This window comes from Vigna umbellata, chromosome 1, assembly GCF_029865625.1.
Source record: "Vigna umbellata cultivar VRB3 chromosome 1, Vumbellata_1.0, whole genome shotgun sequence".
NCBI classification, from domain to species: domain Eukaryota; kingdom Viridiplantae; phylum Streptophyta; class Magnoliopsida; order Fabales; family Fabaceae; genus Vigna; species Vigna umbellata.
This window is the reverse complement of record NC_142165.1, coordinates 103,488,387-103,560,475: the sequence shown is the minus strand read 5'-3', so window position 1 is coordinate 103,560,475 and position 72,089 is coordinate 103,488,387. Positions and strand designations below refer to the sequence as shown.

Below are 72,089 nucleotides of genomic sequence, written 5' to 3'. Positions count from 1 at the left end.
TATATATATATATATTACGCTTCTTTGTTGAGAGACGTGAAAGTCCACATTAGGAAGTTGTTATTGGTCTTAATCTTCACCTAACCATGATTTATCGGATTTTTCTGCTAAACTATTATTCGCCTCTTTGATAAATTTTCATACAAAACCAATTAAGCCACAATTACCAAACATTAAAAACTTTTCGTTTCTTATGCAGACGTAGATAGGTTAATTATCAATAAGTAATAGTCTTTTTATTATTATTAAACATCTCTATTATTTATCATCAATTCACCCGACTTTCTAATTTTCTTCTTTCACACAAAAACATTGAGTAATACCATGTTTGACTCTAAATAACTTTTTTCGGTGTACATGTAAATGACGTTGAATATTATTTATGGAAACAATTAAATTAAATAATCTAACATTTCGATGAATACATTACACTCAAGTGTTACGAATATAAATATTAATATAATTTATTTTGAGTGGATATAATGAATACGTTGTCAATACATAAAATACCAGACAATTTTTTAAAATTAAAATTACAAAATAAATAAGAAAAAATATTGATTCTTTCGAAGAATTATGATTGATATTTATTTAATAAAATAAAAGTGAATAAACTTTGATAAATTTAATACATAATGTATTCGATTAATTGTAGTGTAAGAAAAGTTTATAAAAACTGGATTCAAAACAATCGTATAAGAGGAAACTTGTAAATCAATTTAGCACAATATAAATATTGTTAAAAACTTATTTTAACAATTAGCTTTTAATGTTTCCTTTTTCTATTTATTGCAAAACCTGCAATATCTATAAAAAGAATCCGTGAAATATATAAAAAAAAAATGTAGATAAATACGTATCATTTATACACTTAGAGAAATAGAGTATATATACAAGAGAATAAAAATTCAAAACTTATAAATATAACATCTTCAAAAGAAACTAGTCTAATACCAATATACACTAATATAATGGGTGTTACTCCCTCCACCACCACCTCATTCCCCTCTCTTTATTTTCCTATTACTATTTTACCTTTAGTAAAATTTTAGGGTTAATATTTTTTAACTTCTACCCACTCCAATCTTCTACATGTATGCAGCGACAACTCTTCTTTCTCTTTATCGTTCGTCCCCTCATTGTTTCATTGTGCTCTTCTTCCTCTTTTTCACGTTCCACTTCTTCCTCTTATTCTTTAATTGTGATAGAATTGTGGTCTCAGAGTGTGGTGAACTTTCATTAGCTGATGTGCTTAGTGAGAGATTGCAAGTGGTGGTGGAAGCAATTGATCAGCCGTGCCAAGATCGGTGTGTGGTGGTGCTTGAAGGATTCGTCGTGAAGATGCGTAATAAATCCTAAAACAATAAACGTATAATCTTTAAACGGATGTGAGCATCCCTCAGCAGATGTCAACCTCCGTTTAAGGGAAAACGGATGTTGATATCCGTTTTGCCTTAAACGGATGTTGACATCCGTTGACGTTTAAAGTTACATGTTTATTTTTCAATTTATTTTTATTAGTTTATTTTTTTATATTAATTTTGGAGATATTTTAATAATGTAATTTATATGTTTTGATGGATTATTTTTTAATATATTTTTGATGTATTTTAATAATGTATTTTTGAAGATCTTTATTGTTATTAGTTTATATTTATATTTTTTTTGTATTTTGCATTTATATATAATTAGTTTTTTGTTTTAATGTTTTTGTATTCTTTAACAATTTTATAATTATATAAAAAATTATTTATTACTTTAATTATATGAAATATATAATTTTATTATATTAATATTTTTGTAATTAAAACAAACGGATGTGGTGGAGTTGGAGGTGGAAATCTGGAAAGAGAGAGAGAAGAAGAGTTGGCAGGTGGGGCTGAGTGAAAAGTAAAAATGGATAGAAAGATATGATTTGAGTTTAAAGTAAATAAATAGGGTTAAAAGTAAAAAAAGTTATTTTTGTAATTAATTTTTTTTTTTGCAGAAGGTTGAGGAGGTGGAGGGAGAAGTGGTGGTGGTGGAGGGAGCAACACCCTAATATAATTAGTCAAAATGGGTTTAACTCGTGAGTCGATCCAGTCCACCACGGATTTGAGTCGGATTGAGTTTGAAAAAATGTAATTTTTTTATGCGGATTAGTTTTCAACCTAGCTCACTTAGAACCTGGCTCATTCGGGTTGAATTCGTGGTGAGCCAGGTTGGCTCACCAACCCACTTAATTTAATTTAATTATTTATTATTTTGTATTTCAATATTATTAATTAGATTTTTTTTATTATATCGTAGATGGGGATAAAAAAATATGTTTTAAGAGAGAAAAATATTATAGATTTATTTATTCAAGACTCTAATATTATAAATGGACAAATGATACAAAAATTATCAATATATCATTAAAGATCTGTGTAAGTTTAATAGGAGGAATGAATTTTTTTTGTCAATTTTAAATAAAGGTCAAGGGGTTAAGTTTCACAGTAAGATTTTTCTTTAAGTTGTTGTAATAAATTTATGAATGTAATTACACTTAAATAAGTTTCAAGTTACATTTTGGACCACTTTTTTTTTGTTAAGTTACCATTCATTTTTTTTTTCAATTGAGTAGCATTAATCTTTAAAACATGTTTAATTTTTTTTTGTCTTTTTAATATTTGTTTGTCATAATCAATACGTTTTTGCATTCTTTAATGATATATAATGCTAATATTAACAATGAAAGAAATTTAATATTAAACTTAAACAAAAGGAAATTTATTAATTTATATGAACACGATTTTAAGAAAAAAATATCACATACTTACAATAAAATTTGATCATCCAAAACTTATTCAAGTCTTATAAATAAAAAAGTTGATTGTAAATGGAGTCAGTTTCTTACATCAAATCTGGTTTAATTCAATTAAAACAATCCGATTTTTCAAGGGTTTTTTTTTTATCAGTTTAGTTTTTTCCGTTCATGTGGTTTTTGAAATTAATATTTTCAGTTGTCATAAATTTTTTCGGCTAATAAACACTTCTACAATGAGATTCAATTTTGCTTTCAGGAGAAAAAGGGAAGTGATTGGTATTAGTATGAATTTATGATGCCCGATTTTTCCATTCAAAAGAAAAAATGTAATTGATCAATGTATTTATACTTAGACTTTAGTTCGAGAACCATAATGAAAGAGGCTCTAAATTTAAGAACTACATAATATTATATTGTAATTTCAGAGAACAAAATCAAATCCAGTTACATCTTAGGAACACAGATGACATCATCTTAAAATTTGAAAATTCGTGATTTTACCACCATAAATACTGTAATTCACTTTGACTTATTATTATATTGTATCTGGGTTATATAGATGTGCCTGGTGATAATGTATTATGTATGAACTCCCTTAATGCCAGTCAACAAACAATGTCAGATTTTTCTATAATAATAATAATAAGAATAATGGGCTGAATGATTCTATAAAATATAAGCCCAGTCCTTACTCGTATTTTAATAGGATGAAAAGCATGGAGCAGTAACCGATTGATGTAGAATCACCTAAAGGATTGCTAACAACTTGCACATAAAGCACCCCAATATTCACGAGGGCATCATCATTGATTTAAAAACATAACTACAAAAACATACACCGAAGATACAAAAGCAGGTGAATGTTAGTTCTGTTTCTCATCACAATTAGTATTTCTATCAGTCTAGTCTTCTGCTGCATCTTCGATTTCTTCATCCTCTGGCACTCCTCGAAAGTAGAGAACATTGTTACATCTACAAATACAAACAATGAAATAAGAGAAAGTTTACAAGAAATAAACATTAAGAGACAAAGAGAACAAATTTTGATGGGACAAAGAACATTAAGAGCAAAACCGAAGATTGATGGAACAAAGAGAGCATTAAGAGCAAAATCGAAGATTGATAAGAATAAAAGAACAAGTTTACAAGAAATAACAGAAAATATGAGAATGAAACATGGAAGATTAAAAAAAAACTAGCAAACTGCGGCATTGATTGCCTAAGAGAGTTACCAGAGGGTCACACAGTGATTGTCAGTAATTTGGTCCATCTCATACAACTTGGCCTTGACCCACATAGATTGCGACCAAAAAAGTCCAAAAAACTAAAAAGTCGTTATTGAAAAAACTCATAGGACGAAAATATCCACAAGACCCTATGGATTAGGACCAGGGCCTTTTCTTTTACCATGAAAAACATATAATAATAAACTATTATCATTACAGTTTGTATATTTAACAAAAACCAAGACTAACTGAGATTAAGTGTAATAGAGAAACAGCATAGACAAGATTTATCCACTGCTTTCCAATTTAGCCTCATTGTTCTTGTAAACATTTAGAAAACATATTAATAACTCAAATAGTAGTCCTTCAGAAGGACAAGAGAAAATAAACAACTAAAGCTGCAACGAATCATCAAATATGTTTGAGATATAATTATTTTCCTTACTCAATGGAACTAAGCAGTTATGATTACTGATATCTTTGAACATTAAAAAACAAAAAGATTTTGTGCCTCATGCAATTTATAAAGAGAGCATTCTATCAAGTAAAGTTTCAGCAGAACTAAGCTAATCAATCAAGAGACTCCTATAGATAATTTTAAGCAATCACAGGCCACTAACAAAAAAATGAGCCTAATGGCAACAACCCTCCCACTAATACTATAAAGCCAACCAAAAAATAAACTTCCAAACACGCCTTTCTGTATTGCTCACAAATCTACTCAGATTCACCAAGTTTTGAATAAACAGTCACAAGGGCACTGCAACAAACAGGGTCTAGTCCTAATCCTGAAGCCACGACACCTTCAAAAGGAATGCATGTAACTGCTTCACCCACAAGAGCGACCTACAAATGTTGCTCTGTTCGGAATGAAGCCGTTCAAATTGAATGAACATTAAGATAACAAGGTTAACTTGTTGCTAGGGTAATGTTGTTGGCGCACCAAAGACAACACTTGTGCTTAATGAGTTGATGAACAAGAGTTGGCCCTTACTTTGTTATGGATGTGTCCTAAGATACAATAATTTTGAAAAAAAATAAAGATGAAAGAAAGAAAAGGATATAAATGGAAAAAAAAAATCACCTTGCATGTAGTAAATATCAAATCGCTAATTAAATTCTTCATAAAAATAAATATTTAAAAAATTTATAATGTAAGTAATTTATGCGTATTTGATATTTGATAAGCAAATTCATATACTTTTTACATTTGATACATAAATACTTATATTTATTTACATGAAAATTATAGTGAGGACCTATTAGTGAGTGTAAGTGTCTTTCATGGATGAATTGGAGTATTTATTATAATAACATATTAGAAAAAAATTAATTATATTTAAAAGTTAAAATTATTGTTTCGGTTAGACTCAAATGTTATATTGATTACAAAATATATATATTTTTTAGTTTATTACATTTAAATATATTTGTTGGCGTTGCTATATTTTTTTTATTACTTTATCTTAGTTTGAATATGTTAATTGATGATATGATTGAGTAATGTCAATCAATAATTTCATTATATCAACATATTATTAGTTTCCATATAAATATTTTTTAATTAAAACTATAAACATTGTGTTTTGGAGGTCTAATTATTACATTTAGTAGTACTAAAAACATTTTGAAATACTTTCTTAAAATTTGTTTAAGAATATACAGAGTGATACGAACCTATATGAATCTAATTAAGCATAGTCATATGAATATCACATTGTATTAGTTAATCAATTGACAAAAAAGAAATACATTTTGTCCTGGAAGAGAGAGCACGATGAAACTTGGACCAGTGAGTTATGATCGAGAAGAAGTGGGCTGTGATCGAGAAGGAGTGAGTTATGATCGACAAGAAGTGAGTCATGATCGACAAGAAGCAAAAGAGAGATAACGAATTTAGTTTTAGGGTCAGCCCCATCCTAACTCTATCCCAACCTATCTCTATCCCAACCCACTTTACATGGGGTTTAAGGGGATGGGACTTTAGAAAAGCCCCCCGTTGAGTGGGCTAAAATATAGGGTTTAGTTTCAAAGGGAGCCAGGGCCAGCCTATGAATCAAGGGCTCAAATGACACCTCTAATTGTCATAGAGTTGCACTGGGTTTGTGCAATAGTCGCAAGGTAGAAGAGGAGACAAGTGAGGTATAGGTATAAACTTTGAAAGAAAATTCAATAAGCTGAAATCATTTTAGTACCCAAAAAAATAATTAAAAATACCTCCATAAAATACCCCTCTAACACGTTAACATAGAAGGCCATTCACGGGATCATTAACACCATCAGTACAATACAAAATGCTGTAACTTTGGCTGATAGAGTGAAATGTAACACGACGGCAGTGCATATGGTGATCAGAGCAACTACACCTCTATAGTATGCTATTGAAAAATCTTTATACTTCCACCATATATATTAATACCATCATATGAGATGCGTAATACAGGATAAAGAAAGACGACAAAGACAAAAAATAATTTTATGCAGCACATTATAAAAGTGAACTGCAGGGAAGAAATGTTTTGTTGTTAGCTTTCAATTCTCATGACTTGAGGACCTCTATAGTCTAACATGACATGTTACCACAATTTCACATTCTCAATTCCATGAACAAAATCGAAGGGGGTCTAACAAACCCTTATGCAATAGCAAAACACAAAAACCACTAGGCATAAAGAATAGTTAATGGGAATTTACCTGATTAAAATTTCTCCCAAATTTCCAGTAAACTGTCCCTCAATGTACTCCTCAGTGTTTGCCAGCTATAGAGAAATTCAGATATTAAGAGATTAAAAAAAATATATCAACTAAGACAAGAGGCTGAAAATATGATTATTTTACGGGAACAAAAACCTCGGAATTTAACTTAAATATATACCTGCAAGTTCATATACGAATCAACAGAAACCAGATACCCTGGAAAAAAAAACATAGAAGACATGATAAACAAAATGAAATCCATGCAGTATCTGACGGCCTAAGGAATACACACTGAAACGAAGCGTTTAGCAGTGAAATAACAGTAGAGAAAATGATCCTTAACAAAGCAACATACCCTTGTACTCCATTCCCCATTTGAGTTTCACAATTACTGGCTTCCCAGTCAAATTATTCAAGAAAGGCTTGGGATTAACTGGTACAGTCTGCAAAACACGAAGTAAAAATGAAACTTAAACAAATTAGAAAATAAGGCACAGTCAATCACACACTGTGATCTTCTATACTCAAACAACATTGGCTTAGTGCCAGAAGCAGAGGTAAAATCGGAAACGCTCCGTTATGGAGATGCGGGTTATGTTAATGAAATGCATGGAAGATGATGAACGAGAGAGGGAATAAGAAGGTACTCACAGCCATAGTAGAATGTTATGCTATGCTCTACGAGATCGTAACTGAAACCTGCAACTATGAAGCTGCGAGGGCACAAACTGGTAACTAGGGTTTTGTACCCCGGGCCAGCGAAGTGTAAAACGAAATTCAGATTCAGGCCCTTTTAGCAGCCCACTGGGCTTATATACGAACTTTCACTAAACTGTGCTTTTTGAGTGTTTCATCCTACACCTCCAACATCTCTAAAAATTCATTTTTAACCTTATGACATCTTGCACCTTCAACCTTTTTAAAAATTTCATTTTTAACTTTCTTCTCTTTCTAATTAAAGAAATTTTATTTTCTTCTCTTTTTCTATTAAAGACACTCTACACCACCTTAATAATAATTCTAATTTAATTTAAAATTTAAATATTATTTAATATAATTTTATATTTTAATAATTATTAAAATATGATTTATATTATAATAATAACTATATTAAAAAAATAAAAATAAAATAATTAAAATAAAAATAAAAATAAAATAATAATAATAATATAAAATTTGACTTAATATATTCAAATATATTAAATTATATTAAAATATTAAAATAAATTAAACAATTATTAAATTGTAAATAAAAACAAAAATTTTTAAAAATTTGTTATCGAAAATCAGTTTTGTTTTTTATTTAAAATTTAATCAATATTTATTTTAACTAAATATTATAGCATTATTTATTATATTTTTATATTTTAATAATTATTAAAATATAATTTATATTTTTATATAGTTTTATTAAAAATTAAAAATAAAAATAACTAAAATAATATTAAAAATCACATTTAATATATTTAAATATATTAAATTATATTAAAATATTAAACTAAATTAAATAATTATTAAAATGAAAATAAAAATCAAAATTTTAGAAAAATTTATTTATCGAATATCCATATCCGGTTATAAATTTATCGGACATCAATATCCGACTATCGTTTCTAAAATTTTACTTGATTTTAATAATTATTTAATTTAATTTAATATTTTGATATAATTTAATATATTTAAATATATTAAATTTGATTTTTAATATAATTTTTACTTTTATTACTTTTACTCTTATTTTAGTTATTATTATTTTTATTTTTTAATAAAACTATTATAAAAATATAAATCATATTTTAATAATTACTAAAATATAAAAATATAACAAATAATGCTATAACTTTAATTAAATTAAATATTGATTAAATTTTAAATAAAAAACAAAACTGATTTTCGATAACAAATTTTTAAAAATTTTTGTTTTTATTTACAATTTAATAATTGTTTAATTTATTTTAATATTTTAATATAATTTAATATATTTGAATATATTAATTCAAAATTTATATTATTATTATTATTTTATTTTTATTTTTATTTTTTTTTATTATTTTATTTTTATTTTTTTAATATAGCTATTATTATAATATAAATCATATTTTAATAATTATTAAAATATAAAATTATATTAAATAATATTTAAATTTTAAATTAAATTAGAATTAATTTTAAGGTGGTGTAGAGTGTCTTTAATAAAAAAGAGAAGAAAATAAAAAGATAGTTATTAAAATATCTTTAATAAGAAAGAGAAGAAAGTTAAAAATTGGAGGTGCAGGATGTCAGAAGGTTAAAAATGGAATTTTTGGAGGTGCAGGATGAGATGTTGGAGGAGTAGGATGAAGCACTCGTCCTTTTTTTCTTACATTGGAGTATGTAGAATTTAAATGGGTGTTGCTCCCTCCACCACCTCAAGTCCCTACACCTCTCCTCATGTAGTAACTCTAGGTTTTGAAAGATGATCAGAAACAATGGTACAGCGTCTCACCTACCGCAAGCGTCACAGTTATGCAACAAAATCCACAAAATCTAACCAGCACAGGATCGTTAAGACCTCCGGTGGTAAGCTGGTTTACCAGAGCACGAAGAAGAGATTATTAAAACAGAAAACAAATATATTAGTGACAAGTTTAATTAGTTTAATTTATATTACAACATGACTCATTTGACGTATATACATATATACTAATGGGATTTGGATTGTTACAGTTGCAAATGCTAGTAGCTACCTAAAGTATGATATTCATTTTACGTATGCTTTTAGACTTTATATTGAGTCACATTCATTTTACTTAGTTTGAATCTTCAGACATAGATGGATTTATTATCAGATTGAGACGCTGCGGTAAGGTATTTTTGCACCATTGTTTCATATCAGCTTTCAAAACCTAGGGTTGCAACATGGGGAAGTGTATGATATTTTTGGAATAAAAGAAAATAATGAGGAGGTGTACGGACTTGGTGTGGTGGAGGGAGCAACACCCAATTTAAATTCTAAGATGAGTGTTTGCAAAATAAGTTTTTGTGTTTGTAATAAAGTTTGTAACAAAATCCTGAAAAATAAAAGGTTTACTTGCATCTATAAATTTAAAATATAGTAATTACTTATTAATAAAATAATCAATTTTAATTCAGATCATTAAGTGAGTCATTATCAAAATTAGATGATCAAAAAATTAAACTGATCAGTTAATGATCAATATAATTAATTTTAATATTAATCAACTTGAAAATAACATATAATTATTCCTGTAGGTCATTATTAATGAAAAATTTACTTTAAAATCTTATGAAGTAGAAAGACAAGTAATTTAGATTTACTAAATCATTTAAACAAATAATGACGAAAATAGTTAGATTTAAAACAGTTTTTTAACCCTAAACGACTTGTATAACATTAAACAACTAACTTCCATCTACATCCCGAAACACAACTTAATTTAATTATCATAATATTACTTCTAAAATGATTGTAATTTTAATCCATTATATAAGTAATTGTTTATTGAAATAAAATAGCATTAACCTATTCCAAACACAACAAAATCGAATAATTTTTTATTTGCATTTCCTATTTTACCTTTTTCTCCACCTGATGTTCCTTTTCCTTTTAACCTTTTTTTTCTCCATCTCACCCTTGCTCATTTGTTCGTCATCATCAGCCATGTCTTTTTCTTTGCCTTTTCTCTTATTCGGGCACCATAATGCCTGCGGCTGGCGAACTGGCCCTTCCGGGACAAGTCAAATTCTCATTGGGCTTTCAAAATTGAAACCCAAAATGAATAGTATCGTTCAAACATTATTATTTTGGCATGAAAATTACAAGGAGTATTAGATCAAGTATCATCGTTTCAATTTTTGTTTTAAATTATATTTGTATAAACTTAGAAAACAAAAGCTGACAAATCTGGTCTACACCAACAAGATAGATGGGTTAAGTTAAGTAAAAAAAACAGATAACTCACTAATAATTCACAGAGTGTTGCTCCCTCCACCGCCATCAACTGCTCCCTATATCATCCTATACCTAATTTGTCCTTCTATAAAACGGATGTTGACATCCGTGAACGGATGTTTGAAATCCATTTATATATTTTATATTTTAGAATATTGTTTTTATTTTAAAAAAAACTTCATCGCCGCATCCGTTTAATAGATTTTTAAAAAGTATTTTATTTATTATTTAAATAATAATATATAAATTAAATTAATAATAATTATTTTATTAAATAAAATAAAATTAATTTATAAATAATTAAGTAATAATTTTAAAAAAAATAAATAATATTTATATATTAATTTAAAATATAAAAAATTAAAAAACTAAAAACTAAAAAAAAAATTAATTCAACAGATATGGTACATCCATTTAGTAGATTTATAACAAAATTTTTAATTATTATTTAAATAATAATACATAAATTAAAATTAACCATAAATATTTTATTAAATAAAATAAAATTAATTTATAAATAATTAAGTAATAATTTTAAAATAATTAAATAATATTTATATATTAATTTAAAATACAAAAAATTAAAAAACTAAAAATTTAAAAAAAAAATTCAACGGATGTGGCACAGCTGTTAACGAATGTAACACATCCGTTGAAGAATTTTTCCCGTTGAAGAAAAGAAGTGGGGGTGTAAGATATTTTAAAATATAAAGAATAACTTTGGAATTTAAAAAAATATAGTGATACAGAGAGTAAAGTGGGGTGGTATAGAGAATAACCCTCTAGTTCAGATCCGTTATACCTTTACTCTTTGGTTTGGCTCGGAAGATCACTTTTGTACATGTAAGATATATTGGAAGGTTAATGTAATAAATGTAACAGGTGATTTTTTCTCTCTTACAAATCTACTGTTTAGAATTTTATGAATTATTTTAAAATGTACAATTGGAAAATTCAATATTTTGTACAAATGCCTTTCACTACTACCTCCTTTTATTTTTAAACGAAACGATTAATAGGATAATTCAAATTGGAAATGTAGTACACATATATTTTTAGTAAATTCACACAAATTATGAAATTTTAATAGCATAAAATATGGACTTTTTCAAGAAACAAACAATATCATTTGTGGGGTAAAAGAACCTTGAACTCAACACCAATATATCATGGATAATAAATAACAATATCAACATAAGTTAATATTGCTTGCACAATTATAAATGTCAGAATTCGCACACTATAATGATATTTCACAACTTATATTGTAATTAACATAAAACTATTTAATAATTAATTAAAATTTACAATTTGCTTTTTTATATGAAATAAAAAATCCATATGCAACCACTCCAGTGTCTCTGCAGAGACAAGTGACACAAACTCCGCTTAACATCGAATCCCAAAGTTAAGAATTTACGATCCCAAGTTGCAGCACAAGAGGTTGCTTGCGTGGTTGATAAAGCCAATTGAGTGCTTCTACCTCTATCTCACCAGTCTCATCTTACCCCTCCCAAATGTTTTATTATTTCAATTATGCTCCTTTCAGAGTCTGAATAATCATTTGACTGTAGTTTGTTTGTATGTGGTATTTGTATGTGATGTTTGTTTGTATGTGCTAGGATGCATTTCTGGGTTGGATGTCATTTTGAGTTAGATGGGATGGAAGTCGAGACCTTAACCGCAATGGTTGAAAGGACGTCGGCGCTAGGTTGATGTATTTATGGGTTGGATGGGATAGAGGTATGGATTGAATGCATTTATGGGTTGGATGCGACGAAGGTCGAGTCGAGACGTGGTTGAGAGCACGCAGGCAAAAGAATGATTGCAGAGTTCGACGAAAAAGCGGTTACAGAGGTTGCCGCACTTGGAAATTGGGTTGAGCGTCAATCGTAATCGCAGTTGAAGTGCGGTTCACATCGCGTGCAATTGGAAGTGCGGTTCATACGACACCGTGGTTGGAATTGCGGTAACCGCACTTGAAAGTGTGGCTCATTTGAACACAACTGGAAATGCGGTGAATGTTTTTTATTCTCTTTCTTTTTGTTTTGATTTACTATATTTTGAATTTGATTTGTTTTTCATTTTTCTTATTAGTTTAAAAACTAAAATTTACGCATAATAAATATCTTTTAAATAAATAGATAATTTCAAAAAAATTGCATATTAACAAACAAATATAAATTTCAAATTAATTATATTATAAATAATATTTAAATAAATATCAAATATAATAAAAATTAAAAATGTTAACAATTCAATATAAAAAGTTAAAAAAACCACAAAAATACAACAAATTAAATTTAAATTAATAAATGAATAAAAACAAAAAATATACAACAAATAAATAAATAATAATCCATATTAAAAAATAAAATATTAATAAATAATTATAGATTCAAAAACTTTAAAAAACAAATTAAATTTTCAAAATTCAAAAAAAATAATTATATTAAAAATAAAATTTAAAAAAATATGAAATACAAAAATAAAATACAAATTACAAAATATTAACCACAAAATGTTTAATATTTAAATAAACTAATAAAAAAATATAAAAAGCAAATAAAATTAAAAAACAGTTAAATATAATAAATGTAGAATAAAAAAGTTTCACCGCACTTCTAAGTGCAAAGCAAATAAAATTAAAAAACAATTAAATATAATAAATACAGAATGAAAAAGCTTCACCGCATTTCCAAGTACGAGAACCGCATTTCGAATTGCGTGCATGGTTTACCGCACCTCCAATGCGTTTAGAATATTTCAGGGTGGGGACAAAATATTCTGTGTTCTGACAGAGTAATAGGAATACATTTGGAATAATACAAAAATTGGAAGGTACAGGACGAGAGACTGATGAGGTGCAGGAAAAAACACTCAAGCCAATCTGTCACCTTAAAATCGAAACTTGTATTCCTATGAGGTTTTGGAGCCCGCCAACAAATTTTCAAAATACTCAATATGGAAATTATCAATCTAATCGTTCCATCCTTACAATGATGATTATTGTTTCATGTTTTCTCTTTCATTGCATGCTACATGTGAGAGCCACTGAGTTAACTATGTAACTTAGAATAATTAAAACAATAGCTGCTATTTATTGAATTCTTTTCTTTAACATGACAAAATTTGCTAGCTATATGCTTAGCATTGAAGTTTGAAGGCAAGTCTCCATCTTGCTAAAATAATACTCAATCAAATCAGACTTTCTCATTTTACACTTAAAAGTGATTAAGGTCAACAAAATCATACTAATCCTTGGAACTTGGAACTTGGCCCTTCCCATTTTACATTATAAGTCGATGCTATTTAATGAAACAGTGGGAGTGAATTATATAGAGTACTTCAGTAAGCAAATTATGCCATTTAATCAATTTTCGTGCTACATATATGCATTCAAAGTGATTATATACTAATTCTATGTTTCTGTTCCAAAGGTTTCAGTGATGGAGCAAACTAAACTCAAAACTTGGGTTCTTCTATGTAGCAAACCGTTCAGCTACCGTAGCGCGGTCGTCTCCACTGCTCGTGCACAGTGCAACTTTCAATGTTGTTTTAACCTTTCTTTAGGAATCTCGTGGGCACAGCTAAGTTTGCTTTTTGTCGACACATTTAAAATATTTTTTGTGGCTATCCCCATAAAAGTTGTATTATTGTAGTTCATCTTGACAATAAGATCTACCATAAATGTAAATGCAACACTAATATTTAATACTCCTCAACTGTGTTGAGATGAACTTAATAATCTATGGTAACACCTCTTTTGCAATCACAAGCAAACATCCCCACTCTTTTTTCAATCACGTACTTTTCCTACCACTCGTTTGTCTAACTTAATTCTCTCCGTGACTCATGAAGCAAAAGTGAAAACACAGGAGGAAAAAATGTACGTAACAGTAACAATTTACTTAAGTGGGAAAATTGAAAGCATGAATTTCAGTCCAACACACATTGTTAGAAGTTATTATTAAAGAGTGTTTTAAGAGGTAGGGAACTCCAATAAATGGTCTTGAAAAGGGAAAACGAAGCCACGAGGCTGGGGTGGGTTCTAGACACCTATCTGACCTCTCCCGACATTCGTGCTATCTCTCTTTCTCTCTCTTGCATCTCTATATATTTCATTTTTCAACAACACTTCATCAGATTTGATCACCACCTCTTTATGATCTGAACTTTTACCAAACTCCATTTAAGTTAACCCTTTTCACTTTTGATCTACTCTACACCTTAAGGCCTTCATTTCTCCCTCCCATGCTGCATTAACACCCAACCATTTGCACTCTTTTCGAGCATACAAACAATATATTGTAGTACCGTCTTTTTTCTTTCATAAACTTCATTATTATACTTTCTTCTTTTCTCGACAGAAAAAAATAAGTTTCTGATACAATGAACAGCTTTGACCCCCAAAGACAAGACTTGTTGAAACAGAGATGGCAAGAGAGAAGACAGATCACGGGCGCAGCTTCAACTTCCTCTTCTTTGGCTTTCTATGTCGGTAACACCAGCACCACCACCAATTCTGACAACAAATTCCAAGGCTTTCCTGGGCTTGAGGACGATGATCTTGTCTCCACCGTGGTTCCCGCTGTAACAGTTGTGCTAGAGGGTCGTTCCATCTGCCAGCGCATCAGCCTCCATAGCCATGGTAGCTACCAAAGTCTGGCCAAAGCCCTACGCGAAATGTTTGTGGAAAACGCTGAAGACAGTGATGATTTTGACCTTTCGAATGTCATTCCTGGCTACCTTATTGCCTATGAAGACATGGAGAACGATCTTCTTCTAGTCGGTGACCTTAGCTGGAAGTAAGCACATATTTATTAATATTATTGCTACCCTAATACTTCTTCTTTTCCTTAGTTATGTCTTTTTATGTTTCTCATTTACAATTACCTTTCATCCTTATTAATACTATGTAGGCCACACAAGGGAAATGAACATTTCTTTTTAACCAGTTTTTAGATGACGCTGTTTATGTTGTTTACAAGTTATAATTAAAATTTTATCAGTTTTTTTCATGATAGATATTTCCATTAAAAACTATGCAGATTGCAGGAAAAACAGCAAGAAAGTATATAAACTCATCCTTGCTTATAATTATTATGCCGCAACTGATTCGTATGTATTATTAATTAGGGATTTTGTACGTGTGGCAAAGAGAATTCGTATAATTCCAACCAAGACTAACTCAAGAAAAGGTTCAACAGGAGCATAAGCGATGATAACCTGCGACTATGGTATAGGGGGATGTTTTGAGCATGTATAGGAAAAAAACATGGAAACTAATGAAATAAATTGGACTTCAAGTAGAAAATGTGTTTTAAGATCAGGAACGTGTGATAATGTCAGCAAGAAATGCTGGTTACTGGCTAATAGTCCAACTAGAAGTACATGTAAAGTCTTTGTGTTCTTGTACGAATAAAAGCCCCTGTTAGCAATTCATGGTATCATGGACTAAAACTACTCTTCATTCTTAGCACCGAGAAAAAAATATTTTGGTATAAATTGGTGCGAGTGTAGGTTTTCATAAAACAATTTTAATTTTTTTTACATAAGCACAAGATTGATATGTGGGTTCTTTTACAAATCACCATCAATTACAATCTAAAATTACATATTTGAGTCCCGTTTTAAAAAATTATGAAGAAGGCTAAATCATACCTACTAACTTCCTTCTATAAAAATTGTCATAAGGATGGACACTTCTGACCTTTGGAGTTTAAGTCGTGTAAAGAAATGACAATTTTAATGAAAATGTTAAAATCATGAGGAAGAATTATTGACTTTAACTTAATTAATTATACTTAATGAAAGTGTATTTGGAGAAAATATGGTAAAGCTGAAGTTGTGAGGATTAAACTTCTTTCAAATTTAGAACACTAAAGTCGTGGAACTGGGTGACGGTATAAGAAATCGTGTTTCCCAATGACAATTTTAGTACGATGATTTTTGAATTAAAATCGTACTTATGGATGATGACTTTAGTATATAAAAGTGCATTTTTCACTCACGACTACACTCAAATTTTTATATTAATAGTTATATATATTTTTTTTATTTCAAAGAAGGCGTACTGTTATCATAGGACTTTCTTTTTTATATATATTTTATAATTCTTTTTTAAAATTTATAACTTATTTTTTTAATATATCTTTCAATTTTTTTTATGTTTTCTTAAATTTTTATATAATCATATATATTTTATAGGTTCTTTATTTTGAAATATTTGTTAATAATTTATTTAATGAATTAAAAATAATATTTTTTATTTCTTTTAGTTTATAAAAACATGTTTTTATTTTAAAAATTTTAGATAATTTTATCTTTAAAAATATATTTCCAAAATTTATTTTTTTAACAAATAAGTATATGTATTTTTTATTTTAATTTATTAATCAAATCATTAAAAAATATTATTATATAATTATGGTAAGATAAATTTTAATTTCATATTTTTAATAGTTCGATGAATAATTTATATATTATTAAAATTATATAATAATATTTTCACAATAAATTGATTAGTAAATTAAAATTGAAAATATACATATATTTTTTTATTGAGGTAAATAAATTTTGTAAATATAGTTTTAATAATAAAGTTATCTAAAATTTTGAAATAAAAACTACGTTTTTAAAAAAAAAACATAACAAATTGTAAGTATTAAAAGAAATAAAGAAACAACATTTTTAGTTCATTAATTAAATTTTTAACAAATATCACAAATTAAAAAGTATATAAATATTATATGATTGTATAAGAATTTAAGAAAAGATAAACCATTATTATTAAGATAAAGTTTAAAATTACAAGATGTGTTTATATAAAAATCTAAAAGACACCTAAAAATAATAAACTTTAAAATATACAAGTAATAAAGAATAAAAAAAGTGAATACAATTTCTACAAGTTAAAATAAAAGAATAAAACTGTAAGTACAAGTCGTTAATACAAAATATGACTTTGGTATAAAATAGTTGAAGTCTTCTTTTATAATATGACTTTATTATAAATAGAATACTGACTTTATTATAAATAGAAGAAAAATCATCACACACTTTAATGATTTTGTTCAACAACATTGGAATAAATTGTTTAAAACTTTCCACGACTTCAGTTGATTAAGTTGACTTCAATTTTGTCATATTTTCTTCAGGATAATATGTTATTTGCATGACTTTGATTAAGTAATTAATTGAGAGTTATTATTTAAACTTTAACATTAATATCTTTGCATGACTCAAGCTTCAAAGGTTAAAAGTCGTTTATCTTAGTAATGATTTCTTTATAAAATAAAGTCGTAATGAATAAGCATAATTTAGCTTTTTTATATTTTTTTAAAACAAAACTCAAATAGTAGTTTTAGAATGCAATTGGTTATGATTTACAAAATACCCTTGTGTGTGTAAAATTTGATGTAATTAACCTTTTCAACCTAATGTTAATTACTGAATACTTGTTTATAATTATATTTGACCTTATTTTTCGTTTTAAAATATAAATAAGACATTTTTCGAAAACAAATTTACAAACCATAAAAACTGGTAAACAAATTCTAATGAATAGTGATTTTAGGCGACAAAAACGCATACTAAACTCAATTTGACACTACTATTCAGTTAACATGTGTCATTCACCTTTTTCATTTCTAATAAAGATATAAGATTAAAAGGTTATTGGATAACAAGGAATATTTTTAATGATTTCCCAGCAGAAGTTAATTTAATCTCATAAAATTTGATGAATGATTTTCATTATATTTTGTTCTACTTTATGACAACAATGTTTTTTTGGACATTTTATTTATCTGAACACTAGATCAAGATTTGTCACTTTTCACAATTTCTATGTTTTACTATAATTCTCTTTTATGTTTCTCACTAGGTGTAGATTATAGGTTTGTGGACATTCACTTTTGCTATATTGTTATCTGTTGCAATTGCTCCCATAGAGGATAAAGTAACTTTAAATTCAAACGGTAAAACGTCAGCTAAAAGAGATATAAGACACTGGCTTTTTGTTATAATTAAACATCTAACTAATAAAGCTAGTTGATTAGGACCAACCTCATGATCAGCCAAAAAGGACTACACATATATTAAACTGTTGAAGAATTGATTGCGGCCAAAAGTCGTAGGAGACAAATTTAGGTTGGTTAATTTGTTCTTCATTTTGCTAAAAAGAAGACACAATGTATGACAAAAGAGAACTAACCAACCATAAACGAAAACAAACTCATTTCCATTGAATTGAAACTGGTCAAAGGGACACTCAAACTAACCTTCGAATTTGCAGAGGCTTTTCATCTACTTTCACAAAGGTTTTATTCATTAACCAGTTTCTTTTCATGGTTACCATAGTTTTTTTCTTGTGTCATATGAAAAACAGGACCTGCTTTGGTAATCTGTAATTTTTTAGAAAAAGAGAAAAAAAAAAAAAGTTCCATTAACTTATGCATAAACTAATTTTATTTCATGATTTTTTTTTTAAATTTCTGGATATTATTAAACTCCTCAAATGCAATCAATTTTTCTAAGACTTAATGTTCATAAAAAATATATATAAAGTAAAATAAGTTTTTTAATATAAAAAATCTTAGTTTCTCCAACAACAAAAAATTAATAGTTAAGACATACATTATTATTTTTACCTCTTAAAATTACTTTATTTTCCCTTATTATATTTTTCTTATGTGAGTGTTCATTGAAAGTTTGTGGACACAAATTCTTTGTATTTATCTACCTGGTTGACATGAATTTTAGTAACCTTTTCTGAAATCACCTTTCATTGCTTGCATATGGTATTCACGTGCAATGGGACAAGTATAAACATGGACATTGTCAGTTGTCAGTTGTCAGTTTCATGAAAGTAAAATGTGGAAATTCCTTACACATTGAGTTAGTCAGTAACATAGTTTAGTGTGTAACTGTTTTATCTTTGCTATTAGAGTTTCCCGTATTAACAATTATATTGACAGTGAAATTTCAATCAATTTCTCTTTAAATATTTGTAATGTTAATCACCTATTATTTTATTTTATACTTTTAATGGTTTACTGTGAATATTTGAACCGATACATAAATGTGTAGTGATATAAATAGGACAAATTTTTAAAAACTACAACGACTTGTTGTCTTCTGTAATTAATAATAGTGTGAAGGTAAGCAAGAAAAATATAACATCACCGTCAATTTGATTTTGACAATGAAACAACAACGGAGAAGTACTCGTTCTAAATAAACCGAATCAATCACGTTTTAAGCTTCATGCCACGAGAGAAATATGCAAATGATGTCGACTTTCACGATCTCACAAATCGATATTGATTTAGTAATTCACACAGAACAATAACATAAAGGTTCTATAATCTATGACAATGGATTAATTACTCGTCATTTAGTTGTACAAAACAAATGCAGCCTTTTCTGTTCGCTGTAAAAATGGACGGCAAGTAAGAGAAAACTAAGTTCAGCTAGCTAGCTAGCATTATCTTCAAAAGGAGGTAAAGCCCACTCACTAGGGTTGAAATCCAACAGTGAGTTCAAAACTTGGTCTGCTGCATCGTGAAATGATTTGTCCAGCCTTGGATCAGGGACCATAACAGCAGACCTGCATAATACGTAACCAGAAAAGATTAACAAATTGAAAATAATGTTAGAATTGGACAAAGTATTCATGTTTGATCATAATAACATGCAACTAATGGATAACAAATGCGTCATAAGAAATAGGAACGTGTAAATAACATCATCATTTGGTGTTATGAGGGACCACACTGTTGAGTCTGGTCACTAATGATTTACAATTTTCAAATAATATTATTTAATTGCTCAACACAGTCAGACTGATGACTCTGTTATTGTGAGGAAAGTTATAAGATCCAAAAGTAAGTTGTGAATTAGCTCCAGTTTTGAGTTTTCTAACATCTCTATGCTAATTTCTATCTATCAGTGAACCAAAACAGTGCGAGAGATTTTTAGGGGGAAAATCAATCACCCTTGAATTGGAGGATAGCCATAGTCTATAACCTAGTAAATGTTAAATTTAATAGACAAAAATAAACCTAGAGGTTGCACAAATGGTAGGAATATTATTTTATTAACAGGAAAATTGTGACAAGCATTCATGCTTCGCTAGCTATTTTGCTTGTAAACATTATCAACTGCCACTCGCATTTAATTAACACTCAAACTTAGCTATCACAAGAACATGAAAGACAGTGGAATCTGTTACCCAGCTTCCGATATTCATATGCTATGGTTTTTACTCAAACACAAATGTAATAAAGATATTATATGTGCAGAGTCATGTACACAATATACGAGAGAGTGAGTGAGAATGGAAAGAGTCTAACAACATATATACAATAGAAAGATGCAATTTGTCATAATTGTTAGGTTGAAGAATTTGTTGAGTACAGAAAACACAGATTTCATCAATTCCAGCCTGATCATTGATATTTCTATATATATCATGCAGACATTTGTAACCACCTTCCATGCGAGTAATAACGCAGGATCTGAAACTGCTAAATCTTGCACAAAATTATCTATCCATTCTATCATGTGCTGACGTATTTTGGAAACCACAGTCTGTTGCATTTAAATTTAAAAATATGACAATATAAAATATCATTCAATGCTTTCATCCACTTACATTCCAGCATTTTTAGCAGCAAGAACACCTGCGGGTGCATCTTCAAAAACAAGAACGTTACAAGGATCAACTGGTCCACCCTGTTGAACATCAATTCAACATAAACTACATCACCATGTGTGACTACAAACTTAACAAAGTCAGAAATACAATAGTAAAACAAACCAAATCCCATATTCAACCTAGGAAAAGAAAAAAGGCATTTGTAATCTCTTAATCATCGGACAATTTGGTCAAGAAGTAAACCACATTCATAAATTGGTATACCTCGAATCTCTTAGCTGCTGCAAGAAATCCATCCGGAGAAGGTTTCCCTTGTTTAACTTCTGGATCATCACCAAGGACAATATGATGCATCAAAGAGAAGATTTCATGGTGTCTTTGAGTTTTCAATTCAAAATGTCGCCTGTGAGAACTGTGGGGCAAATTGTCAAAACACTTTGCATAACAAATCCTTAGAAACAGATATTAGCATAGCAGGTAATAAATACCTTCTTCTTAACCCCTCCCTCTCCACAAAAATACAATAAATAGTAAATAGCTTACAACAAATAAAATCAAATACACAAAAGAGATGGTTGAAGTGTACCCAGTTGCCACAGCAATTGGAACTCCTTTTGCATGTAGATGTTTGACTAAACGGCTGGCACCTATGAGAGAGAAAAATGGCGCATGACATCAATAATACACATGATTGCAAAGAACACATAACTCGTATATTTAAGTACATACATACATACATACATACATACATACATACATATATATATATATATATATATATATATATATATATATATATATATATATATATATATATATATATATATATATATATATACCTAGTCTATTGAGGCTGACAAGTTTACTACAGATTAAGGCTTTCACAATAAAATGACTAGTTTAGTTAACAATAATCTTTGAGAACATAAGGAAGTTTATGAGTTTGAGTTTGAGATCTATGATTATAGTTCAATGACACAAAAATTTATGCATGAAGTGGGTGGGTTGGGTGGAGGAAACCCCTTAGAGATCCCATGCCTAACAAGAATATTGAATCTTGAATAATTGGGAGCTTTTATATGACAAGTATGTACACTTCTGATTGAAAATGAAGAACATATCCTGAGAAAAAGAACTTGCATGCCGAATATCTTGAGGTGTAGTGTTAGGTTCCTGTTTCGAAACCTAACGATGACAACTCACTCACACAATCACAGCCAGGAAACACTTAGAAAAGAATGAATTATTTGTATTCTCATCACCAAAAGTATCGTACAATCAGTATCTGGGAGCATAACCTCCCTCCATCTAACGAGAGCCTAACCCCCCTCAATAGGTTCAAGACTTGTATATTCGAAAGAATATCACTCCCCTCTCCATAGACTTACCAAAGGTTTACATTTATAGGCCCCTTGCCCGCCTTCTCCACTACTCCCCCGTTCGGTTCTTTCACCCCTATCTTATATCCTATCATTACACACCGCTGCAAAACAACTTTGTCCTCAAGGTTGGAACAATGAAACTTGAGCCCATTGCATTGTGATGTGGTCTTATCATAGGGAGAGAACCCGCTGACTACTACTTGCAACTTCAGGTCTGGAGGCTTAGGTGGTGGCAACTCCTGCCCCACTATCTTCCATTCTTCCTCTTTCCTTCCTATCGCCCTCAATACCATTCGGTTTTGACCTATACTAGTCAATACCGTTCGGTTTCGTCCTATATTGGTGAACACTGATCGGTTTCGTCCTATACTGGTCAAAACCGTTCGGTCCACTATCGACCCGTGCAGCTTCATCGCTTTTGGCTGAATAGGGCCTCCAGTCGAGATAGTGGACAACTCCGTCTGCTTCCGGTCTAATTATGTTTCGAACTGCTCAGCAACCGTACCACGCGTTCATCCCCCAAATGACTCGTCTTCTACCCTGCTCCCATTCTCTACCTCCCGGGCATTGATTCTTCCATCCATTCTTCCCTCTGAGGCCTTCATTCCTTCTTTCACCACGCTTCTCTCCCACTGATCCATCCCTCCTAGACCATTCGGTTCTTTCCGTACTCTTCCGTTTGGGTCTGCCAGTCCTCTCCCGTGCAGTTTCGGCCGTCCTGTCACGTTTGGTCCGTGCAGCCCTCTCCCGTTCGGTTCTGCCAGTACTCGACCTTTCGGTTCTGGCAGTACTCGACCTTTCGGTTCCTGAAATCCTCTCGGGTTCCCAGCTTGTAGTCCTAGCCCGTTCGGTTCCGGCCGTCCTGTCACATTCTGTTCCGGCCGTCCTGTCATGTTTTGTTCGTGCAGTCCTCTCCCGTTCGGTTCTGGCATTTCTCCCACGTTCGATGTTGGGACGTATTCTTCCGCGGTTCCCGACGGCTTATTGGCCGTAAAAGCCGTCACCCTTTCAGAGATGGTGCCCCCGTTACACTCTCCAAATCGCACCACCATTGCCCCCTTTAGGCCTTCCCAATAACGATTCTTGACTTTCTCCTTCCAGGCTCTGAACCAGTAGCCAGCGCTCCCCTCCATATTGATGTCCGCTAGGCGCAACCTTTCCTCCTCTGCCACACCTTGCAACTCGAAGAACTGCTCTGCCTCAGAGACCCACCCTAACGGATCAAAACCTTTGAAAGTGGGCAATTCTACCCTTTTCTTCCCGCTAGGTTGTACTTCATGGCGTTCATCCCCTCTCTCCCCTTCCTCTTCCTCTCGCTGGTCCCAATGTTGGCCGTCCTGGTTGTGGCCTCGACCACCCAACATCCTTATGATTTCTTGCAAATCTTGGCGTATTGCAGCATAATCTTGGCATATTGCTGCATAATATGGTCGCAACTCCCTTGTCTGCGCCTTCATTCTATCAACCGCAATTTCCCTCACCCCCACACGATTCCGGCGGCGTCGATCCGGCAGTTTCTTGAAACGGCAACTTCTCAAAACGACAGCTTCTCGATACGGTAGCTTCTCGAACTGGCACACCCCACTTCGAATCCGGCAACTCTCCTGTTGATACCCTCGATGATCTGGTAGCTTCTCGAAACGGCAGGTCGGACCAATTTGTTAGGTTCCTGTTTCGAAACCTAACGATGGCAACTCACTCACACAATCACAGTCAGGAAACACTTAGAAAATAATGAATTATTTGTATTCTCATCACCAAAAGTATCGTACAATCATTATCTGGGAGCATAACCTCCCTCCATCTAACGAGAGCCTAACCCCCCTCACTAGGTTCAAGACCTGTATATACGAAAGAATATCACTCCCCTCTCCACAGACTTACCAAAGGTTTACATTTATAGGCCCCTTGCCCGCCTTCTCCACTACTCCCCCGTTCGGTTATTTCACCCCTATCTTATATCCTATCATGTAGTAACATAATGAAGCTAAAATGGCACAAGGAAGGAATTGTATCCATCCTTAAAAACAGATTTTCAATAGCATAACCATCAAACCAATACAAGCATTTTAAAACAAATCTACTTGAAGATGAAATAAGATGCCAGTAATATCAGTAGCACACAGAAGCATCCACCAGCTACAAAAATTATGATAGAAATACATTTAATAAGAATTTTATGAATTCAAAACTTATAACTACACTAAAGAAGGTACAAGTTCTGACGTTCAATCCACATATATCACTATATAATTTCTTCTCATTCCTAGTAAATCCATTTTGAGAAGAATCTTTTCAAGTTTTTACAATGTGTGTCCATAAAAAGGATGGAAGATGCCCAATTATATTGAACAAGGATCCATTTTGAGATGCAGACATATATCCCTACATAATTTCTTCGCATCCCAACCCAAGTAGATCCATTTTGAGATGAATCTTTTCAAGTTTTTACCATGTGTGTCTATAAAAAGGATGGAAGATGCCCAATTATATTAAACAAGGATGCATAAATTAAACAAAGAACAATTACAAGTTTAAAGGTTCAATTCTGCAAGGTGATGACCAATTATGAACCTTTATGCATAACAGCTTAATTGATCAAAGACTGAAGAAAGATAAGTGAACTACTGAAACCAAGAGGGTGAAACAACTTAGAAGAACTGATAATTTTACTTATTTACTACATCAAAAAAGTGAAAGATCCGAAAAAAATTAGATAACATATAAATGTGATTGTGGACAAGACAATTGCTCACAGAAAGCAAGAATATATTTCACCATAATGGAAGTTTATCTAATACACAGATAAAATACAAGAAGTTCTCTAAGACAACTTATTTATGCATTTGACTATCCAGTTGCGAGGAGATAACATTTAAAGCCTGCATTCGATGGCCTTCAACATTAAAAAAAAAAAAAAAAAAAAACTCACTTCTCAAGAATTGAAGACTCCCTCCAACAACTATTTTTACAAGTCAAAAAACATCCTATTTGCTCTAAAGGAAAAGAGATTGCTGCCAAAGTTATTGTTCAAATTTATTCCTAATATTTAAGAAAAATGCTTTTTGAACCTGTCGTAAATATTTTGAGTTTATGTACCTTCATAATATATTATAGCTGTACTTATCAATAGTCTGATGATACCTTTTATTGTATTAACTTTTGGTAAGTGTGCGAAAACTTAAGAGGCTTGCATAAGAAAATACTTTGAAGAGATAAGCATAAAGAATACTTGGGTGTTGGGAAACACTGTTTGTAACCCGGATAGTAAAATTTGGTAGTGGACCAAGGACTAAATGTACTGTTAGTGAGGCAAACGAATGTAAACAAATTTGTGTCCCCTTTTCTTCTTTTTATCTGCATATCTTTTACTGTTCCTACTCTGTGTATGAAGGAAACAGTTTTGTGTATGATAAACTCTGATTTATAAGATACTGTCATCCTTTAAGTGTGTCCACTGTCAGATGGTTCATAGGACAAAAACTTCACGTTATCCCTTGATGCAATCTAGTTTTCCTACCTAAAAATGATTTTCAGTTTTCCAAAATTATATTTTCTAAAAGACTATCGTAAAACACAAATAAACTCATTTTATTTGTCTCTTTACATTGAGAATGACAAGCTACTAGTGGAACCTACATATTAGAATGAGTTACTGTGATCAATAAAGGTGATGTGATGAACTCCTTTAATAATAAGACAAAGGTACATAATAATACATGCATCAGTTGTTTTTCAAATGCTTTCTGTAAGGCATTAAGACATTCAAATGTTTAATTAAATATTCAGGGTGTAATTGTGAAAATAAGCTTAATTAAACAGTTATTCAATTAAGGTTTAGGATGTGCTTCGATAAGAGATTTAATTGAGTGGTTATTCAATAAACTAGTCACATAAGAGTTTATGCCATAAATTTGGCCTTGAAACTCATCAGAATAAGTTAAAAATAACTTATTTTGATTCCAAACACCTCTCATGAGAGCTTATGACACAAACTTAGTCATGAAACGAGTTGAAAGAAGAAGAAAAGTGTTTATCTTGATAAACATTACGAAAAAGTTTATAGAAATAAGCAAAAACATTCATAGGATTCATACTAAATAGATGATGATCATCATCATCATCAGATAGATTTCTGTACTTTCAAACTTCAGGTTATTAATTCATACTGGTATATTTAAACAAAAAAAAAACAAAAACAAAAAAATTAGTAACCTTTAAGCAGGTCACCCCTCCCTCAAGAATTAATGTTTAGAAGTTAGAACAAACCAAGTATCTACAAGAGATACATACATAAGCTCCATCTTCCCATGTATGTATGTCAGTTTCTGTTTCCATTAGACCAGACCGTGGTTTATAGCCACACCAATCTTTAAGTTAATTAGATAAGGGTGTCCAATCTCCATTAGTTAATCCACGTACCTGGCATAAGATCACTTGTGGGAAACAAAGACTGCAGCATATCCTCTCTTTCTGCAAGAAACTGCTCAGGACTAAGAGAATTGCTAATTCCAGTCTCTTCAACAAAGATCCTAGCAGATTCTATTGCTTTCTTTCCCATCATCTTTGCCTTCAGGGTCCAATCAAAGGTTTTGTTGTATCTAGCAAGTATCATTTCCTGGACTTGTGTATAGAACTTCTCAGTGTCTACAACAGAATCAAATTCCCAAACCAACAGAAGTTTTCAGCAGAAATTTTATCCAACTTAAAAATCACAAAACAAGAGCACTGCCAGTAAACAATAAAACTTGAAACTCATGTGTGTTTAAGAAATTATGTTGGTAAACGAGAATGTGGGTTAAAGATTGATGGAATACCGAGCAAGAGACCGTCCATGTCGAAAATGACGTGGGTGATTGGCTTTCTAACAGAGACCGCACCCGAGAGATTGGCCATTGCCCGAAAAAGCTGAAGGAACAGTGCAAACTTCTTTTCCAGTGTCCGATCTACAACCTCTCTTTCAAATCGTGGTTCCTGATGTGCTTTCTATAGGAATATCTCAATTTTTGTTGTTCCGGGAATCAAATTCTGACCAGCTATTTATTCAGAGTTTAGTTTTTCAGGAACTTTTTGCTTTCAGAGTACTTTTTTTTTTATTGCTGAAATAGATAAAGTTAACAAAAAAAAAATCCGTGTAAGGTGCTTTAAAAAAATAATTGTTTTAAAATATGATTGCTAATAAAAAATACATTTTAAAACACTGATTTTCTTTTAATTTTATAAAATATAATATAAAGTGTGTTTGAAAACACTTTTATTTTCAAAAAATTGAAATGAATTTTAAAACAGACTAAATTAAAAAAATAAAAATAAAACGACTTTTATGTGAGACATAACCTTTTTAAAAAAGTAAAATAAAATCATTTTTAAAATATATTTTACTTTTTGAAATGACTTCTTTTTTTCCCTTTTAATACATGCATGCCTTGAAAGATTAAAAAAAATCCTAATAAAATTTGGAAAAGGTAAAAAAATAACCAATTAAAAAAAACTAACATATATATACATATTTTTTTAAAAATCATAATCAATTGTGTCTAGAAGGAAAAAATAGACTTATGCTCAATATTAAAATGTTATATTTTTTATTTTTTTATATTTTAAATCATACAAAACATTACTTATATCATTCATTCTAGTGCAAACAAAGTATGGACGAATTTATGTTTTTGTTGGTTAATCTAATTTTCATGTTATATAGAACTATTTGGCCCACTTTGATTGTATATCCAATTAAATAAGTCACGTGCCAATATTAAGAGAATTCCAAATAAATTTTAATCTACTTATTAAGATGTGGCCAAGGTATAGTAACACAAATTTTTTTACAACATTTTTAATATAATACAGTATTATTTTTTTATAAAAAAATTTTAAGGAAGAGAAAAAAATAATGTCACATACCATTATTAAGAGAATTCCAAATAGATTTTAATTTAGTTATTTGGATACGTACAAGTACAACAACCATATGTTAAGAAAAAAAATTTAACAATATTTTAACCTAATGTAGGAATTACTCTTTTATTAATAACAAATAAATAACCAACTAATAAATAAATACATAAATACTATATCAAAATATTAATTTTTTTTCGAACATTATTAAGAAGAAAAAAAGCAAACACAAGATCATAAAACAGAAATAAAGAGCATACACCCCAATAACAACTCAAAGCTTGAGGAAGAAAATAAAATTGAAGAAAGAGAAAGAATTTGAACTCTGTTTTTGAAAATTATTATTTTTTTCTCAGCAACATTTGAGATCCACCTAAGGTTGAACCTCTTTCCCGAACAGAATGTTCAAGGGCTAGTCAAACGGGGTCCAATTATTCAACAAGAACAGATTATGATTAACTCATAAAAGCAGTTATAAAAACTATATGAAACTTTGTGACTGAAGCAAAACAGTAACAGAACTCCAAGTTCATCCATCTCCCATTGGTATCTTCAAAAAGGAGGCAAACCCCACTCCACAGGGTCGAAGTCCAACAGTGAGTTCAAAACTTTATCAGGTAACTTCTGAAAACCTTTATCCAGCCTTGGATCAGGGACCATAACAACAGACCTAACCACCAAACATTTATCAATTCAACATCATATTCTAATCTCACAATTCATCAATGTTTAAACATGAAACTACATTGTTCAATGCTTCAATTCTCTTACATTCCTGCTCTCTTAGCTGCAAGAACTCCCGAGGGTGAATCTTCAAAAACGAGAATGTTACAAGGATCTATCTGTCCATCCTGTTGACAAATGAAAATCATTACATAACAACGAAGCAAAGCAAAACAATTTCTTATTTTTCAGCAAAAAGGCACCACTTTCATCACCTCAAATCTCTTGGCTGCTTCAAGAAATATATCTGGGGAAGGCTTGCCATGCTTAACTTCAAAGTCATCGCCAAGAACAACATGATGCAACAAAGAAAACAGTTCACGATGTCTTTGAGTTTTTACTTCAAAGTGTCGCTTGTGAGAACTGTGAGAGAAATTGTCAGAACAACTTTGCATGAATAAATCCTTCAAAATAAGTATATTATAAACAAAAGATGATTGAAGGGTACCTTGTTGCTAAGCAAATTGGAATTCCTTTGGCATGTAAATGCCTCATTAGACGACCAGCACCTATGATAGATGAAGATGACACACTGGGGCATCAATATATAAACATGGTGGTATGTTGGGATTTTTTTCAGCCAAAAATCACTTCATTTGATGACTTAATGTTACTCATTTTATCATGTACTTTTGCTTTAAAATTTAAGTACAATGTCTAGTTTTTTTTTCAGCACAACACACACACAATTAAATCATATATCTAATAGTTGTAAATTTCCTTAAATACAGTGTTTAAAATTGATCTCGGATTTGATAGTTACAGTCAAATAAGCATTCACTGGAAAAATATCGCTATTTAATCATATATATTCTTTAAAAAGATGAAGAGTTGTGATATAATTCTATAAATATATAAAAATAAATAATATGCAGATGAAGGATATAAAAGCTTTATAAAAACATAGATATGGATTTAGTTGAATCGCTTTTCAAAACCAAATATATAATTTGCTTTTGTTTCATTTTCAAATTTTGGACCATTGCAGAGTATTCCTATGCACGTGATACATTGAGTTGAGGAGCAGGGCGAACCTCTCTGCCCCCAAAATTTCCCTTCAAAATTAGATAAGAGTGGTCATAAAGTGAAATATTTCTATATTCATTTATACATATTATAAAAATAAAATAATGATAAAATAGTGAATTTTTGTAGGTTGAATTTAAAAAAAATGAGTGGGGTGTGCCTCTTTTTGGTCACCCTCTTCTAGGACTAAAAAAACTCAGTTTGTGGTGCTGGTCAAAGCTCCTCCCTCTCACTCATCACATGTCTACAATCCTCGCACGTGTTTTTTTCTCAACCAGAGGAATCTCAGTCATAAACTAAATTTTACTCTTACGAAATATTAAAAAAATAATTAACAGCGTGAGGTATAGATTCTCCCTGTCTTCATGGAGGGATCCTGTTCCAACAACACTGCAGTTGTAGCAACCTACGAGCTTGGTTAATTTTAGGATAATTCAGTAGGTAAAGGTGTCCAACCCACGTACCTGGCATAAGCTCACTTTTGGGAAACAAAGCCTGCAGCATGTCTTCCCTATCGATCAGGAACTGCTCAGCACTGAGAAATTCACTAATTCCTGTTTCACCAACAAAGATTCTTGCAGCCTCTAATGCTTTCTTCCCCAACATCTTCACTTTCACGTTCCAGTCAAAGCTTTTGTTGTATCTACCAAGTATGATCTCCTGAACTTCATTACAGAACTTCTCTGTGTCTGTGCACAAACAACTCATACAGCACAATATTACTCCACCCACTAAATATAAATTTACTACTTTGCTTAAAACAAAAACAAAAAAAAGTGAGTGACTTTCAAAAACCAATTGACGACACAAATGTTACTCCAATTTTGACCCAGCAGAAAGAAATTGTACCATAATCATGAATAAAGGACCATTATGGTTATAGACATGTGGTCTGAAAAAGAACCAGCAAAGTGTGCATGGCATTATTTGTTGAAGATAGATGGCAATACCTAGCAAAAGACCATCCATGTCGAAAATGACGTGGGTGATGGGCTTTGTAATTGAGAGGAATTTATCAGGGTTGGCCATGGTTTGAGGTAGCTGCAGGAATTCAAGTGTGCAACCCGTCCTTTTTCTTTCAAATCTACAACTGCATATTTGAAGGGTCCGAATCTATTAATACCGAATTTGCACCACTACGCTGGACCCATCAAGTCTATATCACTTCTCTCTCTCACTCTGCCACTCTTTTTGTGGTTACAATTACAAAGAGGGGGTAGAACAGTGCAAACAGAGAAAATTACGGTGGGACAGACATAATCATGTGCCACCACAACACTTAAATAAATCAAACAAACACGAAGGTAAACCAGTCATGATTATTGGCAATTAATAATGGGATAGTTGAAGCTGATGTTAGTTATATAAGAAGTAATTCAATCATTAATATTCAGCATAGTTTGGAGCTAAGGAGGCGTGTTATTTTGAAACATGTGAGATGTCAGTGGATCAGAAATCAAGAGCATGAGGTGGCGACATAATTACTCCCGTGAACAACGATTCTGTTCACACACTCATGCATGCATTGTCTTTTTTTCTGAAAGCACAGGAAACTTTGCAATGATTTCTGTGAATCTTACTGTGTTCTTCTGTCACGTGCTGCCATTGTTTTGAGATGCTAAAAACCCCTTATCATGCACTGAGTCATGTCATCGTACAGTCCTTATCTTCACTTCACCTTTGCACTCAACTACAAGACTTTTTTGTTATCACGTCTAACTCTGTACAAGATACTTTAACGACATTTTTTACAATATTTTAATAACACTGATACTCTGTTAAGATTTTGATTATTATTATTAATTGTGTAATAATTTTATTAAAATGTTATCAAAATATTATTATTTTTAATTTTAAGAAACGGTATATAATATATTCAAAGATAAAATAGTCTAAAAATATAAAAAAAAAAGTAAAATAAAAAATAAGTAAAAATAATACGAAATTAAATATAAAAAATTTAAGTGTATGAAAAAATATTTTTTATTCACTTTTACACTTTTTATCTAACAATTGTATATCATATCAATAAGAGTAACAGCCTATCAAAGTCACACATGGTTTAAAAAATTTACAAAGTCATCCATGGCCCACTTATCACCTGTCAAATTTATTATAGGACACCACTTAAGGGCTTTTCACCTCAAGCCAGTTTTGCTTATAATAGGCAAAACCTTTTTATTATGTTTGCTGATAAGTCCTCCATCCCAACTTTGGTTGAGTACTTCAAATTTGCTGCAGGCACACAACAGATAACAGAAAATGGGAGTATGATTCTTTTGTGCATATCTCTTTTTTAGGAGGAGATGATAACCAGTTCAATTCTTCACAGCAACATATCAATATCTTTCATATTTAATTATATCAAACCTTCCAACTTTATCAGTACCAGTGTTGTACTTTTTATCGGTTTCAAATTAATATATTATATTATATAAGTGGATGATGAGGTGTAAGATTAAATTTTAATATTTTAATATGGTGTGAGAGTTATTAACAGTATATCTTAATCAAGTTAATTGAGTTTATTATGTCACCAAATATTATGCAGAATATATATTGACTAAATATATGATTGACCAAAAATCATAATACATAAGAGAGCCTACATTTAAAAAAAATTATATTTAAATTTTACTACAATACTTCTGGTATTTGAATATATTGTATAAGTTGTATATTTATTTACGTATTTAAAAATTGTGGCACATGAATATATTTCAATATATAAATTAAACTTAAATATATTATACTCTTTTGAATTTGTAACTTTTTTGTCTTCCATTTTTTTTCTTAGTTTTCGAATTTTTTAAATGAACTAACTTTTAGTTGTGTTCACTTCAGTGGATAACGTTGTTCAAGAGCAAATGTGACGATTGATTTGCGAGTGAATTCGTGTTTGTTTCAGTGGATACAAAGTGATGGAATTGCACGGATTTGCAGGATATGCACCTTTTTATCACCCCGCTAATACGCTCGGATTTGCAGTAATGTTGATTGAAATCTCAACTTTGTCCTCCATTATTTGTAAAATATCACATAAAAATGCAAGCGTAAAATATCACGTAAAAATGCAATTAATTCGATTCCAGATGGTGAAAATGATTACCAATAATGGAGGTTTGGTCTATAGTGATTCAAGGTTTATGGCTATTGTATTAAAGATGAAGAGTCGTTGAAGATGAAGAAGGTGAATAACAGAGCTTGAAGAAGGAGTTGAAGAAAAGTTGTATTTGGTTCTGATGGTGTTGTATTCGGTTCCCACTTTTGAGTATTGGGTTCCAATAGAAAGAACAAATACAACTGATATGTGTATTCAGTTCCCGCAAACTTTATTTGGTTCCTTCCACCGTTTATTCGATTCCACTACACCCTTTATTCGATTCCCATGGTGATTTATCCAATTCCATGAGCCTGCACATCTCTCCATGCTTTCCCCATGTGTTGATGTTTATCCATGCAGTAGCTCCAACTTTTCTTCATCTTCTTATTTCTATTATTCAAAAACAACTTTTTACTTTATTTCTCTTTTACTTTCATCTGTTGTATATTTTTTCTTGTGTATATTTTACTTCTAATAATAATAATAATAATTCACGTTATATTTTATTCTTTATAAACATTTTTATAATTAAATATAACATTAACAATTATCATTTTATATCACAATAATAACTAGAGGCATTTTGGTAATCTTCAATTTCTACCCATTAAACAATTTTTTTTATCTGTCATATCAATCAAATCTTACACTAATTCTCATAAACTTTACTTTCAAATTCACTCAAACAAACAACAATTAATTCATCCTCAAATTTATCCACTCACTCTTTCCCAATTCCTCTCCCCAAAGTGAACACTCCCTTAGTCCCTTTTAGTTGTTGAATTGTTTGCTTACATGATAATTTGTCTCGGTCTTTAACCACTAAATTTTGTTTCGTGATTCAATTTTTGTATATGATTTTTTAATATTTTAAAACTAAGAGAATTGAAACTTTGAAATATTATTCTTTTTGTCTTAGACTTCGTTTGATATGTAAAGTGATGTTGTATAAATAGCATTTGCGTAAATCACATGACCGATTTTTATTTTGGATTTCTTTTATGGCATAGTACAAACAAAAAAATGGAAAATTTACTAAGAAATCTTTATTTTTGTTTATGATACGCAAAACTAAATTATTATTATTTATTAAATATTAACGGTGAGTGTAGCAGGAAACGTTTCTATCATAGGTTCAAAAACTGTGTCGAAGGCCCCCCAAAAAATATACCAACGTAGGAAAAACTCCTTGTGCAAAAAGCGAGACATACCAAAACATTTAACAACTTCCCAGATATAAAAGCAAATGGACTATAATTGCACTGTATAGCATAAACGCATTTAGCAGATCATGTTGCTGCCTTGATTAGTATAAATATGGGAATAAACGTGTAGCAAACTGAAAAAGAAGAAACACGGGAAGGAAAAATATTGATATTTTTCATTATTAATTATTTAACAAAAAGTTATACTAAAAAATTGTGAGTTAATTAGTTTTATCAAGTCGTCTTCTCTTTGTTTATCCTTATTTAGATCGCACAATAAATATGGTTGTTTTGTCTGGGACTCTAAAATTTAACAAATTTTGGCATTAATTTGGAAATGAGCAAATAGATTACATGAGGAAAAAAATAGTACGAAAAAGTATACTTTTAACACACTTCTACACTCATGTTTCCCACTTTTCTATTATAAAATTTATGTTGAATGAGTGTCACTTTTCTATTATAAAAATTATGGTAAATGAGTGTAGGTGTGTCAACCTATCCTTATCCAAAAAGTATTTAGGAAACTCTAATGATTGTAGTTATTAAATCGTTACCTTGAATTCAAACTTACTTTTTTTTTTTTTATATGAGAAATGATATTTTGACATATAAATTTTTTTTTGTATGTATTTAATATTTTTTATTTTATTTTCTTTACTTTTTAAATAAAAAAACACTCTTTTATAAATATTTTACCTTTATAATATATGTGACACGAATGTAAAAGTGTGTCATGCTACCATTATTATTTTGATATTGTGAATGTAATAATGGCTTCCAAATAAGAAAGCAAGACAAATTATGATCCTCAATTTTGTCGAGACAAAAACACCAATAGTCTCATAATACAAGACTAAGTTCAATATATAAAAAATATTAGATTAAATTAGTAGTTTTATTCAAATTTTAGTTGAAATATAAGTAAATATTTACTTTTCTCAATTAAATTTTGTAATGATGTATTTTTATAATATTATTCAAATTGCGTGAAATAAATGTTATTAGTAGTTTTTTTTTAGTTTTATTTTTATTTTTTTTAAATCATATGGCAAATTAGTATTGTGTCATATGACATTGTGTGTAGCATTATAAATATGAATTTGAGAGAGAGGAAGTGAATCAATTTAGGTGGATTTGAAAGTAAAATTTGTGCTATTTTCTATTTTAAGAGATTTGGATGTGAAATTTAATGCATTAGAAAATAAAAAATTTGGAAAAGTTTTTGAATGATTTAGCTTGTGTGATAGATTAAAAAAGTTTTCATAGATAAAAAAATATTACCATTTTGTCTATTATTTAATAATAATTAATATTATTATTTATTAACATTATTATTATTATTTATTATTATCATTATTAAAAACAAAAGAAAAATCTATTAATAATAAAAATAATAAAAAACAAATATTCTCTCACTATAATCGGTTTCCTATCTTTTTAGAATCAATTTCATATCCCCTTATCCTTAAAAAATTTCTTAGTGAAATCAATTCTTATCATTTTGAAATTGATTCGAGTCCTATTTCCTTTTCTTCTTTATCTTTACTCACACAACTGACCTTCACACAAGGATAATACTGTAAAACACCCTTAGTCACCCACACATACCCTTTAAATTGTCAAGATGGTATCACGAACTTTTCTTACAAATCAATGTTCTTCTTCACTTGCAAATTCTTAGATACGAAGGTCAAATTCACCCGCATATTTATCGTCGTCAATTATTGTCAATACTAAATCTATGTATACTAACACAAACCTTAGTTCTTGAACTTAAATTTTTTAAAAATTTCCACAAAATTTTGAAAATATGTATTTAGCTATTTTTTTTTTCTAAAATCTCAATTTTTAATTAATAAAAAGTTGTTTAAAAGTAATTTGATTTTATGGAATTCAATAATACAGTTAGAGTTAGCTAAAAAATAATTAAAAAAATATTTAATAAAAATTTGGATTTTAATAAAAACATTAATATAACATTATATTAAAAATAAATTTGATTCAGAGTGAAAATATTATTTTATTTAAAAACAAATTGAGATTGAATTTAATAAAATTATGTAGACTTAATTGAATATAAGACAATAATATTTGGCCTACAGCTTATCATTTAAATATCTTATGTTTATTTTAAAAGTTTTTAAGTCACTTTAAATTGGGTATTGATTTACATTTAAAATTTGTGGATGATTTTAGCATTGTTCATTGTTTTTTTGCTGTCAAAATAGTTGGTAATTAATTATAGTGCAGTCAAATCATCAAACTTAAATATGAATTTATTATTTACGTAATGTGGTAAAATTTCAACAAGGTGACATACAAATACGATATTCATAAAATAGTGAATGAAAATATTCATCATATTTAATACAAAAATAATCATATAGAACAACAAAGTAAAAAGTTAGTGTGGTCTTCGTGTTGGGATGAGTTTTTCCACTCTTTAGCTTGTATAGATTATGCGAGAGATGCAAAACTAGTAGACTAAAATATTCATCCTATTTTATCTCTTTTTTTAGGCTCAAATATGCCATGTTGTAAAAAAAAATTATAACCATTTTTTATACTAGTTATAATCTACGTCAAAATAAAAAGTGATATGGTCACGTAATTGTAAATATTTTAAATTTTTTTATAACTGTTAAAGTTATAATTAATATAAAAAAATCATAACATTATTGACAAAATTGTAATAAAATATAACATTTTCTACATCTGATACATCCCTAAAACTGATATGGAAAGTTTTCGCAATGATTAAATAATAATAAAATATAAAATTTTTTATATTGGTTATACCTATAACCTATTGTATAATGCTGATAGTAATTACAAACAATTTTTTTTAAGACATATAGATTTATTGTCCTCAGACTATAGTATAATAGAAACTACTTAAAAATATATAAGATACCAAAAACAAATGAAAAACTCTAAAAAGAGTAAAGTAATAAATCCATAATAACATAAAAGAAAAAATAAAATAAATAAAGAAGAAAATAAGAGGATAAGAGAATGATAGAAAATGTGTTTTAAAATGATCACAAATGCACTATTTATATAGTTAGTTGAAAAGAGATGAGGAATGACCATGGTCCAGAACTTGCAAAAGAAACTGCACCTTACGGTTTCAACAAAAGTAATCCCACTCTTGAGCCTTGCGAAGAGGATTTAACCAAGGAAAATAGACGCTTATTAAGCAACGTTCTTCTAATGCTTTTGAAAACAGATTTTGCAATACAGGTTTTTATAACATTCCCATACACTGTAAAAGATAAAAAAATGAAAAAGATAAATAATAAATATCTTAAGTTTCGCAAGATGTGATGCATTAGAGTTGATGTAACAAGATATATGAATTAGTCATGTATTGATAAACTTAACATACGGTGTAGTTAATATAGAAAGCTATATGAATCAATGACACTGAACATGTATTAAAGGTTTATTGATCACAATACACTCTTATAATATTTGTTGTTATCGTTGTGTTGCGTTTACTAGGCCATGAACGTGTCCGATATTCCTAAGCGCTATAGAGATCTTGCAAATATCTGCAAGTGATCTCACTTGACATTCATACAGATGATTTCATCAAGTGTATGTTGCAAATCATATAACACTTTAAAGGATATGAAGATCATTAAAACCTTTGTTTAAATTAAAATTCTTTCGCCACATAAAATTTTAATTACAAAGTTTAACCTCTCAATATTATAGTCTCTACCACTTTTACACATATCATAATAATAAACATAATTGATTAAAGTTATATTTATTTGCAATGGTTTAGTCAAAAGATCCGCTAAATTCCTCTATGATTTCACATAATCAATAAAAATAGTTTCACTTTTTAGCCGTTGTTTCACTAAATCATGTCTCAACTCTATATGTTTATTTTTTCTATTGTAATTCTTCAACCACCCAGCCTCACTACCAGTCATCTCAAGAGCAAAAATTCAGATTCCATTGTCGATCTCATAACACCATCCCAAGTGTAAATACATAACCAATAGTGAATTTTGTTTCATATAAACCATAGATTCAACTAACATCACTGTATCCTTTTAGTACACTGAAAAATTTACTATATTCAACAACATAATCCATTAAAACTCTTAAGTATTTCATAAGCCTTGTAAGTATATCTCAATATTTTTTATTTGAACATTGAGTATACCTACTTAATTAATCTACTACATATGTAATATCATATTTTAAAAAACTCGTAAGTTAGGATAATCAATTATTCATTTTTTACATATATTTACTTTTGTTGATAAAAAAACTTCATATATTCACCTAGCTACGTCACATATTAAAAAGATTACTCGTTGACCATATTTGATATATATATATATATATATATATATATATATATATATATATATATATATATATATATATATATATATATATATAGAATAAATATTAGGATTGAGCATAATTTAATATTTGATAATAGAAGAATTAGTTTAGCCTATATAGAGGGATATTTAGCATAAATTTCAAGTGGTTGCTGTTTGAATCATGATACATTCTGGTTTTATTCCTACTAATTTATGTACAAAATAATATTTGTTCCCTCAACATAAGATATTATTATATTTTACTTTTTACGACATATAGTTATAATGATAAATTAATAATTTATAACTTTTTCATAATATATAATCATAATAAAAAAATTTATAGTTTGTTTAAGTAAAAATGAAAATAAAGTAATGCTCCATTATCAATTTAGTTGCCGTGTGTGACTTGTTCGATTGCATAATTTTGAAGGAATTTATATTCTTAATTTTCTGCTTACGAGGAATTGACAAGTGAAATATTTTTATTTTTTATGATTGGGGAGGTCAGTGTCAGAAATCACGATTACATTTTCCCGCGTTGCAAAGCCAAATCTGAAATTATCCAAAATGTGATTACGTTTTCACATGGAGCGCATTAGATTTTCATTCAAAATTTCATAATTAAATTGCGCTCACCGTTGGATTCACTTGCCACTCGCGCAAAAAAGATGTGTTTTCTCACAGACACAAACGAAAGAAATACACATTTCAAACCTCACTATCCGCGTCACACGCTTTCCGCCAATCAAAATCAAACATTTGAATCCAACGGTCTGATTATCTATACACACGGATCGCTAACTAATCCAACGGCCAAAGATCTTTTCCCGTATCTATATAAACCTCTTGATTCTCCCACTAACCCGCCAAGTTGTTTGCTTGCATATTCAGTTCTGCATCAGAGAAAAAGGGAAAACCGTCAGCCATGTCTGGAAGAGGAAAGGGTGGCAAGGGGCTCGGAAAGGGAGGTGCCAAGCGACATCGTAAGGTTCTGAGGGATAACATTCAGGGAATCACCAAGCCCGCGATTCGCCGCCTCGCTAGACGTGGTGGCGTTAAACGTATCAGTGGTCTCATCTACGAAGAAACTCGTGGTGTTCTCAAGATCTTTCTCGAGAACGTGATCCGAGACGCTGTCACCTACACCGAGCATGCTCGCCGCAAGACTGTCACTGCCATGGATGTTGTCTACGCTCTCAAGAGGCAGGGCAGGACTCTTTACGGTTTCGGTGGTTAGAGAATTGGGGATTTCTACAATGTTTTGGAAATTAGGGTTTCTTATAATGTTAATTTCCCTGTTGATATTGCTTAGTGTTTCAAGAATTGTTCTTGTTTGGCTTTGAGTTGTAGCCCTGACAATTATTAATGTGAATCAGAATGTATTGGACTTTTTCAAGGGAAATTCATTGTGCATTTTTATTTTCTTGTTACCCAGCCTGTGCTAAATTACAAATTAAATGCATTAGTGTATCTATTCCTTGTTTCTTGAATACTGCATCTAGGATTTGAAGTGTTTCCGGCTTTTTAATCATTGAATTAGTTTTCGGGTTTTTCGCTGTAGTTAAGTTATGAATGTCATAATCGGCTGGATTCCTTTATGTTTTATTTTTTGGGTTATTTTAAGATTGATTGTAGAAAGCATTTTGGTCTTTGAATTTTTGCGTTGAATGTTCTATCTTGTTAGGTGCTGAAATTGCAATCAAATTTGCGGCTCTTTAATAATGTATCTATGGATGTCTATGCTCATTTTATTGTTCGAACAGACGTCTCCATTGTATTTTAAAGGTTTCTGAAGTACTTTTTGTTTTTTTATCGTCTTTAATACTGAACAGAATTACATTACTATGACGTTTGGTTTTCGGTACAAACAGTTGAATTTATGGCTGCAATTTCTCCATAGTTGTTTCTTGGTTACAATTGGGTTGGGTTGCCATTTCTATTTTTTCTTTTTAAATCGTCAGGTCGCAGTAGCCCTTTTCACAACTCTAGAGATTATATGTATTCATTCAAATGAATCATGTCACCCGTTACAAAATGCAGATACCCGCAACAAAGGCGAAAGATGTGATGGTACAGCCTAAGCTCCATCGAGAAGATAACTAAAAATTTTATGTGCCTTGAGTTTAGAACCAAAAATTTAAATGATAAAATATAAATAAACTAATTTTTGTTTTTATATTAAATAATTTATATGTAAATTATAATAAAGACTTTTTATTATTTAAACGAAATTATTTTTAATTTCTTAAACAAATATACTAATCATTTTGAAACACAAGGTCCATTCATAAAGCTGTATATCAAGTCCAAATAATTTAAGCAACTTACATATTAGATGAACTAGGAAAATAATTATTTTTAACACTTTGTATCAACCTGTTTAATGAAAGTTTGTTTCGGTTGAGACCAAAGTCTTCCTGCAGTCATGAATTGGTGCTCAGTTAAAGTTGCTGGTACTATTACAACCTTGAGGATATGGTTGTTTTCAGAGGGGAAACTATTGACACCACGCAACTTATTCTTTCTTTCAGGCTGAAGGAGTATTAGTAACACGTATAATCTTTTATTACTAGCAAGAAATTTTCGTCAACTCCGTTCACGAAAGAAATTGTAATTTTATGATTGACATTATTTCAAGTGCTTGCATGACCCCTTTTGGTGGATTACACAATCAGAGGAAATCTGAGTTTTATAGGTGAAGTTTTAAATTTTACTGAAGAAAGAACATTTTAAATATATGATTGAATTACAAAAGATTGTTCACCTCTAAATGAAGTTTTAATGATAATTAAAATATTATGGAACAGTGAGTTTGGCTGATATCAAACACACTAAAGATGCTAACCTAAGTTATATCAATCCTTTCTAGGAGGACAATAAATATAAACAATCATAAAATAATTTTTTATTGATGAAGTTGTACTAGTTGATATAATCGGAGTTAACTTCGTTTTTTTTATATATAATTAACAATTGATATTATCATAATTAACTTCATCTTTTTATAGTTGACAATTCATATGCTAATCTTCAAGTTAAATTCAATTTCTTTGAAGATAGGTACACAAGTTTTCAATTTGAAATTTGAGTGAAATAGGCATATAAGGTAGGTGGGTGAATAATTTGAGATTCATACTTCTTTATTTTTAGTTTAAAAATAATTTGAAATATAAATAAGTAGAAATGAAGTTTGAGGCTTATAAATATTACGTTTGGGTTAAATATTTTTTTAAATATGTTTTTAGTTTTAAACTTGGAAGATAAAATTAAAATTTATTTATTTTGAATTTTTATTTCAAAACTTTAAAAATGTTTTTTCATAATCTAATTGTTTTAAATTGTTTATGTATAGAATGTTTTAGATGAATTGTTTACACTAGTTTCATACATGTATGAAATGTCAACTTAAAACATAATTTAATAAGTCAAAATAATAATAATATTATTATATTAAAAATATTATATTTATACGTTTTTTAAATTTAAAATACAAAAAATATCAAATTTTAGAATATAAACTAATTATAATTTATCATCATTAGTATTAACTTTATTTTTTTCAATTACATATTTTATAAACTAATACTGTATAATTTAAAAGTAACATAGATACAACTATTTTTGTATGATTGTTTCTTATTTTTAAGTAGTTGTATAATATAATTTATTTTCGGGTTAAATATGTTTTTAGTCCCTAAACTATCAAGCGAATTTGTTTTTAGTCTCTCTTTCAAACTAAACTACATTTTGGACCTTCTCCTTAAAGAAATAATAATTTTTTGTCTTCAACAATCAAGGACGTTAAAAATAAACTGAGGTGGCTAACGCTGGTGTGGCACGTCATTTTTTTTTGTTGACACTAGTCACACTTTCCCACTTCCCCTCCCTCTCCCTCCGACTTTACCACAACCACCTCCGACGCTACCTGCGGCGCCACCTCAAACATTTTTGCGTGATCGTGAGCCACCCCTTTCTTCCCATTGTCGTCCTTGGTCCTTTCGATCAAGTTATTTACCAAGGCTTCAAACTTAGATCTAGTCAATGTTATGTTCAGATGCTTAGCACCAGAAGCATCAACAATAATGAAAGGCAGGTTGATCTCAGTTTGAGATGTTGAAGACAACTCTATCTTGGCTTTCTCAGCAGCTTCACGAAGCCTCTGCAGTGCAAGTCAGTCCTTTGAAAGGTCAATACTCTCGGTTCTTTTAAATTCGTTCACCAGAAAATCTAACAAGGCATTGTCAAAATCCTCTCCTCCCAAGAAAGTATCACCATTTGTTGCTTTCACCTTAATACGAAGATGATGTCAGTACAATCTCGTCCTATTATTAATTTTGACAGGTTAAGAAGGAATGAAAGACGTAGAAGAGACAAATCAGCATACCTCAAACACGTCATTCGAAATTTCTAAGATGAATACATCAAATGTTCCACCTTCAAGGTTAAAAACAACAATGAGACCCTCCTTGTTGTTCATTCCGTATGAAAGTGCAACAGCAGTGGGTTCATTGATAATTCTCTTTACATCAAGACCTGCAATTCTACCAACATCTTTTGTTGCCTGCCTTTGAGCTTCATTGAAATAAGCCGGTACAGTAATTCGTAACTGACTTTCCAAGATAAGCTTCTGTTGTTTCCTTCATATTGGTGAGAACAAAAGCACCAATTTGGGTAGGAGAATACTGTTGTCCATTAGCCTCAACCCACACATCACCATTTGGAGCCTTAACAATCTTGAACGGAACCATTTTCATCTCCTGAATGGTCGAGCCAAACAAGATCTGAGCTACATATGCAGGCTTACACAAGTGCAAAAACAACGTATAACGTCACACGTTTAACGTCGAACCACTAAATAGCCAACGTTAAAAATGACCGGTGACATTTTTGCAAATAAATGGAATTATTAAACGTCGTTTATAATTGTAATTCGACGTAAAAGGATATACAACGTCGAATGTCCTAGCGTTAGATGTTAAAAGGTTGGTGAATTCAATAAAAATTTGAGCGGGAAATTGAAAATTCATTCACTTTATCTTAGCGCGCCAGACCCTCTGCTCTTCTCAAACTTTTCTTGAACAAAAATTGACGACCATCACAGGTAATCTTTCTTTCATTTGATACAAATGCATGTCAATTAACTACTTTATGTATGATTTTCGTTTGTTTTAACCGATTATTTTCGTGTTCTTGTTCTTCACAGATGCATTCTGTTTTCTCTCTCACGGGTGACGACACTTTATTCCGATGAACCCACCTTTTGAAGGTTAGTTTTTGTTTTCGTTTTGAAGAACTTATTTATTGAACTTGTTTGTTGTTTTTTTTTGGAACTTGTTTATGGTTGTTGTTTGGTTGAGCTTCTTTGTCGTTGTTGTTTGGTTGAACTTGTTTGTTCTTGTTTAATTGAACTTGTTTGTTATTGGTTATTGTTGTTTGTTATTGATCAAAGTTCATGCTTTATAAACTTGAAATTTGTTGTTTTTCTGCTTTTCAGATCTCATAAGAGTTGTTAAAAAGGATCACAATTAATTAAAAAAAATAAAAAAAATTGATTAGCATCGAATATTTACCAAGGACGTTAATTTAACATCGAATTTTTTAAAAAATTCGATGTCAATTTAACGTCTTGCGAATTCTCCGTTAAAAGTCCAAAATATTCGACGTGTAGGCGATTTTTGTACTAGTGTTAATGCTTCCCGTCAACTGCACAATCAATGTTCCATAAAAAAAAATTCATGAGTCTGCATACTTAAATTATTGCTTAAATAAATGCAAATAATAGGACTACACCAGCAACTATTTCCAAATTATAACAAAAAAACCAATGGACCCAAATATATAGTTTTAGGATTTTAGTCCCATTTGGGTACTATGCCGGGTTTATAAATAAACCATCAAACTTTTAGAACATCTTTCTGCATGATTATAGCATTGAGATTACTTTTGTTCACAGAGAATTTACTCTGCCTATTAGCGTGCTAAATATTATTTCCTCATCACACAGTTACTTATATAGAAGATGTTAGAAACAAAATATAAAATATGTTCATTCCTACACACTTTAGTATAATCCTAATGCAATGAAGCTTTGTAAAGAAAAGTAGGAAAGCAATGAAACATTGCCAGAGTCACAACATACTGTTATCTTATGGGAGGCGAAGGACTTCAACATCCGATTCCAGGGGACGGGCATGGGAAGGAAGGAGCGACTTGCGATCACGGCGGAACTGGCGTTGAAGGTGGCGTCAGAGGTGGTGTTGGAGGTTAGAGTCGAAGGAAGAGGAAGAAGAGGAGCTGAAAAAAATTTATTACTAAATTCGCTTAATAGTTTAGAAATCAAAAACATATTTAATCCATTATTTTCCTGAGTTATTAATTATCTTTAAATAGTTATTCACGTGGATCGCTAATGAATCCAACGGCCAAATAGTTATTCACACGGATCGCTGATGAATCCAACAGCCAAAGATCTTTTCCCGTGTCTATACAAATATCTGGATTCTCGCACTAACCCGCCAAGTTGTTTGCTTGCATATTCAGTTCTGTATCATAGAAAAAGGAAAAATCGTCAGCCATGTCTGGAAGAGGAAAGGGTGGCAAGGGGCTCGGAAAGGGAGGTGCCAAGCGACACCGTAAGGTTTTGAGGGATAACATTCAGGGAATCACTAAGCCCGCGATTCGTCGTCTCGCTAGACGTGGTGGCGTTAAACGTATCAGTGGTCTTATCTACGAAGAAACTCGTGGTGTTCTCAAGATCTTTCTCGAGAACGTTATCCGCGACGCTGTCACGTACACCGAGCACGCTCGCCGCAAGACCGTCACCGCCATGGATGTTGTCTACGCTCTCAAGAGGCAGGGCAGAACCCTCTACGGTTTCGGTGGTTAGAGAATTGGGGATTTGTACAATGCCTCGGAAATTAGGGTTTCTTACAATTTCAATTTCATTGTCGATATTGCTTAGTGTTTCAAGAATTGATCTTGTTTAGCTTTGAGTTGTAGTTCAAAATTATTAATTTGAGTAATAATGGATTGGACGTTTTGAAGGGAAATTCGTTCTGTATTTGTGTTTTCTTGTTACCTAACCAGCGCTAAAGTAAAAGTATTGATATAGCCCTTCCTGGTTTTTAACTTTTCTTGAACCCTACAGCTAGAATTTGAAGTGTTTCTGGCTGTGCTATTATTGAATCAAGTCTTTGTTTGCCATTGTAGTTAAGGCATGGATGGATGACATAATTAGGTTGTGGAAGAATTCTGTTGTGTTTGATTTTTGTTGAGATTAAATTAAAATTGATTGTGGAAGCGTTTTAGTTTTCAAGTTTTTCGTTGAAAATTTTCTCTTGCAGGCTGGTAATATCGTATAAAAATTTATTGCTCTTAAACAAAGTACCTCTGGATAATTGATATGATAATCTTCAAGTTCAATTCAATTTCTTTGAGGATAGATACACAAGTTTGCAGTTTGAAATTTGAGTAAAATAAGCATATAGGTAAATAGTTTTTGGAAGGCTTTATAATTTTTTGTTTTTTCTTTAAACATAATTTGAAATATAAATAAGTAAAAAACTTGATTTATAGTCATGAAATTGAGAATCATTAATTTGAAGTTTTTGTTAGACATATTTTTTCCACTTACATATTTGATAAACTAATAGTCTATAATTTAAAAGTTATTTTACTCTTTTTTGAGCAGTTGTTTTCAAGTCTTAATTAATTATCTTTCAGTGGTTGTATCATATAATTTATTTTTAATTACTTATGACTCATTTTTAAATGATTGTATTATATTATATCATATAACTAATTTGTTAGAATTAACATTGATTTTGTAAATAATCTCTTAATATATAGGTCGAATTAGAGATGTTTTAAGTACTAAATAAAGTTAAAGATCTTAAATTTATGGAATAATAAGTGTTTAAGACGTGAAATCAAATTAAAGATGTTCTTAATGTGAATCCAAGCTAGAAATGTTTTAGGCATAGAATAAAATTATAAATGTTTTAGGCATAGAATAAAACTATGGACGTTTTAGACATGAAATTAAACTAAAAGTGTGGAGTCAAGCTATAAATACTCTAGGCATGAATGAGAGCTTAAAATCCTTTAAGATATTAAATCTTGCTAAAAGGACTTTAGGTATAGAGTGGAAATAGAGATATTTAAGATTTAAAATCAAGCTAAACATACTTAACAATCTAATGATAAGAATTAGATATATAATTATATTAAAAGAGGAACCAAGCTAATATTCAAACCAAAAAAGGGGGAGCGGGACACAGGTTTGAATTGGTTTTAGGCAAAATTTAAAATTTTCGATGTTTCAAACACATTTTATGAAGTCTTTTGTGAATCATTTGAAAAGTTTGGAGTGAGATGCATTACTAATAACTTAACCAATCACAAAGAGAGAAATTAAAAGTAAGAAAAACACAATACACTTAAATATTTATATTAATTCGACTTTAACAATTAAATATTTAGTTTTTTCAACCACCTGAGCTGGAAATTTCACTAAAAATTTAGTACTTAAATTATAAGATCTGCTACATTACCTAAACTGTAAATTCAACCAAACACTTGAAGAACTCATTCAAGAAATATAAAGAACAGGTGATGCTTCATAAAATCACTATAAAAGTGAATTTCAATACAAAGAATGAAATTACAAAACAGAGAAACAAGACAAATATAATTTGAATACTGATTTCATAATAAAAAAACCTATAACAAAAGAGAAAACCCCCTTAACCTTTGCTTTTGTTGCTCAAAATTGATTTTAGTAGTATTAAGACGTTCAAAACTCTCTCACTCTTGTTGTCTAGATCTTAAATTATGAAAATGTTATTTTTAAGAGAGAGAGAAAATACAATATTTAAAGAAAATAGTGTAACTGCAAAGATGAATAGATTAATATAAAGTTTTAATAGATTAAAATGTTCTTTACAAATTCCACAAACTAAAAAAACATATATTAATTGATTATGTTAAGTATTTAATCGATTAAATGCATAAATTATATTTTTAATCGGTTTGTTAGATTAATTCATTATGTAAAGACTAAATCAATTAGAGCTAATTAGTTATTGTTATATCAATTAAATTAAATGGTTATGTTTTACAATTTTCTCTAATTATTTGATTAAGAGCTAATTATTTGATTAAGGTTGGTTTAAGGGGTTATTCTTAGCTTTACATATGCTAAGAAACACCCTAACCTAACCTATCTAGAACACACACCTCTATTAAGACTTGAACATCTAGTGAATGATTCCCAATAATATTTTTTAATATATTATAGTTAAAAATTTTAAATATAAAAACATATTTTTGTATTTAGAAATAAAATCTCCTTTATGATAAGTTAAAAAATAAAATATTTTAACTTCATTGAAGCTATAATATCAAAATGAATATATGAAAACTAAATTATATTTTTAAAATAAATTATAATTATTTAAGTAAAATTGGTATTTTATGTGTGAATGATTTAATTAAAAATAACATTAAAATATTTATTATTTCTTAAATAATAAATATAATATTTAATTAAATTACGCTTCTATATAAAAGTAAACGATTTAAAATTAAAGATATTCTTTATTATCTTAATTAATATTGATTAGATAAGAATTAACTAGTTAATCATAAAGACTTAAAAATTAAACGTAAAAAGATATATAAAATGTTATATTTTAAGATGTTTCATCTTTTTAACTTCATAATGAAAATAAATTATTACATTATAGTAAATGAAAGGTTTTACATAATTTGGATTGTAAAATTACATTGATTAGAATGTGTTAAAAAATAAAAATAATTTTATAAAAAATCACTAAAACAATATTCTATATGATAAACAATAACAAATAAAAATATGAAAAAAAAGTATAAATAATCAAACGTGTTATCTTAAAACTATTTGATACCCTATAAACAATAATTGAATAAAGAAATAAAATGTACAATTAATAGGATGTGATAAAATGAAAAGTATCTTGGAGATGTGAGTAAATTTTTTAGATATTAAACTTATTGAATTGTTGAGAGATAATGAAAATTGTTAGGGAAAAATAAAAAATTCTAAAAATTAAACAAAAATTAATTATCCAGAGAGAATAAAAATAAGTTTTTTTAAATTATCTAATAAATAAAGAATTTATGTGATTAAATATACTTGAAATGAAGAGAGTCAAACATTTCTTTATTAAAAAGATTATAAATAAAAGTACTAAAAGGAGTAGAAATAATCAAATCTGATACCTAAATGGTATTTGATTCAATTAAAATGATAAACGCCACGTGAACATAGCTATATATATAAAACAAAAAATTTGTAATTAAAATTATGGTAAGAGGAAAAGTAGCTTAGAGATGCCAATGAATTTTTTAGATGAAAATAAGCCAAACAATTAGAAAAGAGAGGGAAAAAGATTTAGCGAAAGAAAAAAAAAATTCAAAACTAACCACTATAAGAATAATACCCATATGTGTGTTTGTGGGGTGAGTGTGTGTACGTGCATAGTAATTACCTTGTAAAAAATGTTATTTATAATATATTTGTGAGTTTTTAATTGGTTAAGTCCATGTTATTAATAAGTGATTACTTTTTTTAAGCTTTTTAAATTTTGTTAATCTTGTTAATGTCTAAGTTTTCTGTTTAATTATGTTTTGATCGAAATGTTTAATTTTATTAGCTTTCATGTATCTAATATTTATTTGTTCTTATTGAAATGACGTAGGATTATATTATTCGATATGTTTTTGATTAAATATACTATATGATAATATGCTTTAAGTTCAAATGTTTATCTCGTTTCATGTTAAGAAATGAATTTTTGTTTAGTATCCGATTTTAAAAATCTTATATTTTATTCATATAAATTATATCAATTACATCAGTTCCGTTAAATTGATATAAATAGAGTGAGTTCAGTGCACTTTTTCTTCTCTCCTTTTGCATTTTCTGCACTTTTTCTGTTCTTCTTTCTCACTTTTCCTTCCTGTTCTTTTGGTCTTCTGCTCTTATGTTCCTCTGACGTGCAATTAATGTTTTAGAGTATTTTCTTCTGCTCCTCTGGTCCAAAATTGCAAACGAATAACGGTGATGGAAGAGCGTAAGATTGGCGGGGGAGAAGATTGTTTTGGGAGGTGGCGACGAAGAAAGGGGAGGTGGAAAAGGACACAATTGTAATGTATCCAACACCAAGCATAGGCCACATTGTAGCCATGGTTGAACTGGCCAAGCTCATCCAAACTCACCGTTTCAACATCACCATCATCCTCATCAGGGGCCTCCTCGACCACCCCACCATCGAAGCCTATATCCGCCGCATCACCGCTGCCCATCCCTCCATCTCCTTCCTCCGCCCATCCCACATCCCAATCTCCGCCTCAACCTCCGTAAGCCTCGCCGCCAGAGTCTTCAGCTTCATCAAAGCCACCAGAACAAATGCTACTCCATCAACCTTCCAGAACTTGACGGTGCAAGGTGCCTTGCCTCGTATGAAGGATGGTTGGTTCTCTTTGGGCAGGGTTCATTGTTCTTTTTCTGCCCCTTCAAGAGCAAAAATAGAGCTTCCAAATTATCCTTTAATCGACGCATCTGACCATGTTGCAGCATTCTTAACACCTCCCACTTCTGAAGATTGCATTGTTGTGGTGCTTGACAGCAGCAGTGAAACTGAATTACAACTCTCCATGCTTTGCAAGGGGGAATATCAATGGGCTAAGTCCTCCTTTTTGAGGCTCAAATTCAGAAAAATAGAAACAACTTTGTTTTATGAAAAGAAGGAATTTCATTTCTTGGACGGAGAGAATGGTCTGGTTACCTTCAACGCTTCTAACAAGACCAGACAATGGAACCAGTATCGTTTGGTTGTGACCAAAGATGAATCTCCCTCCTCATCAGTATTGCACTACACCACACGTAAAAATATTTTTCAGTTAAAGAACGAGCAGAGAGAAAAGGGTTTATTAGAGGCCAATGATTCAATTTCTACATGCGAGACTATAGTTACACATTCTAGTGGTCTGTGCGACATGATAATTCGGAGTGAAAGCATTGAAGCAAAAACTCAACCTGAAAGCCGTCATCTTAAAGGAGTATGGATCCAACCCAGATATTTTCATGTTCCTTCCACCCAGACATGGTAACTTGTTATGTTTCCTTTTCTTTCTTAGGTTTCTCGTTTTTCCCACTCTTCCATGGCTTTGTTATTTGTTTTAAACTTAGGTTTGGTTCGTTTCTCATCTGTTGATCCTTACCAATTTACTGTCAAAGATTTCGATCCAGACCATATTAATTATTCTTCAGTTATTTTTTTAATATAGGAATTTATTAATAAAAAGAAGAAAGAAGAACAAAAAAAGATGGAACGAAATGGAGAGGAGTGAGAAAAAAAATTAAGATTAGTTAACTCTGTTTATGTCAATTTAACAGAAAGGATCTAATTGATACAATTTATACTACTTTAAAATAAAATAGAAACATTTTTAAAACCGAATACTAAACAGAAATTCATCTCTTAAACTGGGGATGAAGTAAGCATTTAAGCCTATGCTTTATTTTATTTTATTCTTATATTGTTTTAAGTGTATGTTTACGTGTTATGATCATAGTAAGATACTCTATTGTAAGTGATAATGGAACTGAGCAAACTTCTAATTGATATATGATATTTATAATGTATGTTGTACATTTCATTTTGAAAACTTTTGAATTTAAGAATATACATATACATATTTATATACCGTGGTGATAGAATAGTTTATATCTACCTATTTATATAGATAGTTGTAGTTATATACTAGTATGATAATATTATGTGGAATGTACAAAATGAATTAATTTGATTAAGATTTTGGAGTGACTTTAGATTTTGTTTAATAAAAGTAGCTTAAAGATGAAAAAGTAATTAAAAACTTCAAGTCAGTAACTCTAAATTGTAATTGGGATTAAGTTATATTTTTTTACAATTATCTTATAAACTTAAAAAGACATAGTTAAGTATGATTATACAATAATTTTATTATATAAACATTGATTTTTATTGGTAAAGGATATCTATTTTTTATTTAAATATTTAATTAATTTTAAACTCGTTATATGTTGTACCTTTGGATAAATTATTTTATTATATTTATTTTCCTTCAGTTATTATATGTTTTTCATCTTGCATATTTGTTATTAATCTTACATCTTACACATATTTGTATTTAAATTTAAAATAAAATAAAAATAACATACTTTTAAATAGACACAATGAAATATTTAAAATGAAGTAGAAATAGAGTTAAAATAGAAAACTTAAAACAAAAAAATATTAAAAGTAATCACGATAAAGCATATTTATCTTGTAAAATATTGGAGTATAAAAGGCAAAGTAGTAATCTGAAAATTTGATGTGCGAGAATTGTTTGTTGTTGTGTAGGTTATAAGAGATTGTAATTGGGATGTAGTAGGAGCTTGTGTGTATCTGTATTTAAGTGAGGACAAAACGTGCAGCGAATCATACGCTGCCTAAATAAAAATTCATCACTAATCCCAACTAAAATCACTACAGGAAACAGGAAACAGGATGCACTGTTTTGACGTTAATACTTAATGCTCATTATGTTCTAATTAACAACCTTAACTGCCCGCAAAGAATTGGTTGGTTTGAAATTTGAAATGAGGATTTTATGTTGATGTTGGTAATTAATAAGAGCAATGACAAATCATGAATAGTTGTTATTGTATTTGCAAAGGAGCTTAGTTCATGTGGGCCTAAATCACGAAAGCAGCCAGTAATAAGGCCTAATAGCAACCACTGAGAAAAAAACCTTAAAATTAATTTGGAATATTTTATATGGACAGAGTGGCCTGTTCTTGAGCAGAAATGGACACTGCACTATTCTTCGTATAAAATTTCTAGAAGCCATCGCCAAAATAATCACAAAGCGGAGCACCTAGAAGATAAATTTCGTTATATACACTCCAACCCAAAAATTAAAGTGTGATAGATACTAATAATTCCCCTCACCCTTCTTTGTTTTTTCCCCGCTCCTTTTCTTTTTCCCTTTCCAATAATCACGGTTTTTCATTTTTAGCTTCTCACTCAAACTCGCAACTACTTTATTAACTTCGCTCCCAAATCTCCTTACAAAATAAGTAAAACCCCATTTTACCGCATCCTTCAAAACCGCACACGTTTATATATATATATATAACCATTGTTCCCATAATTTTTTCAACAATGGAAGAAAAGCAAACGAACATAATGAAAGACGCCGAATACATGGAATCTCGAGAAGAAGACGAAGAAGAAGAGCAAGAGGAGGCACTCTCGCTCTGCGACCTTCCACTTAACCCCAATTCCAGAACTCCAAGCTTCGACGAAACGTCGCTTAAGAAAATACTCCGACCCTCCTCGTTACACGATAACGCCGCCGAGATTTTCAACGGCTTCAGCAGCAGCAGCAGCTCCGACATGTGCCCCGCCGATGACATCATTTTCTGCGGCAAACTCCTTCCGCTCAAAAGCCTCGTCGTCGAAGAGGATAAATCTCCCGCGCGCCGTCGGCGATCGGAGTCTCTCTCCTCCGTGACGCGATCGAACAGTGTCACGTGCATCGGCTCTCGCCGCCTCATGATGAGGAACAGCAAGAGTTTGGATTACAATAGGCTACGAGAGTCCTCCAATCCGGAGGTTGACAGGAATTCCTCCGCCAGGAGCGGCGCGCTGCAGGAGGCTGCGTCGAAGAAGGCGACGAAGCCGCGCTGGTACTCTCTGATGTTCGGGACGATGAAGGTGCCGACTGAGATGGAGCTGAGCGACATGAAGAATCGGCAGGTTCGGCGGAACGCATCGAGCACGATGTTTGTTGCGGCGGAGAAGGTGGGCGGGAATCGTAGCCCGGGGAAGGTGTCGTGGAGAATACTGAAGGCACTGAGTTGCAAAGATCACAGCAGCGTGGCGGTAACGACGTCGTTTCCATTGCCTCAAGCGTCGTAGGGTGGAAGTCACGTGAGGGAGAGTTTTTATTGTTGAATTGACGTGATTGGCCTTGTGAGTTGGGTGAAAGTTAGAGATGGGTTGGGGTATTATGGTGATTGAATTGTTGCTTGAGCGAAAGGAAAATATAATATTGACTTCACGTAGAAGGGGTATATGTACAGTTGGGGACTGATGCATAAAGGGCCATGCTTCCTCCCAGTGGATTATAGGATTTGTTTATTTATTTTGGTGAATTCTAAGTTCATTTTTGTTCTTTAGGTTGGTGGCTATTCATTATGGGACTCAATGACAATCACGAGAAACCCGACAACACACACACACAAAGAATGCCTGCTCTGCTTGTAATTGTTTTCTATCCTCTTTTTTTTTTTTTTCAAATATAATGCAACTTATTTTTTCCCTTTAAACTGCTGAATCATCATCACATCTTTTAATTAACAATGTCAATTTAATTACAGATCTTCTTATAAGGATGTTTCGATTTCGTATTTCTAAATATTGATGCAAATTTATCTATAACTTAAAATTACTTGTCTGTAGATATTTTATATATTCATTTTATAATTTTTTAGTTTTAATTTACACCGACATATATTATATGGAAATTTATTTTTATTTTAAAAAACTATTTGTCTAAACATGTGTTAGATTTTTTTTTTATATAAAAAATAATATTTTAAAATGATATGGAGATAATAGTGGAAGAAATTTAATGAATTTAATGTCTTACCTCCTTTGGCTGCTCCAGAATATGCTGTCCTGTCACTGATGTGATTACAAGTATATTTTTGTTTAACTAAGTGGATGATTCTTAATTAATAGAATTAAAAGAGGACAATGAGGCAAGTACAAAAACCACTTGCAATTATTTGTCTTTCCACAATCTAATGGCGTCAGTTTTAAAGATCAAGGTTATTAAGGAGATAAACATCTAATAAAATATTAAAATACAACAATTTAAATATAGTACCTTCCTTATTTATTTTGTTTTTATTTTCTCTTTGTTTTCCGTCCTCACATCTCATGTGATGATATTAATAAGAAAAACAGATTTTTAACCATCACACAATAAGACAAATATATACATTCGAGGACGCCGACATAGTTTGTCATTTGTGAACGAGAGAAGACGAGGACATCAAAGTAGAAAAAGAAAAGGATGAGATTTTAAAAATTTATTAATTATTAAATATAATTTTTGACCTTTGAGTTATTTTAATTTGTAGCAATTTTCTTTTATGATGGGATGGGCCAGATAAGTTGTTGAAAGAAGCTTTAAACGGAGTATGAATATTGCGTGTGCTAACAAAACATGGTAATGGCCCTACCATTAACTCAAGTGCCACATTCTCGCTCATCAAGAATAACCCACGTTTGCAGTACTCTATTTTTCAACTATTAATTCCGTTATTAAGTAATTACACTTAAAAAAAAACTTTAAATTTAACTCAACTTTTAAAATTAATTTATAAAATAATATTTACACCTACTTATATATTTTAAATTTATTTTATTTTTAATTTATGTAAGATTTCTTACCCACTTCCTCACGTTTTTATATATATATATATATATATATATATATATATATATATATATATATATATATATATATATATATATATGTCTCTCTCATAGTGTAAGACTGAGTATTAATGAATAGTCTTGATAATGAATAAAATAATAAATCCAAAAATAATAAATTTTGTTAGTATAAACTCTAATCACACTCTAATATTATATTAAAAAGTTGATTTTAAACTTAACTCAATCCTACAAAACCAATTTTGTGATATCGAATTAAACTTAAAATTCACTTTTTAACGATTTTCAATTACCACAATTTTCCTGTATTTTTAATTATCAAAGGATTATTAATTAAATTTTTGTCATTTTTTTACTTTCAATTTTGTCTCCTAGAAAATGGACTAAGAGTATTTTGTAGATTTTTTTATAGAAAAATAACACTACAATATTTTAATAATAAAAATGTTAAGTTATAAATAGATTTTTAATAATTAGAGTTTACTTTATATAAAACCATAATCTCTTTATAAGTCAATTTGATAATCAAATGTGTTACCTTATAAACAATTTGATACAAAATAATTGAATAAAAGAAGAAAATGTACTATTAATAGGATATAATAAAACGAAAAGTATATTGGAGATGTGACTAAACATTTTAGATGTCAAACTAATTGAATCGTTGAGAAATAATGAAAATTGTTTGAGGAAAAAAATTTCTACAAATTTTAAAAAAATAGTAATTAAATAGAATAAAAATAATTTTTTTTTGAATTACCTAATAAATGAAGGATTTATGCTATTAAATACATGAAATTAATAGAGTCAAATATTTCATTATTAAAAAATCTATAAATAAAAGTACTGCAAGGAGTAAAAATAATCAAATATGAGACCTAGATGGTATTTGATTCAATGAATAAAACAAAACTATTTCACTAGGATAAGCTCTAATTAGACTCTGATATCATCTTAAAAAGTTTATTTTAAGTCTAATTCAATCTTAGAAAGCGAATTTTATGGAATTGAGTTAGACTTAAAGTCTATTTTTTAACAATTTTCAATTACTACAAGTTTCCTGTATTTTTAGTTATCCAAAAATTATTAATTAATTTTTGGTCCTCTTTTACTTTCAATTTTGCCTTCCGAAAAATGAATCAAGAGCATCTTATAGTTTTTTTTTTAATAAAAAGTGAACACTAAAATATTTTAATAATAAAAAGTTTAAGTTATAAATAGATTTTTAATAACTAGAGTTTATTTTATATAAAATTACAATCTCTCTATAAATTACTTTTTTATAGTTCTCTGCCTCATCTTTTTTGCTTCCTTACTCTCTATTAATCTCTTTCGAGATTTGAGTCCATCAAGGTATTCTTCCTTGTGAATTCTTTAAGTTCATCTAATCAATTTCTTCAAATAAATCATTATTTTTTCCTCTTTTGTAGGTACAATATGGTTTCTCTCTTTGCATGCAAATACTTTTTTCACTTATGTGCTCTTTGAGTCATAATATGAGTCTCTATTGATCAATGATCATAATGATATGACCTGGTCATTTTTTGGATGTTTTTATGTGTATATAGACCATAAATGAAGTTAAAGGAGCTATGGTGTTTTAGAGTTATAAAATTGTTTAATAAGTGAGGGAAACTAATTATACTTGTTTTAAGTTGAACTGCTTGATTCATTATATGTATATGTGTGTTGAACTGTGATTTGAGATGATATGAACTTTGCTTAATATGATATATATATTTGTTACTTGCATGTTCTGTAATATGTTGAAAGAATGAGTTTTTGTGATTTTGTTTGAGTTGGAATGTTCCATGGGTTCTTTAATTAAGTAATATAGCTCAACTTGAGTTAAAATAGTGAAATTTTAAGTACTTAGAAGTTTACTAAGTGTGAATTAACTCAAAAGAGGAAGTTTTGTGCATTGATACAATGTCAGGCACCACTTATAGCTTCAGGCACCACTTAAACATTAGGTTCTCTGATTTGACTATCTCTGAGCAAGGGTTCTTCTTGTTAGACGACTCCAAAGTCAAAGAGCTCACTGGTGTTGGACAGTATTCTTTCAGGAATAAATATTCTAATTGCTTGAGCATCACTGAATTTTGAAGGTGCCCCCTATTTGTATGGTGGAAAAGCAAAACCTGACTCATGTCTAATGTTATAATTAATAAGAATAAATAATTTTGTTTTCTTCTTCATCTTTCTGTTTTTAAATAATTATGACTTCACAATTTTAGTTCATATCGAATCATGCTTCGAGTTTGTACACTCTAAAAAGTGTCTTCAATTTAATAAATATTTATAAAGCACAAAAAATATTATAGAATTATCATTATTTAATAGTTAAATTAAATAAAAAATCATACTTAATTAAAAATTATTATATCAAAGAAGATTATATATATTCATATATATATATATATATATATATATATATATATATATATATATATATATATATATATATATATATATATATAAACACTCAATATACCATTTTCACACTTTCTAAAAGAGAAAGAATTGATTTGATATATCTCTCAGTACAAGTCTTGAACTAACTTGATATACTGTTGGATACGCTATGTTGCTTCAATATTCATGTTAATCCTTGGATATAGAAGAGTACATACATTAAATTAGTTTTATTTTTAATTAAAAAATAAAAATGGGTTAGTGGGCTAGAGCAGACTAGGCAGCCTTCAGCTTGTTAATTAGGGATGTTGCTCCCTCCACCGCCACCACCACTTCTCCCTCCACCTTTCCAACCTTCTGTAAAAACATTTTAATTACAAAAATAATATTTTTTATTTTTAACCCTATTTATTTATTTTAAACTCAAACCCTATCCTTCTATTCATTTTTACTTTTCACTCACTCCCACCTCCCAACTCTCCTTCTCTCTCTTTTCACATTCCCCCCAACTCCACCACATCCGTTTGTTTTAATTACAAAAATATTAATATAATAAAATTATATATTTCATATAATTAAACTAATAAATACTTTTTTATATAATTATAAAATTGTTAAAGAATACAAAAATCATATATAAAAAATATATATTATACAAAAACATTAAAACAAAAAACTAATTATATATAACTGCAAAATAAAAAAAAAATATAAATATAAACTAATAACAATAAAGTTATTCAAAAATAAATTATTAAAATACATCAAAAATATATTCAAAAATAATACATCAAAACATATAAATTACATTATTAAAATATCTCCAAAATTAATATAAAAAAATAAACTAATAAAAATAAACTAGAAAATAAACATGTAACTTTAAACGGATGTGAGCATCCGTCAACAGATGTCAACATCCGTTTAAGGCAAAACGGATATCGACATCCGTTTTCCCTTAAACGGATGTTGACATTCGTTGAGGGATACTCACATCCGTTTAAAGATTATACGTTTATTTTTTTAGGGTTTATTACGTACCTTCACGACAAATCCTTCAAGCACCACCACACACCGATCTTGGCACGACTGATTAATTGCTTCCACTACCACTTGCAATCTCTCACTAAGCACACCAGCTAATGAAAGTCCACCATACTCTGAGACCACAATTCTATCATAAAGAATGAGAGGAAGAAGTGGAACGTGAAAAAGAGAAAGAAGAGCACAATGAAACAATGAGGGGACGAAGTATAAAGTGGAAGAAGAGTTGGCGCTGCATACATGTAGAGGATTGGAGTGGGTAGAGGTTAAAAAATATTAAGCCTAAAATTTTACTAAGGGTATAAAATAGGAATGGAAAAATAAAGAGAGGGGGTAAAACAATAATGGGATGGTGGAGGGAGCAATGGACAGTGGTGGAAGGAGCAACACCCGTTAATTAGACGAGTAAGACACACTTAACCAAAATGGACTTATGCAATGAAAATTGCTATCCGACTCGTCCATTTTGACGGATTAACCTGCATGCTATGAACCATTTTATTATAACTATTTGTAGTATGTCCCATAAATTGACAATTTTAAAATATCTCAAAAATTTAAACTAAATTGAGAATATTTTTCAAGTATTGATATAGACAATCAATATTTTGCTCTTAGGTCCAAGAAAAAATGAATTGAACCAATAATTAAAAGATAATTAAATATCAACATCAATATTATAATCAACTTGTACTAATATAGTTATTTCATCAATGATATACACTATGTAAACGAAACAAATGATCTTTCAAAACTATATTCCTAAATTTATAAATATATTTGTAAGGGAAATTAAAACTCTTATGGAATATATGAGTGAATTTTTATAGTTTGTTTATACATTTTGTTCATCATATAGAGTAAAATTTATATTTCTAAATAACATATTCTAATGTTATATCTTATGTGATTTAATATTGAACTTTTTTTTATTAATTTCCTTTATAATAATAGTATTCAAATATAAATTATGTAGTTTTTATCGTTCTTTCAAAATATATATATATATATATATATATATATATATATATATATATATATATATATATATATATATATATATATATATATTTATTGTAAAACTTTGCAAAACTTCAAACATTTCAAGCCTTTAATTTCAAGAGTATTCATTCTTTTTCAAGGGTAGTTGTCCTTTCCAAGCCGGATAGAGATTGTGCTTGCAGAAGATACCCTGACGCTCAAGTTAGTAAGTCAGCGAATAATAAATATGATCTTCAATAAACATAATTAACATACCTAGTAGAATATACTCTTTATAGTATTATTTATGAGTCCTTACCTAGACTAGTCTAGGCTACATGACCCAATTACTTGTTAATGTTGGATTAATTCTTTCATTTTTAGCTTAATTATAGATTATCTTATTAATTAACATGATCTCGTCCTAATTGAATAGATATGAACGAAATATTTGTGAGCCAAATTATATTTAACTAGGAGCAGATCCAATATTATCATGTCGCAACATGTCTTGATTGTATTAAATATAATTATAAACCAGTTTTGACTAAAATTAATCTTATCAAACGTAAGTTATGTTTAACATTATTTCAAATACAATAAAAGTCATTGACGATGAATTCAACTATCACAAAATTATCATTGGCGAAAAGCTTCAGTAATCAACCTACTTATTTGACTCTTTACGTTATTCTAAGCTTGACCCAAAATACCTTGTTTGCTTATTCATAATTTATGGAAGAGGGCATTACTTAATTTTAATTTTATTCCTGTAAACTGACATTTTAATGAAATAAATCAGAGAGCATTAATTAAGTAAAAAGGGCTGCTTGTTTATATGATAATATAATTTCATTTACTTTAAAATAGAGAGTATTTAATAATTATTTAATTTTGTACAAAATTTTAATTGTTTTAAATCAAATGAAGTTTTAAATTACAAAGACACTGAAACATGTCTACTTTCATGGAATGACTTAATTTTAAGATGGAAAACGAGTATTTTGAATGTTTTTTAATTGCAACTATGGCAATAAACTGTTTCAAGAAAATAAATAATTTTACGTCGTGAAAAACATTTTAAGACAAAAAAGAATGTAATCTTGAAATTATTGAATGCAATTGGAGTATGAATTATTGTAATAGAGCGTAGTATGGCTTTTGGGAAGTTGGAGTGGGAGACAAACATGGTATTCCATGATTGCCTTCGGGTTAACTAAGAAGCATATAATTACTATTATTATTTCAATTGGTATTGCGTGTTCTCAAATTCTTATTTCTATTCACTATGATAATAAGTAACAATACATTTATAGATTTTTTAATATATAAAACACTAAAATACGTTGAAAATAATTATAGACCGAAGAGTCTTCCAATTTCATTTTGTTATAGTTATCTTAAATTAAAAGATTTAGGGTTTTCATTCTTGTATATTTATTTGATAAATTAATATCTATATGAGTTTATATTTGTTCTTATGGTAAAAATAAAAATGAAAGCCAATTCCTTTGGTAGTATAGTACGTCTTCAGTCCAAATCAATGTGGAAAAATCGAATACGTACCTTGCAATTCATAAACAAAAAGTCGGTCCTTTAATGATAGTTTTAAAAAAGAATTTAATTATTACACATTGTTTGAGTAAAATACTTTATACTGTAAATTAATAAAAAAAAGTTATAAAAATACGATGATTTGTAATTAAATAATGGTATGAAAATGTAAAAGCACTTTATTGGCAAATGAATTATACCAGTTGTTTAAATTTAAAACGAATACTACTATGAAATAAATAATTAACTATTTAAGAAGCAAATAAAATTTATATACTATATTTTTTTCACTCATCTTTAAAATAAGTATATTAAACAAATAAACAAAGAAGTTATAAAAACGGCTTGTTTTTTTCTCAATTATAATAAACTCCTCCATTATTATTTTTTTCTAATAATAAACTAAGTGAGATTTTTAATGTTAATTTTTAGTACACTCTACATTGTAAGATTTGTACGAAATGAAAATGAATCAAAGTAAAATAACGTGGACCTTTTGTTTTTATTTTAAGTAAAAAGCAAAAGATTAGGTTTATGTTAAGTGAGAAAAGAGGTAAAAATAAGAGAATTATGTTGATGATGAAGAGTGACATATTCATATAGATATTATTGATTTTGAAGTCTGAAATTTCATTGAGCATTAGTAGTTTGGTGAAGAATGAAGATGATAAAAGGTAAATTATGATAAGTTTGGGGACTGTTCAATTCTTGAGAGGTAATGATTATCACTCAATGAAGACAGTATATATAATTAAGACGACCAATATCATAGCGTCTGTCTACAAATCAAACCAATACACGTCGATTGTTTTCTTAATGGTCAAAGCAGCAAAAGAAACACACACACTTTCCTATTTTCTGATGCTATGTCTGTGACTGAGGTGGCAAAATCAACGTTATTCTGAAATCTCTCTCTTTTTTTTTTTCTGCAGCTTCATTCTTTACTTTTGTTATTTGTTGTTGTTGCATGTCTTTATTATATAGCTGATGACTTGAAATTTTGTTTTAAAAAAAATTATTATATGATTAGCTCGACAGTATATATACATCACATGGTGGTAATTACAATATGTTATTTTACCATTTATAATTTATGTTTATTTGGTATTGTAATAGAATGGATGAAATCAAGTTTTGTTATCTCATATTTATTTTTAAATAGAAAATTCATTCTTATTTCTACATTCAAATTCAATGGATATCAGATTTTATCTTATGTTCATGCTCGATTTTTTATTATTTTAATAGTAATAAATTAATTTTTATAAAATAGAAATAAATTTACATAAAAAAACATAATATTATCATATATATTCAATATCAAAAAAATATATTATCGTTTCTTCACTATAAAAAAATATTTAGAAATAAATTATTTGTATATTTTCTAAAACTAGAATACCAAATACAATTTTACAATAATCAAAATATTTATTAAATTTACAAACGTTATTAAAATAAAGTTCATAAAATTTAAAAATATCTTAAGAAAATTATAAAAGGAAAACATATATTCAAATTAAAAATATATTTTAAATATCTCTTCACTTTTATTCTTTAAATTGTAATGAAATATATTTTTTATACACTAATAAATATTATAATTCACCACTTGAATTAAATCACACAAAGAACAAAGATTAAATTAATAATAAATAAAATTTAGTATAGATCTTTTATATTTTGAACTTTAATATATGTTAGATAGTGATAGACAAGATTAATGACAATCATATTATATTATTATATTATAGTAAATAAAATTACACTTTTGATAATTAATTAGAAACTAAAAATAATTATATAAAAATATCAAAAAGAGTACTATACATAATAAAAATAAACAAAAAATATAAATATTAAAACAATAAACATAATCAAATGTGTCTTAAAAACAATCTATTGAATGAAATTGAATAAGAAGAAACAAATGTACAATTAAAAGTATGATAAAATGAAAAATATTTTAGAAATCTAAGAAAACTTTTCAGATATTAAATTAGTCAAATTATTGAGAGATGAAAATTGTTTCAAGAGTTCTTCAAATGAAACAACATTTAAGGAATAAAAGAAGAAAGAAGGTAAATCTTTTTATACTACCTACTAAATAAAAGTTTCACATAATTACTTATTTTGTTCTTCAAGTGTGTTAAGTTGGTTCATCCTTTTAAAAAAAGTGTCAATTGCATCCTTACTTGATAAAATTTGCTTCAATTAAATCGTTTCCGTTAAATAGGTACAAATGACCTTAATTCTTTTTTCTTTTTCCTCTGCTTTTTTTATAATGCAATCTCTTTGTCAGTATTTGCAGTGTCCCTTGGCTGTTTTATTTTATGATTTAAATGTTATCACTGTATTAGTGGAAATTTATAATGCAAGCACATACTCTTAAAAGAACTTGGAAATTTGTAATAATTATTTTAAAAAATATTTTGAAGATAGTTCATTCAATCAACGGGTAAAATTTGTTTTCACAATTGTTTAATGTAAGACCCATGAAAAATATTTACCTTAATAGTAACAATTTTATTACTAGTAGTAATAAATTTCTTTGTGAATGAAAAATATAATAAGTTTATGTAAAAATAAAATGTGGAAAGCTAAATAAGAAATTTTGGTAGGTTAATTGGTAGAAAATTGTGGTGATGGGTTCAAACTCTTTTCTACCTTTTTCTTTAAAAAAAATAAAAAAAATAAAAATATTGATAGTGGATAAAGTACTCCAGGTTTTAAGGAATTATTGAGGTATCCAATATGTCAAGTGGTGATTAAAATATTAATATAATAAAATAATATTAAAATAATAAATAATATTAAAAAATTAATGAATAGTAAAAATTTTGGACTATAAATAGCCATGAGAGGAGAGACTATTTTGCACAAAGAGAGGAAGAATCAAGTGAGAAGTCTTGAGAAATAGAGAAGAAAGAGTTAGGAAGAAATTTTTAGTTGCAAGAAGAGTAAAGGTTCTGAAGGGTTTTCGGAGAAACAAATTCTGAACAAGAGATTAAGCCTGGAATAGAGGTAGGAGAGCTAACCTTTCTAAGTTTTTATATTATGATTTAGTATTGTTTTATTACTATTCATGTCTTGAAATTATGTGTGAATACTGTTAATGAAAAACATATGTGCTTATTGTATATCTATCTATATTGAATTTTTGTGTTAATATTATATGCTGTTGTTTTGAATCTGTAAATAAGAAATTTGTTAAAACTAGATGAGGAACACTTTGGCTAAGGAAAGACTTGGTACTTAAGTTGTTCATTGTGACGCACCTCTCTTTTCTGGAAGTCTACTTGACGAGTTTTAACTTAAATCTTGTTGAACAGATTATGTACTGTTAAATTATTGTGCAATATATCTTGTTGGAATGAAAATTTCTGATGAATTCAGGTTATTGTGGTAGATATGTAATTGTGATGGTAGGATAGAGGAATCTTAAAAATCGGAGTTGGTACATCCCTGATCATAGAGCAGCCCTGGTCAAATCCAGTAAGTTGTGACTAGTCATATGTACTGGCGTTTATAGTGAGTTTGATTCGTCAAACATTTGATTCTTCTCCGGTGACCATTTATGGTGATATTTTAGTATTGTTAATTTATTTTGTGATATATTCATTTTGTATGATTTCTGTGATGATTGTATTTTATTATATTGGATTTGAATTTATGCATCTGAACATGATATGAGTATTATGGAGAGATTTTGTAATGGTATAATATGAGTTCAGGAATATGAGCATGGTATGAGTCTCGCGGAGAGATTCTGTAATGATATGGTATTTGGGTATATGTTGATGTTGAGGGTCCTGTCGTTGGAGGTTATCCTGAAACTCTAATAATCATCCAGTCTCAAGTAGAGAAGGATGAATTATGTGGTGAGAGGGGCAGGAGGTTTTGGTTTATGTGCCGGTTTTGGACATAGTGTTGAGGACTAACCTTGTGGATGATATGGAGTATTTTGGAAGTGTATTTGTGAGAAGAAGTAGAAGTCATCACAAGTGCATAACGTCCCGTGATCGCTCATCAACGTATTTTCCGAATGAGTGTCTATTGGGTATTGTGGGATGAGTGTCTATTGGGTATTGTGGAATGAGTGTCTATTGGGTATTGTGGGATGAGTGCCTATTAGGAATTGTGGTATGATGGGATGAGTATCTATGATGCAATTGTTGTATGATGATATGAGGATGTCTGACATAATTATTATATGATGTTTGTTGAGTGTATCTGGATGAATATCTATGATGCGATTGTTGTATGATGGTATGAGGGTGTGTGACATAATTATTATATGAGGTTTGTTGAGTGTATCAAAGTAATGGATGAGTATCTATGATGCGATTGTTGTATGATGGTATGAGGGTGTCTGACATAATTATTATATAAGGTTTGTTGACCGCATCAAAGTAATTATGCATGTTTTATAAAATGATTGGTTGCATGTTAGCTCACCCGTGTTTGTGAGATAGAAGAATAAATTAGAAGGATTCGAGTTATATTTATGAGTTTGTAGTTGAAATCTGAGTTTAAAACATATATACATATCAACTATGAATTATGAAGTAAGAGATTATGGGATGTTATTTTAAATAATGCTACAATATATCAATTATTGAAGTGTGAAATTTTGGAATGTTACATTTAAAATTAAACTCAGGATATAATTTAATTCACTCAAGCCTTATAAGATATTTTGAATAAACTATAATTTTTCATCTTAAATTAATTTATATCAATTTTAAAAGCATTAAACTTAAAAGTTTACGCATAAAGTAATTTAATTTTACAAAATATTTGTACCCGTTTTTATGTAGAAATTTTCAAAATATTTGTAGCCGAACTTTGTGTAAAATTTTACAAATTAAACTTGAAAAATATTTCAAACTTTGAATTTTCCAATACATACAATAGACTTCCTATTTCTTGTATTGATAGTAAGAAAAATTTGTTGAATGATATGTTATTTATCTCTTGAATTTCTACAATTTTTTATTCTGACAGCTTTTATTGTAGTTTTCATGTTTATTAATTTTGCAATTAGTGCAAATGTTGTAATTAGAAAGAATTCCTGTTATAGTAGGAAGACAACTCATATGGTGCATCATTTTGATCAATATTTAATTAATTTAAAAATGGAATAGTTTTGAGAAAATAAATATAAAAGGTTCATTTTACTAATTCTTACCTATACACGTCACACATGTTTCCACGATGCATAAATCATAATTCTTGATGATAGAACCACAGCAAAAATTATATTTGCAAATATTGGTGCGTAAAATTCTTTTTAGTACGAAATTTAATTGCTTTTATTAATGGATCAGTACTAACAAGAATAAAAAAAAATTGTAGCCCTGTGTATGCATATAATTTTGTAAAGTAATTTTTTTTTATGAAGATTTTTGAAATTAAAATTATTTATAAAAAAGATAGTTTCAGTTAAAAGTTACTGTTGATTTTTTTAAAAGTAAATTTATTTGTACTAGTATTATGAAACAATTTTATTATCATTATTATAATAATAATAATAATAATTATTATTATTATTAAAATAAATTACTTTAAAAATTATTTAAATTTAAATTAGTTAATTATTACTTTTACTTTATTTACAATTTTAATTATTTACTTAAAAACATAATTATTAATAAACTGTTAACAACTACAATCAATTATGATTTATATTCATACTTTTTCGTGTGTGGAAACAAATTAATTACGTTGAAAATCTTTATATAGCATGAAATGCATATTACATTTTTGAATTTTATAAGCAAAAAATGAATAACATATCTCAACAAGTTAATAACTTTTATTGAATGACTAATAAACAAGTTTGGTAGTGCAAAAGTACGAAAAGACAGCACTAACAAAAAGAGAAAAGTATGCTAGGTTGAAGAGGAGAGAGAAAAAGTTAACGCCGTTTGTACGTATTTAACGGAAGGAACTTGACTAAGGCAAATTTTACCAACTGAGGATGCAATTAATACTTTTTTAAAATGATAGACCAACTTGACATACTTGAACCAAACTGAGAACAAAATAAGTAATTAAGACTAAAAGTTTATGCTATTTAATACTTAAATAGAAAGTTAATCATTCTCATGTGAAAAAAAATAAACAATAAATAAAAATATATAAAAAGAAGTACAAATATTGAAATATGAGATATAAAAAATATTAATTAACATATATTATTTGAACATAGTTGCACAGAGATAATAATAGAAGGAAAAATATTTTGAAGATGTGAATAAATTTCATAAAGCCAAACAATTATAAGAAAAAAAAAGTGTAGGTCAAAGATAAATAAGGATTATACACATATTAAATTACTTAATAAATTATGACTATTTTAATAATTTAAAAGAAGACTAAGATCAAAGTAAAATAGGTATTAAAATAGTTATGGAGACATGGATAAGACAAATATATTTATCTTCAATTAAAAAAGTCAAGAGTATTTTCCATATTCATATATGTATCTAGTTATTAAAGATTCTCTTTCAAAATCAAAAACAAATTCAAATAATACTTACGCAAACAAAATTATCTGTCGTGATAGTACATAGCATATGTATTTGTTTATGTATATTTTTGTTCAATGATTTTTAAAATAATTTATGTTAAAACATGTTTTTTATATGAATTGTAAAAAGATATATAAAATTATATATTTTTAAATACTTATACTTATGTAAAAGTCTTTCTTATATATATGGATTTTTGCTTTACTGATTTTTTATATACTGTTTCGGTGTACATTTGTTCGGTGTGTCTTTGTTGCTCTTGACTGTCTGGGTTGCTTGCTGGCTGTCTGGGACGCGTGTTTTTCTCCAATCATTGTTGTTCGTCATACTCGCCAAAGGAGGGGGAGGTACCTGCAAAGATACTCCGACGCTCAAGTCAGATGTGAATTATGGAGCCTCAGCTCTCAAGAGAGTGATTATGATACTGTATAGGGTCTCTAGAGCATAAAGAGAACGTACCTGGACTTTGGTCCTGTCACTGTATTTATAAGCAAAATAAAAATAACCACCTTACCTAAAAATGTGGTTAGTGGCTTTAACTGTCTAAAATATCTAAGATATTTATGTTATTACATAAATATCCTTACTACATAACATGTTCCCCAAGTCCGAGTTAACCGTTCCGTTTCATGAACGTGGTAACTATAGGACTTATGAGTTTGAGGGAGGCTGTCTTCGCTGTAATTAGAGAGCGTGTGCCTGGTTATTGCTCAAGTGTGGACTGAACGTGTTAAAACAAGGATGACGAATTTGATGGACCAAAAGGAGGCGAAGACGAATGGCAAAAAGCTGGAGCAAGTGAGGCCGAACGTGAAGATACGTATGACCGAGCGGTCGAGTCCGAGTGGCATGCGAGGCCGATCATGACGACTGTTTGAACGTTCGACACATAGGTGGTCGAGTGGTCGAGTGGCATGTGAGACTGAGTGGTTGAAAGTAAAGGGAAGTCGAACGGCCGACTGTTTTGAACGCTCGTACACAGGGGTTGTCGAGCGCTTAAAACCAAAAGGTTGAACAAATTGGAGGCCGAACGGCCAACTTCTTGAGCGCTCGTAAACATGGATTGCCGAGCGGTGTCTAAACGCTCGTCATTGATATAAATTGACGAACGCTCGTTGACATGGATGAACGAGCTCTTCCTGAACGCTCGTTGAAGTGGAATGTCGAGCGATGTTGGGACGTTCGTTGACATGCATTGGCGGGCGCTTCTTGAACGCTCGTTGAAATGAATTGACGAGCGGCTCCTGAACGCTCGTTAAAATGAATGTCGAGCGATGTTTGGACGCTCGTTGACATTTGATTGCCGAACGGTAAGGCGGAACGACTGACTGAGTGGACGCTCGTTGACATTTGATTGTCGAGCGTTGAGGCCGAACGACGGGCTGAGTGGACGCTCGTTGACATTTGATTGTCGAGCGTTGAGGAGGAACGACTGACTGAGTGGACGCTTGTTGACATTTGTTTGTCGAGCGTTGAGGCGGAACGATTGACTGAGTGGACGCTCGTTGACATTTGTTTGTCGAGCGTTGATGCCGAACGACTGACTGAGTGGACGCTCGTTGACATTTGATTGTTGAGCGTTGAGACCAAATGACGAGCGCTTTCGATGTTGAACGACAGAATCTTTGAAAAGTTGATGTTTTTGGGTGAACATAAGCTAGGCTATGGGGATGGTCCCCTAGGTTTGATGGTCTGGGTGTTCTAGGGCGAACATCTACCAGCGGGAGTGTGTCCCTTTGTTCGATGCACCTGGGTGTTCTAGGGCGAACATCTACCAGCGGGAGTGTATCCCTTTATGCACCTGGGTGTTCTTGGGCGAACATCTACCGGGTTTAGGAGTGCTTCAGGATGAACGGCGCTCAGGTGTCCGCTTTTACGTACAAGATATGCTTATCTGCACTGTAAGAAATAATATTAAGCATATAGGTGAGATCGTTTGGTGAAGTTGCAAACCTGGTGACCGAACGTTCATTAGGCCGAATGCTGGACGCTTGAGGCCGTACGTCAAAGAGATTGATTGACCGAAAGCAAGCGAGTCCGAATGACCGAACGCTTCCTATGGAAAATGCCGAGCGTTTGTTAAGCGATTGGCCGAATGGTTGAAACCAAGATGTCGAACGGTTGAAACCAACATGCCGAACGTCATTGAGGACTAGTGTGCGAGCATCAGGTTTTAGTCGAATGGGCGAACACATGTGGATCCGAGTGGACGAACGTTGTGGAGGCCGGTGGCCGAACGTTGGGGGACAGAGTGGACGAGCGTTGGAGATCGAGGGGATGAACGACGGGGACTGTTTGAACGGTGTTCGAACGACCGTGGTGCTCGAACGCTGAAGTGATCGTGTTGAGGTATTGTCGAGCAGTAGTGACCGAGCGACATGTGAGGGGCACGTGAGGTCTATTGCTAGAGACCGAACGTTAATGAGGAGCGAAGCGCGGAGCGTTCTAGACCGAACGTTAATTACAAGCGAAGCGCCGAACGTTTTAGACCGAACGTCAGGGAACGCTCAATAATCGAGCCTCATTTTGGTCGAATGACCGAACGCTGATTGAGCCGAACGATCGGTTAAGGACGACCGTATGTTGTATCCCTCGTGTTGAAGTTTGGTCGAGCGGTACGCACTAAGAAAGGCGAGCGTTACTGTAGAGCGTTCGAATAAGAAAAGCCATACGGTCCATGGCAAGCTGCCGAACGTCGATTGGACGGATGGTCGAACGGTCGAGGCCAAAGAGGGCCTCGAGGAACGTCATTGGCGTCGAGGAATGTTCGTAGGTTTGGATTGTCGAGCGTCCTCGAAACCGAAGTCCGAACGTACGCAAGGCTGAGTGCGGGACGTCTCAGGACGAACGTTAGAGAGATCGAGTGATCGAATGATCAGTGAGTGAGTGTTGGGCCCTTGAGGCCGAACGTCAATGATGAACGTAGGGACGAATGCTTGAAGCCGAACGCCAATGATGAGCGAAGTGCTGAACGCTCTACTGTTTGAACGTTAATGATAAAAGACGTGACGAACGCTTTACTGTTTGAACGCTCGTCCACATTGAGTGTCGAACGTTCGAATCCAAAGGTGAGGACGAAGGGCTGATTTTTGGACGCCCGTACACACTGATGGTCGAGCGTTCGAGTATATGCGAGGCCAAACGCTAGAGGCCGAACATCAGTAATGAGCGAAGTGACGAACGCTCTAGGCCGAACGTCCGAGAAATCTAATTGCCGAACGTTGAGGCCAAGAGAACGAACGTCATTGACGTCTAGTGGCCGAATGTTGAGTGCTCTTAGCCGTGGATTGTCGATCATTCTCAAAGTCGAAAGGCTGAACGTACGTGAGGCTGAGAAATGGACGTTTCAGGACGAACGTTATTGACACCGGATGACTGATTGTTGAGAACGGAGTGGACGAACGTTGGTGACCGAGTGGCTGAACGTCGGGGAGGGTTTGAACGTTCGTCCCATGGGTTGTCGAGCGGCCTAAACCAAGTGGAGTGTCGAGCGGCTGGACGTGAAGACGGTTTGGACGCTTGACACCTAGTTTGTCGGACGCTCGTACGGAGTTTGAGGTTTGGGTAATAGTTGGATGATGTGGAGGCAGAACCGAGCTACGCGTGGAATGCGCGAGTGTTGCGGAAGACGTGGAGAATGGGTCCGCGATCTTTTTGGCGATCTTTCGTTTGGGAATCTTCCGCGCAAACGGCTAGCTTGCTCATGTGACTGGAACCTAGGTTGTGACCCTGTGACGGCACTGGCGCGGTGGCGGATGCCCCCCAAGGTTCCGGTGACAAAGAAGCGGAGGTTGTCGTCTGGGTGGTCCGGCCCTGTAAGAGGTGGGCGCGATCTTTGGGTTGCGATTTGGGAATTTAGGGTTTTTCTGTTCTCCGATTTTGGGGATTGGGGTTTGTGGAAATTGGGAAACTAGGGATTTTGGGTGTACCTCTGTATCCTTATGAGATGTCGCGCTTTTCAAGAAAAATACTGAAGGCCTGTTACAAGGATCTCTGAGAC

General features: G+C 30.4%; 7 protein-coding genes and 1 pseudogene across 7 annotated transcripts; 5 read left to right on the top strand and 3 right to left on the bottom strand.

Moving 5' to 3' along the window:
* Nucleotides 1-3,387: 3,387 nt before the first annotated feature.
* LOC124827494 (putative small nuclear ribonucleoprotein F) lies at nucleotides 3,388-7,505 on the bottom strand. Its single transcript, XM_047300560.2, has 5 exons — nucleotides 7,363-7,505; nucleotides 7,067-7,154; nucleotides 6,890-6,927; nucleotides 6,709-6,773; nucleotides 3,388-3,760 (listed from the first exon to the last, which is right to left on the bottom strand). Exons 1-5 carry the CDS (start codon nucleotides 7,366-7,368, stop codon nucleotides 3,691-3,693), a joined length of 267 nt encoding a protein of 88 aa, XP_047156516.2. The 5' UTR covers nucleotides 7,369-7,505; the 3' UTR covers nucleotides 3,388-3,690.
* Nucleotides 7,506-14,720: 7,215 nt separating this feature from the next.
* On the top strand, nucleotides 14,721-16,115 carry IAA33 (indole-3-acetic acid inducible 33). Its single transcript, XM_047300554.2, has 2 exons — nucleotides 14,721-15,471; nucleotides 15,803-16,115. Exons 1-2 carry the CDS (start codon nucleotides 15,056-15,058, stop codon nucleotides 15,879-15,881), a joined length of 495 nt encoding a protein of 164 aa, XP_047156510.1. The 5' UTR covers nucleotides 14,721-15,055; the 3' UTR covers nucleotides 15,882-16,115.
* A 3,846-nt stretch (nucleotides 16,116-19,961) lies between these two features.
* On the bottom strand, nucleotides 19,962-27,745 carry LOC124827495 ((DL)-glycerol-3-phosphatase 2-like). Its single transcript, XM_047300561.2, has 6 exons — nucleotides 27,526-27,745; nucleotides 27,131-27,355; nucleotides 21,913-21,973; nucleotides 21,591-21,738; nucleotides 21,324-21,403; nucleotides 19,962-20,276 (listed from the first exon to the last, which is right to left on the bottom strand). Exons 1-6 carry the CDS (start codon nucleotides 27,602-27,604, stop codon nucleotides 20,144-20,146), a joined length of 726 nt encoding a protein of 241 aa, XP_047156517.1. The 5' UTR covers nucleotides 27,605-27,745; the 3' UTR covers nucleotides 19,962-20,143.
* A 1,175-nt stretch (nucleotides 27,746-28,920) lies between these two features.
* LOC124827489 ((DL)-glycerol-3-phosphatase 2-like) lies at nucleotides 28,921-31,583 on the bottom strand. Its single transcript, XM_047300556.2, has 6 exons — nucleotides 31,306-31,583; nucleotides 30,820-31,044; nucleotides 29,778-29,838; nucleotides 29,545-29,692; nucleotides 29,378-29,457; nucleotides 28,921-29,276 (listed from the first exon to the last, which is right to left on the bottom strand). Exons 1-6 carry the CDS (start codon nucleotides 31,382-31,384, stop codon nucleotides 29,159-29,161), a joined length of 711 nt encoding a protein of 236 aa, XP_047156512.1. The 5' UTR covers nucleotides 31,385-31,583; the 3' UTR covers nucleotides 28,921-29,158.
* An 8,297-nt stretch (nucleotides 31,584-39,880) lies between these two features.
* Nucleotides 39,881-40,448, top strand: LOC124827496 (histone H4). Its single transcript, XM_047300563.2, has one exon. The coding sequence runs from the start codon at nucleotides 39,944-39,946 to the stop codon at nucleotides 40,253-40,255; it is 312 nt and encodes a 103-aa protein (XP_047156519.2). The 5' UTR covers nucleotides 39,881-39,943; the 3' UTR covers nucleotides 40,256-40,448.
* Nucleotides 40,449-45,286: 4,838 nt separating this feature from the next.
* Nucleotides 45,287-46,131, top strand: LOC148207025 (histone H4). The gene has a single exon (XM_088115710.1). The coding sequence runs from the start codon at nucleotides 45,593-45,595 to the stop codon at nucleotides 45,902-45,904; it is 312 nt and encodes a 103-aa protein (XP_087971836.1). The 5' UTR covers nucleotides 45,287-45,592; the 3' UTR covers nucleotides 45,905-46,131.
* A 3,372-nt stretch (nucleotides 46,132-49,503) lies between these two features.
* LOC148207024 (uncharacterized) lies at nucleotides 49,504-51,171 on the top strand (annotated as a pseudogene).
* Nucleotides 51,172-53,007: 1,836 nt separating this feature from the next.
* LOC124827497 (uncharacterized) lies at nucleotides 53,008-54,271 on the top strand. Its single transcript, XM_047300564.2, has one exon. It carries the CDS (start codon nucleotides 53,253-53,255, stop codon nucleotides 54,009-54,011), a length of 759 nt encoding a protein of 252 aa, XP_047156520.1. The 5' UTR covers nucleotides 53,008-53,252; the 3' UTR covers nucleotides 54,012-54,271.
* The last annotated feature ends 17,818 nt before the right edge of the window (nucleotides 54,272-72,089 follow it).

What these genes read in the sequence shown, in the direction of transcription:
- LOC124827494 (XM_047300560.2), bottom strand. An exon ending in ATGGGGAATGGAGTACAAGG is followed by an intron (nt 6,928 to 7,066) that starts GTATGTTGCTTT and finishes TTTTTTTTCCAG; the next exon opens with GGTATCTGGTTTCTGTTGAT. An exon ending in TTGGGAGAAATTTTAATCAG is followed by an intron (nt 3,761 to 6,708) that starts GTAAATTCCCAT and finishes TTGTATTTGTAG; the next exon opens with ATGTAACAATGTTCTCTACT.
- IAA33 (XM_047300554.2), top strand. Translation starts at nt 15,056, where the DNA reads ATGAACAGCTTTGACCCCCAAAGACAAGACTTGTTGAAACAGAGATGG. An exon ending in GTCGGTGACCTTAGCTGGAA is followed by an intron (nt 15,472 to 15,802) that starts GTAAGCACATAT and finishes ATTATTAATTAG; the next exon opens with GGATTTTGTACGTGTGGCAA.
- LOC124827495 (XM_047300561.2), bottom strand. Translation starts at nt 27,604, where the DNA reads ATGGCCAATCTCTCGGGTGCGGTCTCTGTTAGAAAGCCAATCACCCAC. An exon ending in CAGCAGCTAAGAGATTCGAG is followed by an intron (nt 21,404 to 21,590) that starts GTATACCAATTT and finishes GATGTTCAACAG; the next exon opens with GGTGGACCAGTTGATCCTTG. An exon ending in GCTGCTAAAAATGCTGGAAT is followed by an intron (nt 20,277 to 21,323) that starts GTAAGTGGATGA and finishes CGTATTATGCAG; the next exon opens with GTCTGCTGTTATGGTCCCTG.
- LOC124827489 (XM_047300556.2), bottom strand. Translation starts at nt 31,384, where the DNA reads ATGGCCAACCCTGATAAATTCCTCTCAATTACAAAGCCCATCACCCAC. An exon ending in CCAATTTGCTTAGCAACAAG is followed by an intron (nt 29,693 to 29,777) that starts GTACCCTTCAAT and finishes TTTCTCTCACAG; the next exon opens with TTCTCACAAGCGACACTTTG. An exon ending in AAGCAGCCAAGAGATTTGAG is followed by an intron (nt 29,458 to 29,544) that starts GTGATGAAAGTG and finishes ATTTGTCAACAG; the next exon opens with GATGGACAGATAGATCCTTG.
- LOC124827496 (XM_047300563.2), top strand. Translation starts at nt 39,944, where the DNA reads ATGTCTGGAAGAGGAAAGGGTGGCAAGGGGCTCGGAAAGGGAGGTGCC.
- LOC148207025 (XM_088115710.1), top strand. Translation starts at nt 45,593, where the DNA reads ATGTCTGGAAGAGGAAAGGGTGGCAAGGGGCTCGGAAAGGGAGGTGCC.
- LOC124827497 (XM_047300564.2), top strand. Translation starts at nt 53,253, where the DNA reads ATGGAAGAAAAGCAAACGAACATAATGAAAGACGCCGAATACATGGAA.